Source organism: Solanum verrucosum, unplaced genomic scaffold, assembly GCF_900185275.1.
Source record: "Solanum verrucosum unplaced genomic scaffold, falcon-dt-bn FXZP01000182.1, whole genome shotgun sequence".
Taxonomy (NCBI): domain Eukaryota; kingdom Viridiplantae; phylum Streptophyta; class Magnoliopsida; order Solanales; family Solanaceae; genus Solanum; species Solanum verrucosum.
In genome coordinates, this window is record NW_026020378.1 from 850,136 (window position 1) to 922,224 (window position 72,089).

Consider the following 72,089-nt stretch of genomic DNA (forward strand, 5'->3'; position numbering starts at 1 on the left):
CGATGGATGCATGTACATAGCATTGCTTGAATCCTGAGCTACAACAGGCAATTGAGCAGGCAACTGATCTTCTTCAGTAGGTGTCATTGATGAAGGAAAAAGAGAATGAGATTACAGAATGTGAAATCGCGAATTGCAAGTGAGATCTCAAAATACGAAATCGCGAAGTGCGATTCAATACTGTCGAAATCGAATTAATGAATTGCGAAGTGAATTAGTGCGGAATGAAGATCACTCGCGCTCTGATACCATGTAGAATTGTGATTTACACAATTAAGAACTTCATTATGGAGCTTCGATCTTTGTCAATGGAAACTTCCAGAGAATAAAGAAGAAGACAAAACTGAATTTGTGAATTGCAAAAACTAATTATCGTTTAGCTACAGGTCACTATTTATACACATGTAACTAACTAACTACTTGAATGAAATTAACAACAAGAATAACTAACTACTTAGCTAACTATTAAGGTAGTAATATGTGCAAAATTAGAATGAAACTACAAAAGACAGAGTTGAGAAGAGCAAATCTGAGAAAGTAGAAGAAGCTAGAAGAAGAAGAGATTAAAAAAACGAATTTAGCTTTAAGTTCAAAGAAATATTTGTTGAGTCTTTGGATAAAGACACATGGAGAAGAGCACAATTCTAGATGAAGACACGTGGAAAAGAAACACTATTGTAGAGGATGAAAGATAGGACAAAATGTCAAAAAGACCATTATTTTCATTTAATTACAATGAAGCTCACATGTTGATACCAAGTAGAGCTGTCAAAATGGGTTGGCTCAACCCAACCCAACCCTAACAGGCTAGAGAGTTAAATGGGTTGGAACGGGCTGATCCTTTTAATTAAAGGGCCTGTAAAATAGCAGTTCAATCCAACCCTAAGCGGGCCACGGGTTGGGATGTGTTGGCCCTTTAACAAAAAAATGGACAACATTGCCCTCTTAGAAAGAGTACGAACATTGATGTCTGATGAACACGACATCAATACATATAGATATTCATTCGTGAATGACACAAACTTCAGTGAATATTTACAAAACAAAAATATAATAGCCAAGATACAACATTCAAAAGATTCATCCGAGCAAAAAACATTACATGATCACTATTTTCATAAACAAGATAATAAAGGAGAAGTGAAAAATTAGGCATAAAAATAAAAGTAGAAGAGGTCAAAGATTCATAGTTATAATGGAGTAATAAGTTTGGGATAATAAGAAAATTTAGTGGACTAATGGCCCTAAAATGTAACAGATACGTAAAGAAGTTAAACTTGATTTTATATTGATATTTTAAAAATATTTATTGACAAAATCTTAACAAATAAAATACTACTTAAAATATATATAATAAATATTTTTAAACAGCCCACGGGCTGGCCTCTGAGGCTTGTGGGTTGGGCCTATGAGTCTAGCGAGCCAAATGAGGCTGGGCTAAAAGGCATCATTCCTAAATGGGCTGAAAAAACTTAGCCCAACCCCATTTAATTCAAGGGTTGGGTTGGGCCGGCCTAGCGGGTCAAGCCCATATTGACGGCTCTAATACCAAGTGTGATCTCACACCTCTATAATAGTAGAATTTTTTCAATATTTGCTTGATTTCTTTGTTACACCCCCACTTGCCTATTCATTTGTGGGTGGTAAGCGGCAGACACTTTGGACTTTCTATAGGACCCATTTTATTAATAGGATTTATTACTACTTTAGCGACTTTAGCGGCTTGGCCAGTTATTCGAGATTCTAGATTATTCCACTTTCTCATGTTAGCAATGTACAGTGGTCAAATTGGATCATTTTCATCTCGGGACCTTTTACTTTTTTTCATCATGTAGGAGTTAGAATTAATTCCTGTTTATCTACTTCTAGCTATGTGGGGAGGAAAGAAACATCGCACACCCATATTTAGCCATTAAATTCCTCTTCAATGAGTTACAAAAGTAACTTTCTTGCAATGCCCTCAGAGTGCTAAACCTTGAGAAGATTTTCTCATAAAACTCATAATGTATTTTGCATTATTGGTGAGAAGAGGAATAGCCTCAAACTATTTAGACACATAATCTACGATTACTAGAATATATTTGTGCACGAATGAGGGAGTCAATGCCCATAAAATTGGTGTTCCACACGTAAAATATCTTCACTTTAAGAATATTTTGTAAAGGTATCTCATATCTCCTTCAAATTATGACTTGTTCCTTGGCACCGGTCACAACACCTAACAAACATATATACATTTTTAATTAGAGTAAGCCAAAAAAAATCAAATTGTGATATCTTTGCAGCTGTCCGATCACCACTACATTGTCCTCTAAGGAAAAGTGTTATAACTTTTTAATATTTGTTTAATTTTTTTTCGAAAAGTAACGTCTAAATTTTTTATTGTATTCCTGATTTAATTAGTATGGTTCATCCCATATATAAAACGAAAAAGGGTCAAAAATACTCCTAAATTATAGGAAAAGGTTTTAAAATACCCTTCATCCATCTGTTGGTCTAAAAATACCCTTCCATTCACCTTTTAGCCTCACTTATACCCTTGAAACTAACAATTCTCTCTTTATTCTTTATTTTTATTGGATAATATAAAAAGTCCACCTCAATTACGTTATTTCTCATTAGGCTAAAGGGCATGATGGATACTTATACTTGTATGCGTTTGTATTATGAATCCATCTACTTAACTTTTTATCAACTGGACCCTTAAACTCAATAAAATTCAATATACTAAATTCCTCTGACCATTGACCATGCTTATGTGACATTATGACGTGGTATTAATTTAAGTGACATGGATTTGACATGTCATCTATTCAAGGGAGAGTGAGCTATACACATGGTAAGAGGAGTTTAAAAACATTTTTTGATTGAGTTTAGGGGTTTAGTTGGTAAAGGGTTAAGTAGAATGATCCATAATATAAACACATACAAGTACGGTGGACCCTTTACCTCTTCAAGACCCCATTTTTTTTTTTATATAAATAAATATTGTAGTTTTTTATTATTTATTTATTTTTGAATCCAACTCCTCTCCATTTCTTCAAATTTTTACTTAGATTGAAGACACATGACATAAGAAAAAATTAACGGCTAATATTTAATCAATTAAATCAAGATTCTAAACATGATATAGATGATTAATATTTTATAAACAAATTTATTATGTTATAATCATAACAATATATTATATTATCCATAAATACATTACACACATTTTTCTCTATTTTCCTACTTAAATTTTCCCTATGGCTACGACCGTCCATATGTTTTTTTTTTCCTTTTTTTTTAATGAGTTAATTTTTAAGTAAAATTGTTTGTGGAACTTCTTCTCTGAAAAGTATTTATCACAGATTAGCAAAAAAATTAAGTTAACAATTTTTTTTATTTTTTTTTAAAAAGGAAGATAGATATTGTGGCACTATTAATATTCTTATAATATATTAATTATTTAAAACAAACTTTTTTAAAATTTTTTTAGAGCAAATACAAAAAATACTAGATTTTTTTTTTTTTAAAAAAAAAGGGGTCTTGAAGAGGTATATAATTTTAATTTGAATAGATTATGGGGAAAAAAATTAATAGAGATGAGATTTTTATTTTATCTAATAAGAAAATGACAAATAATATTTTTTTTTAAAAAAATAAAACAAAATAAACTTTGGTTGTTAGTTATAAAGGTATAAGTTAGTCAAAAAGGTGAATGAAAGGGTATACGTGAGCCAAAAAGGTGAGTGGAGGGGTATAGGTGAATGGAAGGTATTTTTAGACCAAAAGATGGATGAAGGGTAATTTTAGACCTTTCCTATAGTTCAAGGATAGTTTTGGCCCTTTTCCGTATATAAAATTAAATATCATGATTCAACTTCTTCTGATGGAAGCTTATCCTAACACTCTGTTTGGATCATTGTTACTCATTGTATTGTATTGTATCGTTATTATACTTACAATGTTTGTTTTGGTTGTTACTTAAAATGTATTGTATTGTATTGTTAAATTTCGTTGTTACGTAACAATGAAAACCCCTATTTTATGGAACAATCGATTTGGTTTGTTCCCATTGTTACTTAATTTCTTTTTCCAATTATATCTTTACATAATATTTCAAAATATTATTTTACCCTTTACCTTATATTATTTAATTCTAGTCAAACCTCCTACCCTAGAATAATTAAAGATATTTTAGTAAATTTATAAATTACAATACAGTACGATACAATCAAACCAAATAATTAAAATGTTATTAAACAACAACAAACAATACAGTCTAGCCAAACATTGTATCTACCATACAATACAATACAATAGAGTACAATACAATACATTATAAAATAATGGATAACAATGATCCAAACAGAGTGTAAGTGATAAACGTCACTCACAAGGAGATTTACTATGTCTGTATTTGTTAAATCTAGTATATTGAATCTAAATTTGTTAAATGAAAAAACAACGATAAACAACTCTTCTTCTATCAGTGTATAATTAGTCTGAGCTGCATCTAACACCTTGTTGTCATAGTATATTGAATAGCCAATTTTCTCCTCCTTTTAACTCAAAAATTGTGCTTATTTTTGTGTCGCTAACATTACACATTAATTCAAATGACGGTGATAATTCTGGTGCAATCATAACTAGTGAAAACATCAATTATCTTCGATTTGACTCTTCAAATATATGCTGTTAAACAATTTATATTAAATTTGAACATGACTTTTTTCAGCAACTTAGTGGGGCCTTGACTCTTTTGAGAAGTTTTTGATAAATCTATGATAGAGTTTAACATTTACCAAAATGCTTCGAACTCCACCAATAGATATAGGAGATACCAACTTTTTAATTACCTCAATTTTAGTTCTTTCCACCTCTAAGACCTCTTTGGATATCTTTGTGCCCCATTACATTTTTTTTTTACCAAACAGTGACATCTATTTTTGTTGTGCATTTAATTGTTCTTTTTGCATTGTTCCAACCACATGTCTAAGTTCTGAAAACATATCATTATAAAATGTGTGTAAATAAACAAGTATCCTATGAACAATTCTACAAACTTCTCCACCGTCTCTACAATAATATTGTCATCATGCATCTTTACAATGTGGCCGGTGCATTGCAAAAGTTGAAAGCCATGCATATGAAAAAATACATCCTATATAAATAAGAAATGTGATTTTCTAAAGCAATGTCAATCTGTTTGTAGCCTTAATAATCATTCAAGAAAAAGATAATACGCTTATCTAGCTAATATGTCTAGTACCTGATCAATAAATGGTATAGTATAGGGATCCTTTCTTATTGTTGCATTTACCTTTTATGGTCTATGCAAATTCATCAATTTGGGATAGTGTCTGATGAAATAAAATCTTTTTTTAAAAAAAAATTTCAATCACTTTCTTTAGGTACCACTAGAATGGACTTGCCCATAGCTTATCTGAGATTAAATATACCATTTTGACGTTTAATTATTTAATTACTTTTTTCTTATCACTTTTTTCATGATTGGGAATACTCAATATTTGATTTATAGTTTTACTTCATTAGTATCTTGTGCATGCATAAAGTTGGATTGATGATATGAATATTCGATATTTTCCATTAAATTGCTTTCACTCGATTATTGAGCACTTTGAGTGAAAATTAACTTTTACATCTGAAGAACTCTGTTGTAGGATAATCGGTTGAGTGTTTTCATCCACTAAATATGTATATTTGAGATGTGATAGTTTCGATTCCAACTAATGAGGCTCTATGATGGAAGACTTGGGTGGTGAATCAAGTGCTCTGTCTAGTAGCTTCACCATGTTGCATTCATAACTACTTACGAGGTCTAATATCAGTGCTATATCTCTATAAATATCTTTATTTATAAGCGTCTTTTGATAAGTATCAACAACAACTTATTATTTTAGAATCGCTAATTACAAGGCATTCTAATCGCATGCTTCATTCTTAAACAATTCTAGTCATATATCATCATAAAGGTTCAACTTCAAGCTTTACTAGTCATGATTCATCATATGTACTATAATCTAATTCAATTCATGTCTACATGTTTCTATTCTTGAACAATTACTACTCATAACATCAATTCTAGAAGGTCATCTCTAAGTCTTTAATTTCCCTCTTTAGGGCACAAACCCACATTACTTCAATTTCATCAATTAGACTAGGGTTAGCCATGGAAAACATGTAATATCATCATAATAACGTGATTCACTACTAAATCAATCACAAACAAGTACTATCCACTCAATTGAATTCATACTCAACACTACCCACAATATAGGAAGAAACCCTAACTAGAATTGGGGTTCATCTTCACAATTGGGGGAAATCTAGGGGGCACCATGGATGAATAAGCTATCATACCTTCATTATAAAGCCCTCACAATGCTTGCAACAATGGAGGAATTTGCCCTAACTTGCTTCTCTTCTTCTTGTTTGCTTCCTAGAGAGATAATTTCTTAGAGTGAATTGGGTCTCTTTGGTGAATTGAAAATAATGATTTGAAATCACTTAATTAAGGGTCTAATAGCTTTATATAGGTGGTATAATTACTAATAAAATGACACCACTTAATAAGTAATTAATTCTAGAAAGTTTCCTAACCCTCCAACTTAAACCGATTTAAGACCACACTGTCTCCAACCCACGAGACCACGCTGAAGGGCCGTGGGTCCATCCATAATCCGTGTTGGTCAATCGTGGGTGAGTTACTGGAATATGGTTTGCAGGCCTTGACCCATGACCCTCCCCCACGGGGCGTGAGTCCTCATCGTGGGTCACTGTTTTTTGGTAGATTTGGGGTGGTTTGCTAGGGTCCTCCTCAAGGGCCCTTAGTTGTTCTTTGGGAGTCGTACCTTGATGTTTAACCCCTAAACCATTCATTCTAAGTATGGGAGGTCATTTCTACGACTCTAGCCCTCACGTCAAGCCCTAAAATTCTCATGTAAGGCTCTAGTTTAACTTACTAGTTTTCCGGGTGTTACATTCTACTAGCCATAGTGTTGATGGACTAAAATTTGCTGGCCATAACTGTTGTTACCATAAGAATCTTAGAGTCAAAATGTTGGAAGGGATGGATTAGGAGAGAGGAGAGTTTGATTTAGAGTGAAGGAGTAAATTATGGAAATAATAAAGTGGGTAAGTTTCTATTTTAGGCAATTTTTGAAGAGTGATGTATCGTCTGACTCTAAATCTGATACCCAATTAAAAAATAGTGGGATAATAAATAATTATTTAAAAGTATAGATTGGATTAGTAGATATGATATGGATGTATGTCTAATTAGATAGTTTAGCCTACTTTAGTGAACTTATGATTGAGCCGACTCTACCCTAGCTACTCTACTGGATTATATGAATGTTGCTTTAGTTTTTGGGTTAAAAAGATTAGGGGAGAGATCTCAAGTCATTACTTTGATTACTGAATTTATAGTCGAATCAACTATATCCTAGTCTATTAGAGTATATGAATTTGCTTCAGTTTTTGCGTTAAAAAGATCATGAGGGTGGTCAACGAAATTCAAAAGTTGGTAGATTAAAAAAATAAAATATTATATGTGTCACATAATTAATACTAGTTAAGTGAGACTTCATTTTATCTCACAAGTTAGTGAATTTAAGTATCACACTTTATATCTATTAATTTGTGAAGTGAAGAAAAGTGAAAACGTAATATAATTAGTGTCATTTGAATGAGATGCAAAACAAAAATGTAGTAGTTAAATGACATCCCTAGACAGTTAAGCCATGATTTGAGCTAGTAATGATGTGAATATAAATCTATGTTCACTGTCTTTTGTTAGTTTGTCAAATATTATAATTATTAGTGTATTAGATGATTGATCATAACAAATTGACCTTAGTCTATACCTTCAAAAATAGAAACAATAAATGTTGCATCTCTTGGGGACATGGTTCTCTTGGGGACATGGACACAAGTGTTTTACCTTATTTGGTCAATTGTTGGATTAATTAGCACCCATTATACAAATTATGTTCACCTAAATGAGAGTAGTTGGGTGTAACTTAATGTGTCAATAGAATCTTCATCTCATATTAATTAGTAAGCTTCTTCAATAAATTTAATGTATGAAGTGAACCTTCACCTAATTTGACAATGAAAGCCTAGCATGCGGCTGCGGGTGGACAATTGGTTTTCATAGAAATAAATGAATTTCTTATTATTATTATTTTCATTTAGTATGTGTAGTAAACATTATTTTAATAATATTGTTTAATAAAATAATAAATTTCATTAAAGTTCATCGGTAGGACTACTAATCTTACATATTTATTTCTTTTATTTTGATTAAATAAAAAATATCTAATAAAAAGACTTTATCATATATTCAAATATCTAATTTAAGTAAATCATAATTTAATGGTCTATTAGAATCTATTTGACTTTACTGTTGAGAAGTTAAAAACACTAATTTTGAGTACAAAACATTTATTTTTGAAAAACAGGGTGTTCACTAATCAATAAAACTATTTTTAAATGAAAGCAACAACGCTAAAAATTTCTACTTATTAGACAAAAATTATTTATTTCAAGACCAAATATATCTGTCATATATACATATTTATCAATATATCTCTTATATTTTTTTTTTTTTTTTTTTTTTTTTGTGATAAGTTTTTCGTACGTAGTGATTTGATTTGTGAAATAATTTTTAAATTATTTTACTTGATATTTCTAATTATATTTAAATCGTCATCTTAATATTATATTAATATTTTTTTATTCATCTATATATAGTATTAATTTAAAATCTAAATAGGTATATTTTAATTTAATTAAAAAATTTATAATAGATATTTAAAATAATTTTAATATTAAAAGTGCATTGATACTTGTTCTTTTTCGTAATTTGACTCTCAAAAATATATTTTTTTAAAATTAAGTCAAACACAATCCGCTTATCAAAAACACTTTTCAAATGAATTAACCAAATACAAATTGCATTTTTTCTCAAAAACACCTTTTTGAAAAATTATTTGGAAAAAATACTTCTAAAAATAAGCAATTTTTAACAGTAATGTCAAATAAGTTCTAAGTTTAGTTAGTCAAATAGAGAGATATTTTTAAACTGTCAATAGTTTAGGGACAAAACTAATAATTTACGTCAAATTTAATGATATTTTCAATATTTTTTCGAAAAAATCAAAGTTGTGAACTTTTTTAATTATGTACGAGACATGCCAAGTCAGACTTGTATGAGACATTATTTGATTGACAAATGAACTGAGACCCATCTGCCAAGTGACAAAGGGGCTTCTATTAAGTCCTTTCGGTCATTTTTTTTTACACTTATTTCAATATATTTTTGGTTTTCAGTTTTTTAAATGTATTTTTTTCTTAACTAGTCTAATTAGTTTATGTTTTTTCTTTTTTATTTTTTGTTTTACACATTTTCAATATATTTTTTGTTTTCATTTTTTTAAATGTTTTTTCTCAACTAATCTAATTAGTTTATGTTTTTCTTTTTTCTTTTTTGTTTTACATTTATTTCAATATATTTTTTGTTTCCATTTTTTTTAATGTTTTTTCATTCTTAACTAATCTAATTAGTTTGTGTTTTTTCTTTTTTATGTAGTGAATTTTGATTTAATTTTTTATGATCATTGCATAAATTACAATATTAATTTTTTTCTATTCTATGTTATTTATTCATATTTTAATAAATAGTTATTTATATTTAATTTTCGTTTGTAAAATCAAGATATAAGTAATTTCTTTAATTCTAACAACTATTTTTTTTTCATCAAAAGTATAAATAAAATTTGTAAAGTCGCAAAAAGTCTTTTAAGAAATAAATTAATAAAATTATCATTTTTATTTATAATTTCCTAAGAAACGTGTAAGGAAAGTAGATAAACAAAATATTTATTAAATTTCACCTAGCTTAAATTTCAGGAATACAAAATATCGTATAAATTGATGGAAAGATTATGTATTTATGGATATTTTTCATACTTTCCATGATAAAATTATTTAAGTATGGAAGTGCAAAATTTGAAACAATGATTGAAAAAGAAATCAAATAAAAAAATAGAAAGTGAGAGAGAGGGGAAAAACGTCATAAAGGAAGAGAGTGAAAAAGGAGTTTGGATCATTTTCTTAAATGAGACCCAATTATTCACTTGTCAAAGAATAAATGAAGCCTCATATAAGTTTTGTCTACCACATCATATTTGTGCCTCACTCATAATAATATTTTTTTTATAAATTTGAGGGGCTCTACATCCTACACATGGTCACAGGTCACGTGGAAACATCCCCCAACTGTCTTAATCATCCTCATTATGCCTTAAAATAATAATATTCCAATTTTGTCGAGTAATTCAACTGTCCGGTTAAAATCCAACCATGGTTACTTTTTAACTTATCAAGTGTACAAGAAAATTCAATCAATGTCCCTCTTCTCTTGCGTTTCAACACACAGTATGGTGTGTCAGTGTGTGTTGTATATATAAATAAATAAAAAACAATGTACAGTGTAGTACTTACTATCAACTTACTGACTTCTGCTACCGAGTAGAGTTTGTTGTTGTACACCCTGTAGAAAGTGACAAACCGACACCCAAACACTACTCTTAATCCACTGCTTTCCACCGGCGCGGTCGCCGTCGCCGTCGCCGTCGTCGCAGTGCAATGACTACTCGGAGGAGATCATCCTCCCGGTTGCAATCCTTATTTGTGAAGTTCTCTACTGTTTCAGCAATTAGAGTATTGCTACTCTTTCTAGCTTTGGCATTTGCATTTGCGCTTCCAGAATCAGATCAGTTGCTTAGTGGAGGAAGTAATGGCACACGTAATGGTAGTGAATTCAGCAGTGGACCTCGGAGTAGGCCTAAAGAGGATAGTTTTGCTGATATGATCGATCGAGCACTTGAAAAAGAGTTCACTGAAAATGATAAGGATGAAGGTTTCTGTTCTAGATCTGAATTTCTCACAGTTTATATAACTTCGTTTTTTTTTGTCAGAGCGTTTTGCGAATTGTCACTGTTGAATTGGCAACTGGAGATATTAAATCAACAATCTAATCAAACTTTCTCTAGACTGAACAATTTGTATGACTTGTTCTATTGTGTTGTGGTTAACGCATTGAGTCTCCATCTTGGTTGTAAATTTTCATTTTCTGCTTTCAGATACCTTATTTGTTAATTCGGCCTGGTAGGTAGTTCCATTAATTGCTATATCTAGTAAAATAAATAATATGTATGAAGATCTGCTTTTGTAGTTATTTTATGTAGTTTTGGAAGATTGGGAAAGTAGAAAAAAGATCAGCTACTAACTGATTGAGCATATATTTTTCCTATTTAATTGACAGTTAATGATGCGGGCAGCTTCAATAATAGTGTGGCCGAGCAGCAGGTGTGCACATCTTACATTATCTCTCCACCTCTTCTTAGTGAATTATATTCTATATAGTGATTGTTATAAGTTCCGTTTGAATTGCTGTGTGTAATTATTCCATTAAAGAAGGTGACTTATTCTAAACTACCTAACTGTTGTGGTAGAGTTATTCGGTATACTGGTGAGAGGATGAGCTACTCGGTGGGTGATGTCTGCCAAATTACATCCTCAAATGGGAATATAGCAGTAGCTGTCAAAATATAGTAACCCAACTAGGTTAAGGTCGAATCCCATGGGTGTGGTGAAAAAACTTACAATTTGCTATTGAAATCCAATCTAATGACTACTATTTCAAATGGGGTTTTAAATGGGGAATTTTTAATTAAATTAACTACATTGTTTATATCGAATTAAAGACAAACTAGAGTTATTGTTTCTAGATAACGGAATTCAAAGAAACAGTATCCACTATCAACTCATTCGGGTGTATTCATTGTGCAAAACTGACAAGTCTATTTATCTTCTAAAGTCTCTCGATGGAATTAGAAGAATTTCACCTTAAGTTCTTTCGGCACTTGAGTGTCGCATTATTTGTTCATCATCATATGCCTCAGGTTAGCTATTCTATCTCTAGCTTAAGCTATTAGATGGGAGTTGGTAGCCATTAGAAAGAATCATTACGAAAGAATCTCAACGCACAATAATCACACCTTCATGCAAAGATTTTAGTGTGAAGAATCTATTATCCTTATTCCAATTCTAGATTCCATAGCGCGAGTTATGAGATTTAGCTACTCATAACTAGTTGCAAATAATAAAAGCAATTGTAATAGCTAAAGAACAAACATGAAAAAAAAAAAACCTTTGATTAATGCAACTCTTGCTAGAGTATCTTGTTCGTACCACAGTAATCTTCTATGAAAGCAATAACTAAAACTAAGAACAATTAGTGGAGTAGTTCGTAGCAAAGAATAATAAAACTTATTTTCTATTGATAATGTGTAACGTTAAGCACATTGTCCTTGTGATCTATTTATAGTAGTGGAAAGAAAATCTCAATCCCAGTCGGACTCTGCTTTGACTTTGTCAACTCTGGTTCCGCATAATATAGATGTGCGGTGTAGACCCCATCACTGAGCAGGATGCCCGCGCCACGAGGGACATTGCGGACTCCATCTGCTTTTCAGTGTATCGCATGTCCATCGCAAGAACTTTCAGTTGCTGAATCTTGTTTTCACTCGGGCGCAATGCAGAGGCCAACATGAGGTGCATGCCCCGCATCGCAGTCCACCTTCTTCAGCTTAGCTTGGCTGCATTTTAGCCTGGGATGCTTTACTTTGAGTAGTAATCCCTCTTTTGGGTCAATCCTCGCTTTTTTAAGCTTGAAATCAATCTAATCATATATATTAGCTCATCACAACAATTATACAGAAAACACATGGATATATGTGAGCTTATACTCAAAACTTAGTTAAATTATGGGTAAAATATCGTGCTTGATGCGTAAATACACCCCAGATCATGGGACACCAAAGTCATCAGAAAAGAAGGTTGAAGAATTTCCAATGACAAGGGAGTAGATTTATACATGATATGTAAGTAAAACATCATAATGTCTCAAACAAATGAAAGAACACACAAACTCGTAATTTGTCTTTAATACCTTCCTATCATTTTCTGCACTAGTAAGTATTTGGGAGTTGGCCTTTCTTTTATTCTTCATCACTTATTTCTGTTAGTCCAGCTGGTTCTGAAGAATAAAACTAGTTACTTACCTTACAACTTGTAACAACTGAATGGTGTATTTTCCATTGTTTACTATCAGGTATATAAGTTTCATTCTTCTGTTTATTCTGCTGAGGTTTGTTACTGGTTTTAAACGTGTCACGTATTTCTAGTTCACCCATTGGCTAGTACTATGCTGATATGTATTTGAATAGTGCTTATACCATGACTGACATTCTGATTGGTGTTTCTCTTTAATAACTATTATTCTATTGTACTGATACTCCTTTCTCGCTTATAGCTGTTTGAATATGTGTCGCTTCAATGTTTTATCTCTTTCTTTTTCAGGCGGTGTTGGAGACTGTGGCTAGAGTTAAGCCCAAGAAAAATGACACAAAGAAAGAGGACAAGTACATACTTCGTACATTTTCACAAATTAACTTTCTACAGTATTCAACTCCTTCTTGATTCATGATTTTTATATTTTGTACAATTACTTTATAGATCCTTTCAGCTTCATCATGTTTTTAAACTTGATAATGACCATGGAGCAGAAGAAACACCAACATTAATAGATAGAAAGGTAAGCTTTTAGTTTTGTTTGCTTCTGTGCATGAGTTGTTTGATGGAGATCCATTTACTTGGAATGTAATGCTTGATATTTTGTGTATTCAGGACAATGTCTTTATCATATCTAATTTCAAGTCCAAGTATCCGGTATTACAGTTAGACTTGAGGTAAGCTTTCTACATTTGTATGGAAGCTGACAAGCATTTGTATGGCTCACTGTTGCTTGACATGTGTAATGCGTAGGTTGATATCAGATCTAGTAGTGGTCATTGTTTCTGCAACATGTGGTGGAATTGCCTTTGCTTGTGCGGGTCAGCCGGTTGGATCACTATCTTTTACTGTGTTTTTCTTCATTACTGATAAACAAAATGACCGATATTTCTTCATTCCAAATTGCACAATAGTGTTCTTCTTTTGTAGTTGCAAGGCATTCAAATTTCTAATTCTTAATTTATATTCCTCAGGTTATAACTGGATACTTACTAGCAGGATCTGTTGTTGGACCTGGAGGTTTTAATGTTGTCAGTGAAATGGTGCAAGTATGTAGCTTTGACAAAAAGGATCTTATTATTTGTTTTTTCTTTTCCTAATACAGTGGAGTTGTTCTTTCCTATAGTCTGAAGGTTCTAACTGAGCTTGTTGTAGTACTTGATAAGAAATGTGAAAAAACTGTTTTCACAAGTTTGGGCCTGTTTAAGTGAGCATCTCAGTTTTGTCAGCTTAATCAGATTATATGGGTTCTTAATGATTGGAAAATGGAAAATGATGGAGACTCGCTATTTCCGAAGAACTTTTCAGCTTGGTGGTTTCTATAATTGCAATTAAGAACAATTCAATGATCTTTGGAACCGAATTAATAAAAGTTATCTGCAGTAATCAACTTAGTGTAGTTTTCTTCTTAGCTTTGAATTCATTTATCAAGTTTTATGTCACTTTCAACCTGTCTCTGCTTATAGGTTGAGACAGTGGCTCAGTTCGGTGTAATTTTTCTTCTTTTTGCTTTGGGGCTGGAGTTCTCAACCACAAAGGTTCGCTAAATAGAAAGAAACATTACATATTTGATTTTCATTTTCTTGATAAAACAGTGCAACCATTATTGATTTATGTTATATAGACTGTGGGTTGACTCTGATTTTTGTGTATTATCTAGCTCCGTGTTGTTCGAGCTGTTGCAGTTCTTGGAGGCTTACTTCAAGTTCTTCTTTTTATATGTCTATGCGGAATTACAGCCTCGGTAGGTCTAAAATTTTCTTGTTTTATGTGGTCTGCTTTTTATGTGACTATGGGTGCACCATTTCTTATTATTCTAGTGGTCGCTTTATTGCTATGCATTGATCACAGTTACTGGGTAATCTTATTAGAATACATAGTGTTTAATATGTGTTGTATCAGGACTGTGAAGTTTGGTGCCTGAGTAGAGAGGGGGTGGGATGTGGGTCGATGTGGTATCTCCTTGTACTGCTTTGATCTTACATTATTGGATCTTAATCAGCATGACCAACCCTCTTTATCATCAACAACAAGAAGATATGCCTTAATCCCCATCTAGCTTACCAGCTATTTGAATCCTCACTATCCATTTTGCTCTATTTACCATTTCATTTCAATACTTGGGGTTCTACGCTAACCGCTCTCTATATTTTTTGTGACATTCATATCTCTAAAGAAACTAAAGAGACTCTAGCAAACATTGAACCTCGTGTAAATCTACGTCATGACCAAGTCTTGGTCCCAATTTGCCAATATTGCATATGTGGACTTTTTACTTCTATCATGTTTTGTTTTTTCCGCTAAGTCTGCCGGGATTTTGAGAGATTGCAGTGTTTTGAGATAACTTCCTTCAATGTGATTTTAGGCCTACGTTGTCCCCATTTAACATTGGGCCAGCTCATTTGGAGGTCTAGGTAGGGTGCGATAAATCCTATCAAACAACATTCTCACTTTTATCCTCTCAGTATTCTATTTTCTCCTTTTAGATCTTGTTTAACTTTATATAAGTGCACATCTACCTTAACATTCACATTTTGATGACACTAATCTTGCGGTACGTCGGACCTTTGAGGTCCAGCATTACCTAATAACAGTGTTAGTCTTCAGATGAACTTCCTTTAAGCCTGTGAACTACACGTTGTCACATGATCAATAAGCATATGCTTTGAATGTGATGCGTTGCCATGCAGGGAATGCATTTCATGTGCAACTTAGTGCATTTGATCAACAAGTTGTGAAATCACTAGCTGGCACATGTATCTTATGTGAAATAAACTGTTTCTTGAACATATTTGTGAATCCCCTTCCCTATTTGAACAATAGCCAGCAACTTAGTTTAAGCCTCTAAAATGAATGTGATAATTAAAAAAAAACATCAAATGCTGTATTTATCTTACGAGGGTGAACGCTGTTGGTTATTTTTTTAAATGTGGAAAATTTTGATTCTGTCTAGTGAAATTTAAATTGCATTCTGTATTTTAGTAACAGAAAATGTATCCAATACAGTCAATTAAAATGTAGAAGTTCTCCGCTTTACCTCATTTTATGCTTAGTAGGTCAGCTGAATAAATTGTTGAGCATTAAGATGTATACGCTTAGGTGACTGGCACATGCTTCTTAATTATTTTGACACCTGTACTTGTTGTAAGATTAGGAGAAAGTTGCTCCAGACCAGTACTATGTCTCACCTTTTATGTTTACTGTTTGCCAAAAGTTTTTCCCGTTTGTAGCAATATAAACTTGTGCAACTTGATGATTTTGTAGTTGTGTGGCGGTAAACCTTCAGAGGGTGTATTTGTTGGAGCATTTCTCTCAATGTCTTCTACAGCTGTGGTAAGCTTGTCCACATCCTTTCTATCTCCTTTAAGGTATTGTGGACTCTGGAGTCTCTGATGGTAACGGACTCTTTTCCTTGCCATAGGTGTTGAAGTTTTTGATGGAAAAGAATAGTACAAATGCACTTCACGGCCAGGTTACAATTGGCACTCTTATTTTGCAGGTGCTTTTTCTTCTGATTCATCTCCTGCACATCCTTCTTTCTTTACCATTTGCAAGATCTCACAGATTGAGACCTCTTTGAGTTATTATTCCGCACTTGATTGATATCTATTATTTGGAAGTTCTAGTTGAATATTATTTTATTGAAAAGAAGTCTAAATGGCACGTGGCCAGTTCAAGTCACAGAAGGAAAATAGTCTCACCACTATTTCATCATCACAAGAATAACACTCACTAAACATCAAACCACTGGAGCTCGGTGGTGCTATTAATTTTTCACCCAGAAGATATCACCACATAAGAATGGATCATAGTTAACTTCATACTCTTCCTTGGCTCAAAGAACAGGAACGTGGTGACTAAATTCCAGGTACTTTCTCGTTCTTTCAGGATTGTGCTGTAGGTCTTCTGTTTGCTTTGCTTCCAATCCTGGGAGGCACTTCCAATGTTCTGCAAGGGTTAATATCCATGACAAAGTCGTAAGTTTGCTTACTTGACTTTGAGCACTTTGTATTCCCTCTCTGTACATGCTTTGGTGCAGGTCAGCTATAGTTGTAAGAGTTAGTTGGTTTCTGTTTGCTTTCCTTCTCTTTAGAATCTTCTTAGTGAAAGGAAAAGAGTCCTCGAACATAATTTAGACCGTCTCATGAGAACTATAGATAGATAATTGTAACGCTAAAAGATAATTGGTTTTATTGTGTTTGAAGCTGATCAATCCTGCAAATAACCTCTTTACAGAGCTCATTACTGTATGAGAACTGTTTGTTCTATGCTATTAAGTTGTCTTGTATGTCTAGGCGTGCATTTCATAAGCAGCGTTTACCTAGAGGCATCTATTCAGTTTGGTAGATTTTAGCCACTTGACAATTGAATACTTTTATCAATAACTTTCCCAACTGAGATGTTGTAGGCAGGCCCATATTACTCGACAACATGCTCATGAGTTTTGAATTTGAATTTAGCTTCTTAGGAGTTCAATTTGTCCTGTTGAATATGGTAACAACTTGTCACTATGTCACTTGAGGGAGGGTTGATTATTCTTTTCTGCCAAAGGAATCTACCACATACTATCATAAGTGCTCAGATGGTTGTTGGGCTATGCATCCAATTCTGGTGATTGTAGAATATAAAATGGTAAACAAAGACATTGGCGAAATACCAATTCACTATAGAAGTGTATGGGCAGAGAACATGTAAGTAGGGATGGGACTAGGAGGTTTAATGCCTCTGGATCTGAAGTTTCTTTCAGAGGCTCATGAGAATTGATAAGCTCCAAAGTGGAAAACTATGATATATGCTTGATATAAACATGAAGACTTGAATCAAATAAAGGGTCTTTAGGTGATTAACCTGAATAAATGCATCTTTACCTGTTTACCATCAAAATGAAAAAGGCAAAAATGCCTATCAACAAACTTATGCATTATTATCTCGACATAGACATATAAGGCCTAGAAAGTATGTTGAAGATAGAGGTCCAACTAAATTATGCAAAGTGAAAGGTGGATACACCAACTAGTGATTGTATCAATTGTGAACACGTAGTGTCTGCCAATACTTCCTAATTTGGAAGGCAAGGAAGCTCCATTTGTCCATCTAAATCATGATTAGATGGATATGCATGGAAAAACTAATTTCAGAGTCTAGCAACCCATTAGTATATTGTATAAGCGAGAACTCTCTTCGCAGCAGATGAACTTATTGAAGAAGATATATTTTCATGAGAGTCTTCTAAAAGAATTTAATGGAAGTCAAATTTGATGGGTGGTGGGTTGATGAACATATTCCCTACCAGAGATTGTATAGGAATCATTTTATATTGGTTAAATGTGTAAGGCATAGGGAAAAGAGATTATTATGATGAGCACGGAAATAGTTGATCATCAAACGAATACCTATGGGAAGGTAAATCATAAAGAATCGCTACATGATTGTAGCAAAATTTCACCTAACTTCTCCAAGTTTTTTTTGACAAAGGTAACAGTTTTGTGTATTAATATTTAGCACTAAAGGCTGGGATCCCAAATTTACATCATGGAGCTACATACAATTGCGTGTACTTAAAACAAAACTAAACTAGATCCTACTTAATCTTACAAAGGACCTAGGATATCTCTAACCGCTATAGGATCATCTACATACTCCGAACTACACCAATAGCAAAAAGTGATTATGCAGTTCATTTTAATCCTGTGTAAAGGACTACTACTACTCTCAAAGCATCTCATATTTCTCTCCTTCCATATGGTCCACCAAATCACTGTTGGGACAATCCTCCATCTGCTTTGTTCTGTACTGCCACTGCCTTCATTGTTCCAGCTTTCTATAGCCTGACTTGCCCTTTGTGGCATGGTCCAGTTTGTGCCCCTGAAGCTGGTAAATAAGTGCCATAGTTGTCTAACCACCTTGCAATGAAGAAACAGATGGTTGATTGTCTCTGCCTGATGCTCACAAAAAAAACATCTAGGACACATATGTATTCCCCTCTTCATTAGATTCTCCTGTGTTAGTACTGCCTCTTTATTTTTGGGTGGGGAGTGAGGGAGTTCAGGATTGATTCTTGAGAGCCATGTAGTAATACTTCACCTTCTTAATGATTCTTTGCATTTAATCCTGTCTTCTGAGACAGCTGATATAATTTAAATATTCTGCAGAGCAATTAAAATGAGATCAAGGCTTTAGTATTTCTGTGTATTTGGTGCTAAATTCTGTAACTTTGGTACTTTTATTCTTTTGCCCTATTCTTTTGCTTAGAGGCAATGCTTTTAGACTGTTGTTAGTTGTGAAATGAGAACAACCTTTAAATGTTTAGCATGGAGAGTATGCAAGTATGGCATACTTATTGATTGGTCTCATGTAACGACTAAAGAACCATTTTGGGTATCCTTGTGAAGGAGAAGTTTCTTTAAATGGAATGAGCTTAGGAAAATTTCTTTTTGCAACTAAAATTTGCATTTCTTCTTTGAGTGGTTGCGTTTCAGCAGAAATGTCAGTTTCAACATGCCTCAGTTCTTTATGGTATTATAGTAACACCAACGTAACTCCATTCTATCATATGATGGTTGTTGGCTCTATTACGTAGTTGGCATATACTGAACTTACTGCCTAGTGGTGTATTACATAACATATATAATTAGCATACTGATACTGGTGTACCACTGTATTGTCCTCCATAATTCAACTTCTGGGCAATGTGGAAGGTGGGATTCAGAAAAGAAGATGCTAAGCTAGTACTTCTGGAATTCGGTGCTTTAAATTGTTTGAAACTCTTGCCTGACGTTAATTTTGCACCAATCCTACTTATTTATTGCATTATACTGATTCATCTATCAGCCAGGTTGGTCATGTTGCTCTCATTTTTGGCTATTTTGTCAATATTATCACGGAAGTGTGTTCCATGGTTCCTGAAGCTGATGATAAGCTTATCATCACAGGTATGAACTTCCTGACTCTAAAGAAGTCCCTTTGTTATCGAATAGCACTTTCTGAGATCTGTTGGGAGAGGAAGAATTAGAGAGAAATAAATTGAATTCTCACAAAATACTCCAAATACCTATTATAGGTGTGTTATATACTGTAGAACGTAGAGAATCAGTTAAGACCTTACTCTAGAAAGTACAACGGTGCATTTATTGCATGCTTGACCCATTTATATGGTCGCACATTTATTGTACTGCTTGACCCATTAATTAGGCCGGACTGAAACTGCTCCATGAACATTGTTTGTCAGTTTTCATGAGTATGACTAATTGTGGGCATGATGGTCACTGGTATTTAAGATTTTTCTGAGAATTCTAATTATGTCCTTTATTTCGCAGACTAATGAACTGTATCAATTGGCTTCAGTGGCATTTTGCCTCCTTGTAGCTTGGGTTGGTTATTCTTCTATCTCTCAGCCTTTGTACTTGTGTAATAAAATATGCATTTGGATTGTCTTTTTTCTGCTTTCTGGTTATGCATCAATTCCTGCTGAGTGCTGACCCAACCTCTCTCTACGTCCCCTGGTAGAAAGATTCAGGACTAGGACCTTTGGAATTGGTGTAAATATTTGTTATGGCCTCCTCAACATGTTGCAATGTTAGATGTGCTTGTTCTTATCATTTTTGAATTGAAACCTTGTTAGAATGCTCTTCACAAGGATATGTTCATATTGCCAAGATATTCCTAGTTCAAAATTCTTTAGCTCTTCACAAACAGCTCCTCAACTGCGCTGCAGTCAAGAAGAGCTCAGAACAGCTTGTTCATGCTTGGTCTGCCTTTTTCAAAGTCTTTTTATTCCAATTTCTTCGTCAAGTTTACCAAACTGTGCTTTATTAACGTGTTCTCTATATAGTGCATATTATTTTAGTTCTAGAATCTTTTACTCAAAAAGGTGCATGTTGAATTTGGTTCTTTTGGTGAATGCTAAGAACTGATTTTTTTACTTGTTTTCTTATCAATAATCTTTTTTTCTATTGTTTGTACAATTTCAGTGTAGTGATAAGCTAGGTCTAAGCTTAGAGTTGGGTTCATTTGCTGCTGGAGTGATGATTTCAACAACTGATCTTGCCCAACATACTCTTGAACAAGTAAGACTTCATTATGATTTTTGTTTTGCCATTACAAACATAGGGACAAGAAGGAATCACAGAATCAATGGGCATTAGGATATAATATAAGAAGCCTATCCGATATTTGAATAGAAGTTTATTGTTGCTGAGAATGTGCATTTGCCTGGTATTGAACTACTGATACAAAGATATACTTCAACTATGCCTGCTGAAGATTTGATTCTTATTTCTACCTTCTGAGAACTAATGTTTTCTTTTTAGTGTCCAAGATGTTTGATCTGTGTATACCCTGATTTCAGGTTGATCACAAACAATCTTCAAATGCTGCTCTTTGTCCAAAGCTTTATTTGTTCTACTTGCTAAATAATTGCAAACACGGTCTATAATAATTTGGTTGAAATGGGAGGGGACAGTGTTGGTTTCTAAACAAAAAAATTTGGGAAATAACAGGGAAAGGCTTAGAGGGAAAAAATTGCAATGTTGTCAAAGAGAATTATTTTATTAATAACACAGAGACATACATTTATAGCTTCAATTTCTAACTAAAAATTAGAAAAATATGCTACTAACTTATCTGCAAATTCAAATAACAAAGAAAGAGGAAACTAACTCCTAAATTCATGCCACAATGGACTCTAATAAAAATAATTTGAAATCCTAAAAGTTAGCAACTGATAAGCTGAATTTCTGCAAAAGAAATCTTTTAGAGATAATGCAACTAGTTGTTTTATTTCTACAATATTTTGAGACATATTTTCAACACTCCTCCTTGGATCAAAAATCATGCATTGTAGTCTTGGATGGAATTGACCTCGCGAATAAATCTGTTAGTTCATATTTGGTCTTGCAAGACTTGTGTTCATCTTGTCGTTTTGATTGAATAAGAAGTTTCTACCTCTCATTTCAACTTGTAAATATTTTTTTGAAACTGGTAAATGTGTATTCCTCAGCATTAAGGACATGCTGGACACCATCAAAAAGTGTTAGATAAAAAAAACAAAAAAACTAGAAAACAAGATACTTACAGAGATCTTAATAAATCTACAAACTGATCTATATCCTCTAAACCTACTTATTTACACCAAAAGTAGAAAGATATTATACAATTCCATTTAACTTTTTGGATGGAATTGGATCTATCTTCATAACACCTCCCATTTATCTCTCTCCAAACTGTCCACCAGATGCATTGTGGGATGTTCCTCCACCACTTCTTTGGACTTTTGCTGCCTCCTCCTTTCATCCAGCAACTAAGCAAATCTGCAGTATGCTCCGGCACAGTCCAGCTTTTCTTTGTTATGTTGAGAAATAGAGACCAAAGTTGTGCTGTAAAAGTGCAGTGCAAAAATAGATGACTGTTTGTTTCATTTGTCTCATTGCATAAGCAGCACCTGGAAACTATGATGGCCCCCTTTTTCTTCAAAACTTCTTGTGTCAGACATGCTCTTTTAACCACCAACCAAGTAAAGCATTTTACCTTGGTTGGGGATTGACTATTCCATAAGTTTCTCCATATTTTTGGTTGCCCTCTACACTGTACCCTTTCTTCCATTTTATAAACCCTTTTAACAGAGAATTGCCCATCAATATTGTGTTTCCATCTTAATGTATCTGGTTCAGCAGTAGTGCCATTGAAATCATCAATCCTATTTAGCAAATCGGCTACTCTATCGATCTCCCAGTCATTTAGCAATCTCCTGAAGAATAAGTTCCATCCTTGTGCACTCCACATATCATAAATGGTGCCATCTAGGTTGTTGCTTAGAATAAACAGGTCTGGAAAAACCTCCACTAATGGACTTTGCTCCTTCCAAGCATCCTTCCAGAATTTTATTCTTTTCCCATCTCCAACTCTCTTCTGCAAGTTCCCTTCCAATTTGGGCCATAGAGCTCTAATGGTCTTCCAGACTCCCAACTCCATAAGTATCAGTGCTCACATTGGTACACCATGGGTTGAGTTCACCAAACTTGTGTCTAATTACCTCCCTCTAGTTACATCACAGATTTGACTATACTTGAATTCAAATGACAGTTTAAATCTTTTTTTCATTAGTTGGCCAACACTCAACAAATTTTGATCAATATTAGGCACCTAGAGAACATCTGAAATTATTTTTATACCTGAACTTGTTTTGATTGCAATGCTCCCTTTTCCTTTTGCAGGAATAGTCATCATTTCCGATTCTGATTTTTCTATTTTAAATAGACATGAAGTTTTAAAATAGATTTGTCATATGTCACGTGGTTTGTACATCCTCTGTCAATCATCCAAAAATCACATTTCTTGGTTGAGAAGTATATTGCCACACATAAGTGGTCTTCTTCTTCATTGACAACTTGGGCATTTGCTTCATATTTTTGAGATTTGCTTTTGCACATCACAACTTCATGTCTAAGCTGGTTGCAGATTTTGCACTGTGCATCTGGCCTCTTCTAACATTTAAATGGAGGATGAACTTTTTTGCCATAATGCTGACAAGGTGGGTAATTTTTCCTTGAACTAATTCCTTGCTTTTGAGTGTTGTGTTTGACTACCAAAGCTCCTTCGCCATACCATCTTGCCTCATAAGCCTCTTGGCTCTTGTGCCTTCAATGTAGTTAGCAATTTTATCAAGGTAATTTTGGAAAGATCTTGTGTTTTCCAAGGTAGTTATGGATAATTCATATCTTTTCAGCATTGTAACAAGAATTTTTTCAACTATTCTTGAATCTTTAAACTTAGTGTCGAACAATCTTACCTTGTAACAATGGCAAGAAGTCGGTTCGAGTACTCATTCACGGTCTCAAATTCCTTCATCTTTTGCAACTCGAATTCCCTTGTTAAATTCAACATCTTTATGCCTCGCATTATTTCTCCCTTGGTGTATTCTTCCTTCTAATCATCCCAAATTTCTTTTGTTGATTTGAGAGCCATAATTCTCGTGAAAATTGTTGCAGACACCAACAGTAAAGTTGCTTTCATCTTTGATTTTTTAATTTTTCTTTTTCTTGTGGCTTTTGATCTGGGCCACAGTGAGATTATTGAGTGTTTTGTGGCTTTTGATCTGGCCACAATGGGATTATTGAGCAGCAGAAAAACGGCATAATCCTCTTCTATGACCCCAAAGATCTAAAGCCTCAAAATAAATCTCCATTCTTACTGGCCAAAGTTGATAATTTTCACCATTAAAGACAGAAGGAACTATTTGGGAAAAACTATTTTCAGAATCCACCTCACTTGCAGGTCCCTTGAGAAAATAGCTCTAGATATCAATTGATGGTTTTTAGCAAAGAATTAGGGAAATAACACAGCAAAATAATGAGAGAAAAATACTGAAATGCTGTCAAAGAAAATTATTTTATTATTAACTCAGAGACATACATTTATAGCTTTAATTCTAACTTAAAAAATAGAAAAATATGCTACTAACTTATATGCAAATTGAAATAACAAAGCAAGAAGAAACTAACTTCTAAATTCTAAATTCAAGTCACAGAGGACTCTAATAAAAATAATTTAAAATCTTAAAAGTTAGCTGTTGCTAAACTGAATTTCTGCAAAAGATATATTTAAGAGACATTCTCAACAGAGAAATATTTAGTTTCTGAAGATTGATTACAATGTTGATCTAGTTGTGAGTTGGCTATTTAAAGCCCTCCTATGTTTAAGAAAAATATTGAGAGACAGTGTAATCAATATTTTAACCCATTTTATTGCACCATCTTTTTTTTAAAAAAAAAAACAGGTTTGTTTCATTCATCATCAGGTGATGTGATGCACCTTCTATCTATTTGAAGTTGGTTAAAGTAAGGTCATTGTGGAGTAAGAATTTGATTCGCTTAATTTACAAATCAAACCACAAAAAGATTGCATCCATATGCATAATTTGTAACCAATTGTAGTTCTTTTGGAGGTGAAATAGGACTGATCTTAATAAGTTCACTAGTTATAATATCATTTATTCATGTTCTGGACAATCCATGGGATTAAGAATGATTCTCATGTTCCTCGTTATGGAAATTGCATTGAGAAAGTAATGGGATTACTATATTTGCTTTTCTTTTGACAAATAAAGAGACATTACGGACACAACTATTATCGTTTAATTTGCAATGCGCTCTGTGTTCTGAGTCCATAGTAGATTCCTTTATATGGCCTGACTGTTTCTGAGCTTTTTGAATGTGTTTGGTTGGTAAGTAACCCAAAACGGGGATTTTTTCATCCTTAATCCACGTAATGATATAAAGATTGAGCTTTTCAGTTTGAGTAAAAGGTCTGGTGTGTATTCATCAAACAGAAGTAAAAGTTCTGGTGTGTGTGGAAGTAATTGGAGCACTCTAAAGAGAAAGCGATTCATTGTCTTGTTGTACAATCTAGTGCAGAGATTAAACTTATACTGTTTCTTCCTTTCTCTGCTTGATACATTTGGTTTACAATCTAGTTCAGAGATAAGACTTATACTGTTTCTGCCTTTTTCTGCTGGATACATTTGGTTAAGATTTCTTTTGATGCAGGTTGAACCCATTCGCAACTTCTTTGCAGCTCTTTTTCTTGCCAGTATTGGGATGCTCATCCACGTTCATTTCCTCTGGAACCATGTTGATATACTACTTGCATCAGTGATATTAGTGGTCATTGTTAAAACTGTTGTGACTTCTGCAGTTGTTAAGGCCTTTGGCTACAACAACAAAACTTCACTGCTAGTATGACTCCACTTCTGTGTTGAGTTTTAGCTTTTTGTTGTATAAGTAACTAACTTTTGTTAACAAAGGGAGATTGACATTTTGTAGGTTGGAATGTCTTTAGCACAAATAGGAGAATTTGCTTTTGTGTTGCTCAGTCGTGCTTCTAATCTTCATCTAGTTGAGGTAATTGATACTACTGTTCTCTATGTGACAGGATTTTCTAGTTGCTTATCCAACTTTTGAAAGAGCCTAAAGGATAAAAAGAGAACTCACACTGCATTAAATCCTTTCAGCCTGCCATTACTTTCCAAATAAATCTCTTCCCCAGCACTTCTATCTGATAGGAATTCATTAGTTTGATGGATGAATGTGCAATTACAACTTTCAGGGTAAATTGTACCTGCTGCTTCTAGGGACAACAGCTCTCAGTCTGGTATGAGCTATTAACTTTATTTTTTATCTCCTTAAGGGGTTTCCGTTCTGAATGATGCTGCAAATCTTATCCATTTTAGAGTTATATTATTATCTTTGACTATTAAGACCCATAACACATGTCTTCTCTTTTCTCACTTATTTACTTCTATGTCTGGAAATTGAGTTACTTGTTATTGGTGAAGGCTTATCTTCAGTCTCTCAGTACAAATTACAGAGAGATAATGCTTATACATCCAAGGTGCATTTAGCTAGGGGAAATTTACATTTCGCCAGGATACTCATGCGTCCTTTCTTAGTATTTTAAATTAACTTAAGAGCCATTTGGACTGAATTTTTGGAAAAACTTTTAAAAAGAAGCTTGTGTAAGTTGAAAATGTGTTTGAACAGTTTTAATTTTTTAAAAGATTTTTGAGCAGATGGTGTGAAAAAGAAAAACAGCTCTTGCACTTCTTCAAATTCAAAAGATTTTGTTCAGATTTGTGCAAAGAAATAGTTTTGGATTTTTTTAAGAATATCGTATTCCAAAATATAACTTCGGTTTTTGCAAGAAATATGCACAAACACACCCCTTCCCATAATAGTGTTTCGTGTGCCAGTGGAAGCACGTGCAGGCAAGAGATAGAGAGATCAAAATAGAAGTACCCTCTTAAATGAAAGCATCTCCATGATTGCATATGAAGAATAACTCATGTTCTATTCACTGTCTGTCCTTGATTCTTTTTTTCTAGCTGAATTATGACAAATCTATGGGCAGGTGACTACGCCATTGCTTTTCAAGCTTATACCTGCTGTAGTTCACCTTGGTGTGCTGCTTAGGTGGTTCCCACCTGATAGTCCAAGTGAGGTAATTACTCCCTTGGTGGTCATGCCACGAGGACAAAGATTCACCATTAGCACTAGTTGAGGCTCATGAGTATCTCATTTTATTAAATGTTCTCTTGGACTTATTCATTTGCAGTTTGGATTCAAAAGTGACAATTTCCGATCTGATAGTGCTAAACAAAGGATTGCACTGGTATCCAAGGATCTGATTCACGAAGGTTAAATTTGTGAGCAAGGTCTAGATGGCCTATTTTGCTTGGAAAAGTATCCTAGTTCACAGCCTGAATGGTGCTACAAAGGTTGTGGACTCTACTATTTCTTGCCTCTTCCTAATGCGAGGGACTTGATATGTTTTTCTTGTTATATATCTTGACCAAACTAGAGAAAGGCAAAGCTATACATGCCTCCAAAGGGGGACAGACCTGGATACAGAGGTAGTCTAACTGCAAACACAGCTAACAAGTCGAAGCATCGTTCACCCTAAGGTAATAGATAGTTTTCAAAGTTACTTGATTCTTTCTTATTTGTTCCTTATAATTGTAAAATAATTTTGGTATATGATGTAATTGTAACTACTATGTGAATTCTCACTCTAATTTCATTTATGTTCCACATGTAGTTTCCACAATGTAACTGTTCATGTTTTTATGATACGAGGTCAGCTGTATAAAAATGTCATGCCTTTATTTGTTGTTTTGTGAAAATGATATTGTTCTTTACTTCATCTTTTCCTTTGAAATTTTGACATGGACCAATTTTCTTTATGATCACGCCCCATCTATTAGCTTATTATGGTAGTTAGCTCACGCCAGAAACCAACCAATATAAACAACAAAAAAGGGAAAATCAGAAACTAGTGAGGTTTGCTTGCTTGTCAGTTTCTATCATCTTAATCTTCGATTTGCACTGAATGGTAGTTTTACCAGCTAGTAAATAGCTTTTGGAAAAAGGTATTGATGCTGTGATATTCAAGTTTGACGAAATTATGTCACAATTGTTCAATACTCAAGTTTGCATGGTAAGTGCAGATCACTTTCAATCTTCCATTTTCAACACTACAGTCAAGTGCATTCACCTCCTGGTAATCCTACTTCCATCCTTATGCTTATTATAGGGTTATAATGTCGATATAGTAGAGCTGTATTCTTTATACGTGTGAAGTGTCAAATGTATTTGGAAATGAGTCTTTAGATCTGTGAGCTGCATTTGCCAACAAAATTTCACGTAAAAGTTGTTGAAAGCTACTGTTCTCACATTTGATAAGATGCACAGATTACGCAGAGGTGGTCTTTGCTTCTTTTATTCATTTTTTTTCCCTTTGAAAGTTTAGTTTTATCTATTTCTCGTTGTTGGTTGAACTTCTGTGAGTACATAAATTGTGGTTATGTTGACTTTACATTGTTTTCTTTCCAACGTGTTTTCCATGTAATTCAGAAGAATGATGTCACTAAGCAAGTAGCCAATCTTTTTTTCTAAGGTTTACTTAGTCATTTATTGTTTTCTTTTGATGTTGACTAATTTTGTATGTATTCAATCCAATTTTCATGAATTAAGAAAGGTTTTAGTAAGTAAAAAATAGGGGGAAAAATCATAAAACAAGCTATTATAGAAAGCACATTGAAATTCTCTCTATCTATGCCTCTTTTCTGGAAAAATTGATTTGGCTTTTTTTCAAAATGATTGTCAGAAATTTTCAGTTTCTCTGAAATTGTGTATTTCTGAGATTAAAAAAAAAAAAAAAAACAGAACACAGCGATTTTCTCTCTATTCACACTGAAGTTGATTTGGTGGTTCTTCAAAGTGACTGATTTCTTCAATATCTTCGAAATTTGATTCTCTGTATCCACAGTTGACAATATCAAATATTTTACTGTTGTTGTGGCATTTTGGGCACTGAAATTACGGAAATAGTTACATCAATTACATAATTGGTGATGTTGTGATCAAGGAGTATGAAGATTTGATTGAATCGATTTCAAAGCATTAAATACTCCGATGATCCAAATGACTAGCTTGGCTGACAATGCATTCAACCACTTGCACACTTTCTTGCAAACACGAAATCCTGACAAGCGCTACCTCACCTTTTGCTTCTCAATTATCATCTTTTAATTGATTGATGAGTGTCAAAGATAGATGTGTCATGCCACAGACCACTTAGAATAGGCCGAATCGAAGGTGATTTTATTAAGACCCATATGATTCATTTCTGCGAATAATCTTTTATGCTTTACTCACTAAGTTGTGTTAAAAGCCAGAACTAAAATCATTGTCATGTGTGTGACGTGCATATGTGCTGATGTGTAGGTGCTAGCCCCTATATATGTTTCAAATGTAACAACAATGATGATAAGCATATGAAAGTTAAAGTTTGAGAAGGTAAGTTCTTTTCATGATAATATGCCCAAGAGGAGCCTTATGCTTATTAATTGATCAGTTCCCTATGTTCCATTTGATATGATGCCCTGTGAGGCCAGTATATATGTGTTTCTAGTTTGGTGACATGTTTTAGATAGTTATGTTTACAGAGGAAATATTGGGAAAAAAAATCCTAGAATAAGACTTTTCTTGAGGACTCTCATTCGAAGACTAATGATCCTATGGGGGATAATTGTAACACCCTATAACTCCGAGCTAAAGTATGACTAGTTAAACATAGATAAAACTATCAAAAATCGAAAGGATAAAGAGGAAATTGAGTAAATATGTTAAAAATTTAGTATACCATAGCTAATGTGGTGTAAAAGAAAGTTTGAAGGTTGAGAAGAACCTAGAATAAAAACTAATTGGAAGTTACATTTTTTGTGACAATAATTTCAAGTGGCCTTACATATGGCCTGATTTCAAATGAGTAAAACTTCCAGCATATGAAGCTTCACATGATGAATGACTAATCAAACTATAGGTTTACAAGAGTAGTTTTCAACAAAATAAAGCACATGTCAATCTAAATTTTGCATCAAAAGTTATGCACATTTACATCGGAGGTTGTCGAAGCCTATACATAGACAAAAACATTGAACTTTTATTTTACTTCTCTCATCTAGAATGACAGTCCCTTTAGGCTCTCAAGGAGATTTTCTCTCCTCCAAAGCTTCAAGGTTCCCATTAATCACGAGGTGCTTGAATTGATTCTTCTCCGGTTATAGTTATTTGAAGGTTACTTCAAGGTGAAGTAAAGTGAAGAAATCATAAAGTTTTGGTATACAAGGTAATATTTCACCTTCCCCTTCATATGTGAGCTCTTATGAGCAATCTAAGACATGTTTTTAGTAAGAACTCACGGAAAGGTGGTCAAAAGTCGTGAGTTCAAGCTTTTCATATTATTGTTTAAAGGAGCGCTGTAGCAATTTTATGTACTATTTTGTTGTGGGAGTGTGGTTGACCTCATGAGAAGGATCATGTTTAGAAGATGGAGAAGAAGGGTGTGGTGAAACACAATTTGTTTGAGGGTTGTGCAGCCTTGCTACCCATCGTGTGTTTTGACGTACTATTTGTTGGGCCCACACTTGTCGATTAGCTGCTAATATTAGCTTCATTATGCACTTGACATTGTATATTAGCTTCCCAAAGAAAGGATCGATTCTTTATAAGTATACAAAATTAAGAATTGAGGTATGTAAAGCTAAAACCTCTTTCTATGCTAAGCCACAACTTCCACGTCATATGTTTCTCTAAATGAGTCAAAAGGACTTTAGACTACACATGAAAAAGTCCCTACATGCTACAAGCTTCAGTTTAACTTGATGCCCCTCTCTTAAAATTCGAGCTTTCATATCACTCGATACGATCTTATAATAAGCCCTCCCTGAGTTGTCCTTGTATATATATATTTGAAATGTCACATGTCCCTCTATTTTAAGATGTCTAGTTCCTCTAAGTTAAGATGAATAATGTAACTAGCTTAATAGATTAGTGCCTAGTGTAACTAACTAAACGGATCAGTTCCCAGTGTAACTAATCAACTCCTAGTGACTATAGGCTACCTTCTTTTCTTTCCTTTTAAGAAATGCTATGCCAACTTTTATTTTATTTAAATTAGAGGGCAAGGTTTCCATGACCCCCTCCTAATTATTGTGAATTATTTTACTTATATTATATACATGGTAGAAATTAATTCGAATTCCCTACACCTTAAGCTCACAGTCTAATGATGATGGCTTGAATAAATAAATAAAAAATGTTATTAGAATTGGGATCTCATTCTAAGAGAATAACCTTAAATATCTGGATTATTTTTTTTTTAAAAAAAATTATGCAGAAACTTGCAGGCAAATGAGATCACATTGAGTCGTTTTTTAAAGTTGAGTAGACTTCCTGTCTACTCATCCAACAAAGACACTAGAGGACTCTAATAATTTGACCACAATTAATCAGTAAGTATATATTATTCTTATATACTATATATTGCATCTTAAAGATTACGTTCATTTTAGGAAGAACAATATACTCCCTCCAACGAACACTTCAAGTTTGTGAGTCTTTGTTATTTCAAGGAGCCTGAAACCACTTTGCTACATCATATTGTTGTGTCAAGAGTGTCCAGAATATGTTATTTAACCACTTTGTTTATCATTACTTGTATATACGGTATAATTTTCCAATGAACTTGACATGAGTGTAGCTACGCCCATGTTCAAGACTAATAACTATCAAGGGTAAAATGGGAAGAATAGTATCGATCATTTATGCATTGATTTTGTGAAATGACAAATATTAATGAACATCTATTTTTAGTAAAGACGACATAGAAATAGAAACGGAGGAAATGTTGCTTTTAAGTCCTAAGATGGAAATTGTAGGTTCATTTTTATTTAAGGAATATTATTACTACGTAAGAGCCCTACCAATGGTTAGAAATTCGTCATAAGTTTAACATAAACAATTGAAAAAAAAAAAACTATAGTAAGTGATATTATGCTTAGTAGGATATGATGTAATGTAACATGAAAAGTAGTAAAGCATTAACCTTTGACAAATCATTACAATTATTTATGGAACTTTATTCATGTCTTACATCACTGATGAAACATTTAAATTTTCTTAAATGGAATAGATAAATGTATTTATGGTAAGCTAGGTGGAGGGGACCAAGGGTGAATGATGCTAGCAGCCCATATTAATAAATGATTATTTTTATAGACATCTACTTAGTTAATTAATCTCCTAAACTTGTTATAGTATATACTAGTAAATATAAGCAGTATTATTCTTTTACTCAAACAACAGTAATTGTACTTCCAGCAAGAAGAGCAGTACTTTTTCTAGTTGGAGCAGCAAGTGTGAGCTCTAGGTCTGGCAGTGGTGAATCTTGAACTGAAAGATCATGACTTGTAAAAGTAGTTGTTGAATTAATAAATGGAAAATTGTTGGAAAATTGTTGACTACTTGACTTTGAATCTTTGCTTGAAGAAGTTGTACTGAAATTTATCATGGAAATATTTGTATCATCATCTGGCTGTGACTTGTCACATGAAATATTTGTTTTGATATCCCTTTTATCAAATAGTAACATAGTTGATTTATCCATCCCAACCTGATCATCAATACTAGGTTATAATTACAAAAGAGTGAAAAAAGAAGTTGTAATTACTAGCTAGTTGAATTTAAAAGAGACGCTAAATAAAAAGAATATAGGAAATTATAGATTATTGGAAAATTAGTTGTTTAATTTATAAAATCTGAAAAATGGAATTATTCAAATTCAAAGTGTTTCTCTAGCCACCTAGAATATATTGACCTGAAATTTAGTAGTTTGATTGATTTGACTTCGTACAAGGGTGAAGATTTCCTATGCAAGAAGTATATTTAGGATTTGAATCCAAAAACATTGATTAAATTAAGAGAGAAGTGGTAAAAATATCCTCAAATTTGGAGTGAATTACTACTTTCGTTCCTAAACAGTGCCTAATACTTAAAACACCGATAGAGTTGACTAAATGAACTTTAAAATGTCTCTAATCTGTCAAATGATCTAACTAACATGTTTTCAGTCGCGGATAAATGATGTGTTATATATTCATATGCACATTACGGGCACAAAAAAGATTGAGACCACTTGTTATGTCATGTGGTAGCTTGAGCCCTGAAGGGTGGGTGGGTGGGGGGGGGGGTAAGTTCAATTAGTCAAGTCAAGGCTGGGGTATTTTAAGAACTAGGCATAGTTCAGAAACAAAAGTAATAATTCCCTTCAAATTTAAGATCATTTTCACCACTTCTCTCTTAAGTTATTAAAGATGAATAGATATTAATTATATCACCACTCTTTTTAATGGTCATATTTGAAAATCAATTTTGCATAGTTTTTTTTTTACCAATAAATTTGAGGCATAGTAAAAGAAGATAGATTCGATCGATTAAGTACCTTGTCAAAGAGACTCCGTCGACGTTTCTTTATATTAAGACAATTTTGTCGAAGAAAATACTTTTGGGCATGACTTGCAACTTGTGTTGGTGTTCTTGTGGTGACAAAGTTCCTAGAAATGCCTTTCCAGTCTCCTTTACCAAGTTTTTCCAATCCAACTAGAAATATCCTGTGTTCTTCCTCTGTCCATGCAACTCCTTAAACCAAATTTCCACAAAATCTCTTACTTGGAAAATGTTTAATGTATTAAACTAGTATAAAAGTAAACCAACCTACTCTAGTTGGAATAATTGAATCATAGTAATTTGAAAAGTAAGAAATAAATAGAACTAATTGATATTTAAGTACTTCCTCCTCTGTCCCTAATTACTTGTCCACTTTTGAATTGACACATCTATTAAGAAATCAATTAATGACATAGTGAGTTTACCATTTTACCCCTATTAATTATGAAGTGGATGAAAAGTTCTGCATTTTTCAAAGTAATTAGTCATTTAATTGAGGGTATAATAGGTAAATTTTTTTTGTCCTTTCTTGATTTGTCAAAATGAACAAGTAATTAGGGACAACTATAAAAGGAAAAGTGGACAAGTAATTAGAGATAGAGGGAGTACTTACCGGAGTATTTGTTTAAAACAGTCAAAAGTGATGGTACAAAAGATGTTTATTCAATCATTATCACTTATAAATTAGGAAACTCTACTAATCCATAATGGTGGATTGTTGGAACTTTTTGCCTAATTCAAAATAGGTGATTATTCAAAGTTGAAGAAAATTATTGGGATATAACTAATATACTACTCCTTCGATTTCTATTTATATGTCGTCCTTATTAAAAATAGATTTTTCGTATGTGTCATTTCACAAAATCAATACATAAATAACACTTTTCTTTCTATTTTATCCTTGAGAGTTATTAACCTTGAAATTATGAATTTGATCAATATTGGAAAACTAAATTATTAATTCAGGTTCATTGGTCAGTTTAATTAATCAAAATGAATTAATTTATCTTTATTTATTGAAAACTTGGCTTCAAGAAAATACTAAATAAGGGCAAGATAGTAAACTTACCTAGTTTCTTAAATATAAAATAATAACATATAAATAGAAATGGAGAAAGTATTATTGGATGAACTACATTAATAATATGACAATTCTTTTTTATATCTTCCATTCGTCTTTAATTAACGTTCTCTTTGAGGAGCCAGGCACGATTCCCACTAGGTCATTTGCCAATATTTTAAAAAAACAATCAGCAATTTATCACGTGTCACTTGATAGTATTTCCTTTAATATGTGTTGATTTTAATAATATGATTTAGTACTCTTTATAGTATATGATAGTATTTATTTATCATTTTACTAGTGCTGGTATTACTTGTTCTGTTCATATAAACTTCAATTGAAGAAAGAAGCCACATAACCAAGTTGCAACTCTAACTAATAACAATACAAAACTTTTTTTTTTTAATTGAGAGTTCATTACATATGGTCATTTTTTACCATTTTCTTCCACAAAGAAAATTGTAATCAAGAGGATAAAAAGTAGTATTTGAGATAATAACTATTATTTGATTGATCATACGAGAAATCAATTCCTTAAATTGACTTTTGATTTAAAAGAAAAAAGCATTAACATGTGAGGACTTATGTAATTCCTCTCTCATTAGAAAGAAAGAAGAAATACCTAAACATCAGATCTATATACTAGTGACAGACAAAATTTGTAACTAAACCACAAAAAATTATGCTAATCTTATTTAGCTATGAATTAGCAGCGGATTATAAGAAAAATCAATTAGCTAGAAGCTATTTAGCAACGGATCATAAAAAAATTCACTTAGCTGGGGATTACGATAAATTTCATAGCTAATTTCATATTTTCTAGTAGTGATGTATATTTTTCCAGTTGCAATTCCTCTGACGTTTTACTCATAAATAATAAAACAGAAATTCTAATAATTATATCAAAATTTATTGAAACTCGTGAAAGAAGATCAAGTAATAATTACATGAAAGAAATTTCTCATAAATTAAATCCATATTTCCCTCCAAAAAGAAGACAACGAAAAAGAAACAGAAAAGGAGACCTTAATTAAATCTTTTCATGATTTTCATAATATGAGTTGTACATCTAGAGATAAAAATACTATATAGACCAACCCCAAAATCCAAACCCTATAAGTATTTTGAAATTTAATTTAAAAAGTTTGTGTCTAGATCAGTTGTAATGAAATATTTGAAGCAAATTAAACAAGGAAAAAAATGATACATATAATATTGTATAGTACGTAATTATATAATACTAACCTTTTTTCTTATATGAAGCTCTTCCAACATCAGAAAGATAGCCATTTGAGATGTCACAATAACTAAAATTAGATGCAGCCATTGACGATGAAATTTTCGACGAATTCGAAAGGCAATCAACACTAAAACTCTTCTTCATCCATGAATAAGAAGAAGAAGAAGAAGAAGGTACTTCAAGTTTCACTCCAAAAAGTTTCATCATACCAATTATTTTTGGATCTTCATGATTAATTATTTTTTCATCTTCATTTTTTGTTTTCTCATGAGTTTTGCAAGTTCTTGAATTGTGACCTGTTAAACCACAGTGTGAACATTTCCTCCCCATTTATTAGCCTAAAAACAAATCTCAAACCTCAAAATAATTAGGAGAGAGGACAGAGCTTTTATTTTGTATATGAAAATATTTGGTGCATATGTTATTATAATAAATAGAATATGAAGTAGTGGGGAGCTAAACTATGAATTATAAATAGAGTATTTAAATTAACTATTCTTAATATATTGCATATTTTCCAACCATGGTTTTAATTAATTAAAGAATTAAAACTAGGGTTGACCCTCTTTTACTTTTTCTCTCACTATACTATGGTCAAGGATAAAAAGCTTGTTTAATAATTAGACTTATAGTATAGAGTATTTTATTAGTACTATATGGGAATCTACTATAGTTTGTACAACTTTTACTAAGGATATTTTTATGAGACACGGGTATATAGAGGAAAATACGAGGTTTTGAGTTTATACGCCCTTTTTAGTGAAGTTTGAAATAAGATTTCAATTTTGAAAAATATTATTTTCGTCTCATATTACTTGATTCACGTTATTTAAATTATATGGTCTAAATTATTTGTCAATTAATAAAACAAGATAATTAATTATACTTTTTTCTATTTTTCCCTTAAATCAACTCTTTTTAAAAATATAATAATGTAAAGTTTCAAAATAAAGTTCCTCTATTGTTAATTTTGATATTGATTTTAATGAATAACACAGAAAAAGTGATCAGAAAAAGTTAAAGGTTAAATTAATAAAATTATTTTTTTTATTTATGATTTCATAATAAGTATGTAAAGAAAATTGGATAACTAATATGAAACGGATAGAGGATAGAATAAAATATAAGGAAGGGGGTGAATTTTCAAGTTTCAAGAGTACAATGTAATTTAAAGCATTTAAGTTATATACAATCGATTACTTTTTAGTTGTCATGATAAAATTTTATACAACACTTAAGAAAAAATATTTTGGAGTTACTACATCCCTTTATTAATTCTTTAATATTTATTTGCCTCTTAATTCTAAAATAATTAATTTTATAAGAAAAATTGAAAAAAAAATTTACTAATTATTTCATGATTATTTAAATTGACAATTATTTTGAAACAAAATATTTTTAGTATAATACATAACAACTTTTGAAACAAAGTACGTACTCACTAGGTAAAACTTTAAACAATTTGGTCAATTATAAAATAAGTGCATATAAATATCAATGATAAACAATCATTGATAATAGACATGCTATATAATAGATTAATCTAAGTAACACATACAGTATTTCTTTTTTTTTTTAGACTAAAAAAGAGATATAAAGGTACCAAAAACATATATTTTCTTGAATAAAGCTTCGGAAGGCTTCTAGAAAGGGTTCAAGTAAATACATTCTTCTTTTATATATATATATATATATATATATATATTTTTTTTTTTATGATACAAGTAAAAATAGATTGATTAGTGTTTGAGCACGTTTAGATGATGCATGGACTAAAAAACATGATTGAGAAAGGGTGGTTGGGAAGAGAGATAACTTAGAGATGAGAGGAGGAGAAAATGATCAAAATGGTCATGGGTTTGATTCCATTTGGTCCTTAATATATGAACTTGATGAAAATGGTCCTTTATATATCATAAATTGTGATCAATTTGGTCCTTAACCTTAAAATTAATATATTTCTTTTTTTTTTTGCCATCAAAATACACGGAATATGTAAAAGATGCGCTAGTTCAAGACTTTCCTTCCCCTGTTTTCAAAAATTCCAAAATGGCACATCAATTTTTTTAAAACCAAAAGGGCAAAATCGCTCCTAACGGAGCGATTTTCTCTGACAAAATTGATGTTGTTACTCCTTTGAAAAACATAAAAATCGCTGTCGGTCCAAAATTATTATATTTTTCTTTAAAATCGCTGCTATGAATTTTTTTTTAACAACGCTGCCCCAGCAATGTTTAAAAAATAGAAATAGCTGCTATAGCAGCCATTTTCTTAAAAAAGTGTAATTTTTTTTAATTAAAAATTCCCGAGGTGAGGACTGCTTAAAAAAAATAATAGGAAATCGCTCCACGTGTAGTGATTTTAGTTTAATTTTTTTTAAAAATAATCGCTGACAAGGCAGCGATTTCAGTAAGAATTTTTATTATTATTTTCCAATTGTTGCTAGCAATCAAAAGTATACAATAAAAAATTATAAAGTAACTCAATTGGGAAATTTTTCTACTAATTTCCCATTATTTTTTTAAGCAGTCCTCGCCTCGGGAATTTTTAATAAAAAAATTTAAAACTTTTTAAAGAAAATGGCTACCATAGCAGCTATTTCTATTTTTTAAACGCTACTGGGGCAGCGTTGTTAAAAAAATAAATTCACAGTAGCGATTTTAAAGAAAAAAGAAAAAAAAATTGGACTGGCAGCGATTTTTATGTTTTTTAAAGGAGTAACGGCGTCAATTTTGTCAGAAGAAAATCGCTCCGTCAGGAGCGATTTTACTCTTTTGGTTAATTTTTTTTTGATGTGCCCTTTTGGAATTTTTGGAAACAGGGGAAGGAAAGTCTTGAATGAGCGCATCTTTTACATATTCTGTGTATTTTGATGGCAAAAAAAAATAAATAAATATTAATTTTAGGGTTAAGAACCAAATTGATCACAATTTATGATACATAAAAGACCGTTTCCATGAAATTCATATATTAAGGACCAAATAAAATTAAAGCCCATACATTAAGGACCATTTTGATCATTTCCCCATGAGAGGAGCAAGTGTCTCACATTTAGACAACAATCTCTATTTTTTAAAATGAAACATGGAATCTTCATCAATTAAAGGAAGAAGATTTTGGCACTTCCAACTATTTTCTTGGGTCGTACGGCATGTGAGATAGAAATTAGAAAAAAATATCTAATTATGCAACTTATTTTATTATATTTTAAATTTTTTTTTATCATTTAAAAAATTATAAAATTTCCTACTTTACGCGATATATCAATCGAATACATCACTTTACATGATGTATCGATCAAATAAATCACTTTACGCGATGTATTGGTTGGATATATCAATTTACGATGTATAGGGACGTACACGATGTATTAGGACATTACTTTACATATATGTCAGTTGGATACATCATCACTTTACGCAATGTATCGGTCGGATACATCACTTTACGCGATGTATTGGGACGTTGAGTGATGTATTTGAAACCGAGAAGCAATGTATAAGGACCTTGATGTATCCGAAATCGGGACGCGATGTATCTGGATTCCACCAAATTTAAGGAATTTTTGTAATTGAGAAAAGAGTAGGGATAAAATGTAATTAACTCTTAACACTATGAGATTTTATAAAATCTACATGAAATTATATATGAAAATATGAAATGAAGTCGAAATTTTGTTTGGACATATAATCTGAATTTTTTAAGGTGCATTTTTTGTTTATAGACATTAAAAAAAATTATAAGCTATAGAACCTATCAAAATTGCCCCTCTTCTTTATGGAATCTTATCAAATAAGCAAAAGTTCATGGTAAAAATATAATACAACTATCACAAAGTTATTCTAAAAAAACTATAACATTCATTGATCGAACTTTAGTTCAATAAAAAGTAAAATTAAACATGAGTTATAGTGTATTACTCTTTAATATAATCCTCTCATATGGTACGGACAATTTTCACATGTTGAGCATGCATTTCTCGACCGGATAACAGAGAAGACGAACCAACATTGTTACTTTGAACCATTGTTGGTCAATATTATTAATAACTATATCATCATGTTCATATTCTATGATTCTTTCATCACTCTTTTGGAATTTTCGCAAAAAAAAATATGTCGATATAAAAATGATGATTTTTTTTACAAAATATAAACTATTATGGGTCAATTTTTGAATTTTAGAAAAATTTAAATCGTGATATAAATTTTTTGAATAAAGTTTTTTAGCGAATGTGAGATTTCATTTTATGATTTGAAATCATGAGATGAAATTATATGTCCATGCAAATGTTGATTTCATCTCATAATTTCAAAGCACGAAATGAAATCACATATCCAAACACATATTTAGTACCACTAACATGCATGAGGTTAAGAGCTTAAAAGATATTTAGCCTCTGAAAAATATTTAAAAGATGTGACGGTAAAAAAAAATAAACGGAAAATGCTGTTGTGGGAAGGTAAATATTTCTAAATTATAATGTTTGATGATGTTGATCAACCAGCGTAATTTAGTTGGAGGCTTAGAAAAAAGTGACTTTGCTTGCTCTTCCATTCAATAATCTTTATGAATTAGCGTCATCACTTACCACCTTTCATTATCGAAGTTAGATTATTTTAGTACCACCTTATTATTAATCAAATCCAATATCATATGAATAGTCAAAATCTGAATCTTTTAGTGGTACGAAATTCATATATTTCTTCCAATCAACATTATCAGTTACTTTAAATATGATTATTTGGTAGGTAGATCTATATATATATCCTTTCTATTATAAATTATCATTAATTAAGCATACAGCTTTCTTAGTTATTAATTAATAATGTATGGAACACTTTGGTATGGCTAGACCAATAAATCAAGAGCATGGCACAAGACGACAAAATATAACAAATTTAAGTAAAGTTTATGGAAATTATTATTACCACCTCATATCATATGGTGCTCCATCATACCATCGACGATAATATTGCTCACCTACTTTATTTGTGCCTCGGAATGTAATTCAACTCAGGACGGATTCAAAATTTCAAAAATATAAGTGAATTATTATGAATAAGAGTGTATTTATGTTTTTTTGAAACGACCTCTAGGTCCTTATTATTAAAATAAATTTGGTACACTTTAAAATTTATGAGTTCATAACTGTTATTATTTTGAATTTAAGTGATTTTTCATATATTTCTATATATATATTTTGTGTCAAAAATGTGAAATTAGTTGAGAAATGATAACAAGAAGAACTCTTATCTTATGGATGTATAAATAAATTTTCTTTCATATCCATGTCTTCATGAACAAGAAAGAAATGCACATAGACCATAATTAGGTGAATAAAGCTAGCAATAGGTAGGGTTGTAATTGTTCGAAACAAAAATGAAGAGCTAATCAAATTCAATGTCATAGCATGTTTAACAATATTTATATATATGCATATTATCATTGTCGTTAAATATAATATAGCAACAGTAATATTATTATTGCTACTGACAATGTCATAATCTTAATACTAATTATTAAATAGTGTGTGGCTTTTAAGTTTTAATATTTGTCCTCAGTGCTCATTACGTTCCCAAGTGACATGTAAGTGTGTAAAACATGGAATAAAATATGGTTCAGATCTTCTCATTACCTTTTTTTTTTAATCTATCAAAGCAATCCGTGATGTATTGAAACAGATTAAATAAAGATTACTTAAATTAAGAGGACATTTAATAATGGTCTACTTAATTACTTTTGTGTCATTAAGCGATATGATGAAAATGGCCAGCTTTTGTGTTACGGCTGCGCGCTTTTACTTGCTTTCGAATTCTTTAAGCCAAATTTTGAGATTAGTGAAACTCATGTTGTGCTAATCACTTTTTAAACTTAATTAACTGATTTTGAAGATATTATATACTCTATTATAAAGTAAGAAAGACTCAATGATCTTTAATACTTGTATACGTTTGGTCTTATTATAAGGGGAATCTCCTCTTTTTTTTTTATTGGTCAAATGGATTTATATTTATTATAAATAATAATTATTATGATAGACAAAGCACTAGTGCATCCATCACATTGTGATGTCTGTTAGTATTTGTTTGGGTCACATTCCGACTCTGAAAAATGTTAACATAATTACTCGTTACTCTGGTATAATTAGTTCCTAAAATGTCTGCTTTCATCTCCTTAATAATGGGGGAATCTTCATATAAGCCAAACACCATCAATATTTCATATGGGTAAATTGCAGGAGAGAGCACTAATAATATTGCAAATGATCAACATGAAATTCTTTGTTTTATTGGATGAAAGACAAGACTTCTTTTTTCAAGAACGTTAAACGAATTTTTAAAAATTCTTATTAAGTATTTTCGTTGTTTTAATTTGTTTGATATACTTTATTTTTAAATTTGTTTCAAAAAGAAGGTGGTCTCTTTTTTTTTTTTTTTTTACAATTCTTTAATATCTTATGTCATATGGCATGTTTAAAAGTATAAAATTAAAAGATACTCTGTATATTTTATATATCTTTAATTTAATACCACAAGATTTAAAATATTTCTTTATTTTTTAAAATTATGTGTTAAATTAAAATCAGACAAAAACGGATGAAATAGTAAAATTATGAACTTTCTCAGAAGGCGTATGAGATGAAAGTGTGTCCTACTAAATTTTTTTACACTGTTCTGTTAAATCTTACGTATAGTTTGTTAAATATTGATTGGAGATTAAAAAAAATGCTCACTTTTGACAAGTTTTTAAAATAAAGGCTTATATTTAAGGAACTATTTTTAGAGGTGTGCAGAAATTAATTTAATTGATAAATAAAATTGATTTTTTTTTCTTAATATTGAGTTATTAAATTAACAGTTCTGTAATTATTCTTTTGGCCTATCAATTCGATTTTCGACTTCAAAATTTTAGTAAATGGTTAAACGATAACTCAATAAAAGTATATTAAAGATATATTTCATTTCTAATTATATAATAGTGGATTTAGATTTTAGACACATACTCTATGTTTTGTTTTGCATTTTATAATTGCCTTTTTTTTTCCTGAAGTTGTTGGCCTTGTGGGGTTCCTCCCATCAGTATAAAGTTTGAACTGACTTTATTTTTCTTGCTATTGCATTCAAGTTTGCTACTTAACTAGATTAAAAAAATTAAGTTTATTTTAGTAATAAGAAATTTGAATTTGCTTTGGCTTGTAATTTCTATAAACTTTTACGTATGAAAGTAGTTTATTTTCTTATCGGTTAAACTGAAATCAAGACACAAAAAATTGCTACCGTTGCTACTGTATTCTAAGTCTTTTACTTAGCCAGCAAGATAAAATAAGTTTGTTTCAATAATAACATATTTAAATTTGCTTTTTCTTGTAATTTTTATACACTTTTATACATAAAAATTAGCGTATATATATATATAAAGTATAAACAGATAGAAACAAAAAATTAGAGCACTTTCTTATCAATTAAATAAAAAATTAATAATAAATATCTTATTGGATTGATTATCGATTTAGTATGTTTATAAATTGAAAATTGATAAACCAAATTAATAATACACAAAATCAGATCAATACACACCTAACTACTTCAAAACTATCTTAAAATAAGAGGCTATTTTTATTATTATCTCAAAAGTGAGAATTAGACTAGCTTGACATTATACTTGCACCAATCATTTTCTCGTACTAAACACTTCTTCTCGTCTTATATTTTTTAGGTATAGAACTATAGAAACTCTACTTTTTCTACATATTAAAACATTATTTTTGGTTTTTTCTCTCTCGTTATAAATAGGGGTAGGGAAGGGAAATAATTAATTACAAGGTGATGAATCAAACTCGTATTAACATAACGAAAATTTAAATAGTCAATTTATTATGCGATTCTTCATCGGTTCATTTTCTTTAAATATATTTTCTAATTTATTTATTAGTGATGGGTCCCAAAAGTGAACCCTAAAGATGCTTTTATATTTTTGCACATTTTACATAAGCTATCGTCATGATTTGTTTCTTCCTGTACGAAGTCAATTGAAATGCAACTAACCAATCTTATCTTCACCTTTTAATTAATGTCAATTATTTTTGCAAATAAGCCGCCTCTAACTTTAAATTCGAGCGCAAAATTTTAATAGTTTAGTTGATTAATTACTTAAGCATTCATTTTATTAGTGAGGATTCGATTATCCACATTGTAATTCCCGCTCTTTTCACCTTTTGCCACCCCATTTATTATTAATTTTTAATTTAAAAAAAGTTTAAATTCAGTCACTTTGTAAGAGTTGAAGTTCTATTCAATATGGTGTGAAAATATATAATTGAGTAGTAGTTCATTAGATAAAATTATTTATAACTTTCTACGATAAATGTTAATCTATATATATATATAAAAAAATTAATTTATTACCATAAGTTTAATTAATCGATAGTGTAAAATAACTTTTAATATTAGTATAACTAAATTTCAGAGAAAAAGAAATAGCTAGTAACAATAAATATATCTTTATTTCCAGGGGCGGAGGCATCATATAATGAGGGGTTCATCCGAATCCCCTCGGCGAAAAATATTACTATTTATACATGGTTAAAATTATTTTTTAGGTATGTATAATAGATGTTGAACCCCCTTTCACTAGTTCATGTGTTTACTTCTCAGATTTTGAACCCCTTCTTAAAATTTCTGGCTCCGCCACTGAATTATTACTATTTGTCAATTTCTCCCATTTTCCCAATATTATTTTTTACGTGTTTGTTGTGGTAGAAGTGTTGAATTAAATGAAAAAGATTTTTCATGTGATGATTAATTCCAACCATGGGCATATTTTAAGCCGCAAGAAAAGCAGAAAATAGAGAATAAGTGCGTAAATATTGTGTATATTACTCTTCCTAATTGTTTCAATGTCAATTTATTCGTTACACCAATTATTTGGAACCATCTGTCACACTCAACATATACACACAAAAAACATGTTTTATTCACCATTACCAGTTTACCACAAAAGATCGAGGGGTGAATTTGGTGGTTATCACTTTAAAATATGAATGATACGAGAGATATTTCTTCACGTTTAGCTTTATAATACTGGTATTCTGTGTTTTACAATTTTTTGTTATCTTTCTTATTTATATTTTTTTGTAACAGTATTTTTTTACTTTAATTATTGTTAATATATCCATCTATCTATTTATCTATATATTATAAATGTATAAATATAAATATTTTTTGCTAAATATTGATTGATAATTATATCCTTCAAATATTGATCAATTTTATACCCCTTAAAAGGTTAATTTATTCTTACATTATTAATGTACACAATTGTAAGAATCAGTCATTAGGGAATTAGAATTAGAGTCAATTTGATAGAATAGAATTCTTTTATTGAATTTAATCATAACTCACACGTTTTTTTTCCATCACAAGCACTCTTCCATCCAATAAAATAAATTAATATATTTTTTTAGTCATGTTAAGAATTACCCTAGTTCATGTAGCAAGTATTTTATATTTGGTAGCAAAGCTAATTTTCTTTTACTAATTTTATGGAGAATCTAACATCATCTATTCTTTGTTTATTTTGTAGCAAAGCAAAAAAATTGTACTGTTGATTTTTATTTTGTTGTGCTCCTTTTTTTTTTTTTGGCTTTAATCTTGTAATCCAACTAGAAAACCAACTATTGGTACTAGGGTAATATTGGGAATCGTCATTAAAACACCTAATATATCAACATAATGACTGATTTGTGCAAATATCTGCTTCCTCGATTTTATATTACGTGACCTTGTTGACTTGACAGACTCCTTAAATATTTTTTAATTAGAAGTATATTTTACTAAATTAACCTTATTAATGATACTCTAAAATTCTAAATTTGATACGAATATTTGTGTTATTAAATATTAAGGGTAATATGGTAAATTTTTGATATCTTTTGATAATAAGTTGGATATATAACTCTTCTTTTAAAATTTAGTCTTTTAATTATTATTTTTACAAATCTAATTTGCATCCCATTAAAGCAAAAGGACCAATTATCCAAGCACAAATTAAGAGGCAAGAAATAATTATTGCAGACAAAAGGTAAGTAAAAAAAAAAAAAAACTATTTAATTGCATCTTATATAACTAACTATTACAATGTATTGTAATGTTTACTTATTTCCTGCAACTAATATGTACATAGTCACAACTTCATCTATATTTTAAATTTGGGATAAGAATCTGAAAAATACCTCAACTTTGGTCGAATTTACTGTTGCGATACTAAACTTTCATGAGGATCTATTACCTCCCTAGACTATTTAATACCGTATTTTAATCATATATATTTGCCCACGTGGACATAAAAAATAATGCAAAATTATAGATAGTAATGTGTCCACGTGGGCACATATATACCTTTAAAATATACTATTAAATAGTTCAGGGGGTAAAAAATACGGTATTAAATAGTCTAGGAAGGTAATAGGTCCTCATGAAAGTTTAGTATCACAACATCAAAATCCGATCAAAGTTGGGGTATTTTTCAAACCCTTATCCCTTTAAATTTCGAATAAGACACAAGTAGGGGGTGTACAAAATCGAACCAAATCGTAAACTGAGGAAAAAAACCTGACTAGTGGTTGGTTTGACTTGGTTTGATATTGAAAAAAAAAATCCGACTATATTTGGGTTGGTTTGGTTTTAACTAAAAAAAATCAACCCGAGACCAAACCAACCCGACATTATATATATAATTTTAAAAGTTTATTTTATACATAAAAATATTTACTTTGATATAATTTTTAAATATTTCTTATACTTTTTCATAGTTTTTTATCTTTTAATATATTATTTCAAGTTTGAAATTTAGAATTCTAAATGGTTCAATAAAGATTATAGTCCACATATGTTGGTAATTATAATAAAGCTTAAATCAAAATCAAATTAATACTAATGCAAAGTGAAAATCAGTTCAACACTAGGAATGACAATAATATTAAATATTTGTTCTTTGGTTTTACATTGGTTTAAACAATTCAAATACATAATCTAATTTAATTTCCTTTAATATTTAGTCATGTAACTAATACATATTAAACTTATTTTAGCATGATTTAGTAATTTAAAATTATGATCATTTTCATTATGACTTGTTAATTTGCAATATTTGTTTTACGTGATTTCATTATTATTATTTTGTTGGATATTTTAGTGTCATTACTCATATCATATTTTGTGTTATTTTCTTAAGAAACACCTTAGATAGTTGTATTTTGGTAGGACTAAAGAAATATTTGAAGTACAAGTAAATTATATGTTTGTATGAATACTTTACTAGAAAAACTCGAAAAAATTCGAAAATCCAAAAAATCCGAAAAAACTCGAGGTTGAAAAACCCGAGTTTTATTAGTTTGGTTTGATTTATAGATTTAAAAATCCAACACAAATGGTTTGGTTTGATATTTAAAAAATCTGAACCAACCCGGTCATGTACACACCTAAACACAAGTACCTTTAAATTAAATTTAAAATTTCAGCGATACATTTAAATTTAACTAAGATTTTATTATTCCATCCCGCCAAACTTCTTTATTTATATTATTGTGCTCCTGTTATGCTGATATGGAACCAAGACCCAATTCTGTATTGTTGGTAATATACTAGCGTCATGTGCATAAATAATTTTTTTTTGCTTTATTTGTTTTGTTTTTTTTTTTTGTATTTTTTCTTATTTCTTTGCCTTGTATTTAAACTAAGTTAATACTCGTAATTTTTTTTAAAATAAATTGTCTTGTATTCAGATCTTTTTCCCCATTTTTTAATAATTATTCATTGTATTTTCTCCTTTTTCCTATTGCTTTTATTTGTTCTTTTTTTTAAATAAAAAATAATTCTAAATTTAATTTCAAATATCTTGTATACAAAATGACTTAATTTCGGACGGATATTAAAATAAGTGAAGAAAATCAAATAAAACATAAAAAATTATTTCTAAATATCCAATTAAAAAAGGACATATGTCAATATCAATTAAATTTTCTCATATTTTTGTCTCTCATATCACGACCCGAGTCTACACCCTAGACGTGGCCGACACTTAAGAACCATTGTTGGTCCCCAAGTGAACCCTCATCCTGGCAGTGGCGGCTCTACACCTTTGAAAAAAAAGCAACCGCCTTAGGCCCCAAAATTTGAGGGGCCTCATTTAAAAAAAAAAATATGTTATACATATATATATTTTTAAATATCGAGTATTATTTATAGAAAATATAAGCTTTACATAAAAGAGCAAATAAGTAAGAGAAGTTTGATAAATTATGAGTACTATGATGTCTCAAGAAAAATTAAATAATTGGCAATAATAAACTTCATAAAAAAATATATTCAAATTTAAGGCCTCTATTCGGATTTGGCTTTAGGCCACCGATTTGTTAGAGCCGCCCCTGCATCCTGGCTAACTACAAGCGGAAGACTAACTTAAGCATGCAAAAGCTTAAAACTGAATAAAATTCAATAAACTCAACTTTTCAAAACTTAAACTCAAATGAACAACTTAGAATAAAAATAATATATTCAACTTGCCATAAAATAGGCACTTAAGTCTTTAAAATATTTAATAAAATAAATGAATAATACAGACTTCTCAACTATACTAACTATCTATGAAGCCTCTAACTGATAAAGATGGAAGTTGGGAAAAGACCCACGACATCCTGACTAAACTGAAAAGTAAATGAAATCCTCCGAAAAATAAAGAGGCTCACCATAGCTAACTCGAACTCTCGGATGTATCAACGAATCTCTCGTTGATGATATTGAATACCTGTGTCTGCATCATGAAAATAAGATGCAGGCCAACTGGCTTAGTACGTGGAATGTACGAGCATGTAAGAGAAATTCTAAAGCATAACATAAGCTTGAAACTTGATACAAAGGAAACATACTTACCTCTTCTCAAACTTACTCAACTCAAGGAATACTCAAGGATACTCAAAACTACTCAACTTACTCAATTCAGAAGTATTTAAGAATAAGATACTCAACTCAGAGATTAGATACTCAACTCAAAGATATGATATTCGACTCTGGGTACTCACACTCTGGATACTCAACTCAATATAAAGCAACAATACACATGCAATATATGAAAAGCTTTATAAAACAGTAAAACTACTTAGTTCGTTAAAGAAACTGCAATAACAAATTCAACTTTACTTATATAATAAAGTAATATAGTTTCTGTGGGAGTTTCTCTAACCGACGACCATCACTTAAGAGTTATAGTAATGATACAACACTTTATCTCACACTGCCAAAGACCATCCTATACCCTGCCAAAGGCATATGACCTGAATTACTAAGTGGATCCACTTGTCTATGTGAAAAAGATTCATCTAAAAATATGACCCTTTTTTACCTATGATGGCTACATGGTTTTCATGGAGACTTGAGTTAATATGAAACTCACATCCCCACATCGGTGCTCAATAATACTCCCAAAATATGCTTAGCTTATCTGTTTTTAAAACAACTTCTTCTTTGATTTGAGATAATTATTCAAACTTAGCTTAAAAGCTCTCTTGGAATCGATGTTCCCTTTTCTTGCTCAAAACTCTTTCGGAAATCTCAGTTTCCTCTTATCTTAAATGTGAAAACATTTACTCTTGGGAATACTTAGTTCCCATATATCATTTTAAAGAAAATGAACTTTATTCGTACTCTTTACTCAACTTCAAAGCTTAAGTCTTAAGACAAAGTTTAAACATTTGTAAAAGAGTTCTTAAAATATGGTTCATGCCGAATGATGGACATGAACGACTCAATGCAATGTTTTCTATAACCATAGATAGAACTCAATACTTGAAACTCAAGAACTTCAATGATACTACTCATCTCAAGATTTTTCGACTTATAGTGTTCATGCGAAATTATGGGCATGAAATATTCATCTCAAGTACTCAAAAATGCTTCTCAAAAGGGATTAGGAACTCAACACTTAAAGGCTTAGAACTTGAAGATACCACTTCTCTGAAAGATACTCAACTTACGAAGTTCATGCAAAATTATGGGCATGAAACAACTTGACTCGATGGTCTACATAACTCTATAGAACTCATATATGTGACTCTTCTTATTCTCTGACATACTTCCTCAAAACTTAGTTCAATTCGATAGTTGATATCAAAGGATTCACAGTTGAACTGAAAAGCTTTCTTGAACTCTACTCTTAACTTTCTCTTGAATGTGAATTATCGTTCATTATAGGAAAGATCTCGTGATGACAAAGTAGACTCATGAACACATTTTCCTGAACCTCTTACTCACTTACTCAAGCCTTGAAGCAAATTACTAGAAGTTGTAGAAGACTCCTCAAAAGGGCTCAGAGGGACTTTCTTAGAATGTTCCCTTAACTCTACCTTGAATTTGAATTATGGATTCAAGGGTTATGCTTCGGAATGTAGGACCTCTCAATGTTTTAGGAGGGTTAAGATAGTTGCTTTCAAGAACGGGAGAAGACCCAAATTAAATAACACTGGCGCGACGCGGAGATGGAATTAAATCTTTGATCGCAAAAATAAATTTTGGGACAGTGGACTCTGTATCGTCTTCGCGACGTGGAAGAGGGGGGGGGGGTACTTTTCGGAGGACTGAATGTTTAAAACACCTCTGCGACGCAGAGCTGGGCACATATTTTTTCCCGATCTTTGCTTCCTCTCTCAAACTCGAATCAACTCACACCTACTGCAATTCTAAGGTCAAATTTCACGAATTCTTTTAACCCAAAAACAATTTCAGCGAAACCCACACAAGGAACTGTCAATTAACTCATTTTATTCGCAAACCCTCGCCTCTACTACTCAATGAGAACTTCATTATCAAAGAACGAAGCACAAACCTCAAGAACTCAATAAGATTATCAATATTGGCTAAAACTCCAGAATTTCTCAAGAACTTAATAATTCAATCTCAAAAACGAATTCAAGGATAGAATTAAACATGGTTGGCGTGAGGGAGAACAAACCCAACACTATGAAAGCTTACATACCTGAAAGAATCATCATCTTGAAGAACTTGAAGGAAAATCTGGGAAGATGAACTTAGCCTTAGAGTTTCTTGATTTTCTTGAGCGTAGAATCTTTGGAGTGAATGAGAGGGTTTGATTTAAGAAAACTGATTTTCTACTCGTTTAGGGCAATTTAGATGACCTCCTAAGGGTTTTTAGGACTAAAATACCCTTTATGAAATTATTAAAACGAGCTGGGAATCGGAAAGATCTTTCACCAGGCAGTGAGGTCTGTGTTTGGCTTCGTGTCGCGGAGCTGCTGCCAGGTTTGCGCGACGTTAGTAAATCCGTCATAACTTTTTACTCAAAGCTCAGAATTGAGCAAACTCGGTGGCGTTGGAAAGAGGACTCAAAGGGCTTTAATTTTCCATCTTGTAGCTCACCTAAATCATCTTGTACTAGGGGTTATGGTCGTTTGAAGTTAACCCAAAACTTAAGAAAAACTTAAGAAGGACTTGAATGAACTCTCTTAAGTTCTTGTTGAAACTTAAGGTATTACCTCTAGTGATCTTAACACTCAAAACAAATTTAATTCCTTGCAAAAATGTCACTCACTACGAAGAACGGTTCGAGTCATAGTTTAAAAATTTTCTAGGGTGTTACATCTCACTTGCTTCAAAAAAAGTGAGCACATTTTCTATATCACGTCAGTACAAAAGGAACAAAAAATATTTTAAAAAATATATATTTAAGGAGATAAGGGGCTCCTAGTAAAATTTAGGCGTGTCGCTAAAATTTTAAATATAGTTTGAGGGGAAGGATATTTGTGCACTATCCCTTTATTTCCAACAATTATTTGCGAATCATGGGTAACAATTTGGGGAACTTACATAAATTTCACTAGTTTAGGAGCCAATTAATTAGATACACTTTCATGTGCAATATTATGTATCTTATCAGATTTTGGTGCCTCTAGACACGTCCAGATACATGTATTTCTGATACATGAGGTCAAAATTAGTTGTAATTTATTCTAGATACATCTTATCAAAGTGGATTCACATATATCTGGGATGCATAACAAACCTCGCTCACCTCCCTAGCCTCTCTCCCTTCTTGCTCTCCACTCTCTAATGCATCTTGTATCCCATATATATGTGAGTCACACCAGATACATATATGTACATATATCTAGTGTGTATCTAGTGTGATTCGCATGTATCTGGGATATATATGAACCTCGCTCGCCTCCCTCTGTAATCTAGCTCGCCTCTTTCCTTATTTTCGTGTATCTAATAGCAATAATATACGTATCTAATTGTATTTTCTTTAATATATGATAGATAATTCTTAATTAGTGATAACATACGTAATATTTTAAAAGTATAGATATTAATAATATACATGATAGTGAAATATGTCTATGTAGGTTTCCTAATAATTATAAGAAAATGAGTTGTATATCAACATTTGCAGATTTTTTTAAAAGGTGGTAACGTACTAGAAAATTAAAAGATCTTTGTGAAATAGACAAATAGTTAAACAAACAAAAATTTATCTCCCAGCGAATCACTAATTATTTGATTTTTTTTCCCACCTCATCTAATCCTATTAGAAGGATCAATAGTATTTAGACTTATTGTTTAATGAGATAATTACTTGACAGTATAATTAACTTAAATCTATTGTCAAAATGGATGAATATTTTAAACTTAGAACAATTTTATTTATATATAATAAAGTAATTAGTTTATAATAAATATGATTATTTTTTTGAAAAAATACACTTAGTGGACACAAAAACCAAACTAATTATCCGCCAATAGCTCATCCCTAATTAACTCATTTTATGTCATGTCTCCCAAAATAATTACCTAGTGTGCTCTCTTCCTAGCCTAGGTCCAATTCGTCTTCAGTTTGTTTGGTACCATCACTATTCACTATATATGATGGTATCATTCAGTATTTGTGCAATTTTTTTTTAATGTCTGTTATGGTATCATTGAGGATTTTAGAACTGTCTCATTAAGGATTGATGATTGATTTGGTAAACAATAGTTGCTCCTCAATTATACAATTCCAATATCATGATAATATATGAATATATTATGATAGTATCATTCATGTATCATCGAATGACTTAGGAAAATCTTTATGATATCATCAATATATATATGTGTGTGTGTGTGTGTGTTATTTTTTTAAACATAAACCTTGGTCCAGATTGAACCTTTTAAATGAAAGCAAAGGTCAAAATACAAAGTCACAGGCTCAGTACCGTCTCAGCAAAGAAGACAAAATAAACAACAAGCCCAAAAAAAGATCGGTCCACAATAAATGTCAAGACGCTTTCATTTTCAGCTTGGAACTTGAGATTGGCATCTGTGGTACCTTCTATGGCATAGTATATATATACTACGATGATATCATTCAATATTTATGTAACTTTTTCTAAATATCTAGTTGTTCCTTAATGATATCATAACAATATATATTGTTGTTATGGTATCATTGAGGATTTAGAAGTTCCTTAAGAATTGAGGATTGACTTTGTGAAATAGTGGTTGTAAGCGATTACCACTTGATAAGAAGTAATTTCAGGTTCTTCTTCTTCTTCAACTCAATGTAGACTATATCATTAGATATTTTCAATGGCAAAAATTGAGGTGCAGTTGCATATATACTTGATTTCGATGTTTTCAGAAGCAATAATTTTGAGTTGATTTGAGATTTGTGTGACTAAATTTTTGTAATTGAATGTAGATTCTACTATTATTGTCTTAACATCCGAATTGATATGTTGCTATCTTGAATTTCAACTTTCATGATGTTGTAGGATAATCGCAATTTCCTCCACTGATAGAATGTTGCGGAGTGGATTGTTGATTTGAATTGGGGAAAAAAGGAGAACTGGGGAAGGGATCGTGTTGTGTTGTAGAAGGGAGCAGAATTTTTCTTTTTTGGATTGTTGAAAGAAGAGAAGTCTATTGTAATCAATTTAGACAAGAGGGTATTTATTTGAAATTATTTTGCGGTATGGACTTAATTTTTCTTTCATAAAAAGTAGCCCAAGAATGGATTAAAAATCGTGAGATTGAACCACAGAAAAATTGTGGTTAAATGGGAGAAAAATCGTGGATAAAGTTGCATTCCTTTTTGTTGTGAATATCACTACTATATACACGACTTCTCAAGGTATTGCTCACATTAAAAACAAGGGAAACAACGTGATGGAGCAAATTTCTACATTTTTCATACATGTAATAAAAAAGTTTCAACAAAAAGAAATGTTATACATGTTATGTATCAATATTGTATAAATAGTCATGCAATATATCAATATTATATACATAGTGTATAATTATATATATGATGTATATCTATGTATAAAAAATGTATACATATCCATATGCATTGTTTATACTATACACATACATTATAAATAGATTATGTAATGTATCAATATGCATAAACATGTATATATGACATACAATGTATATATCGATATTGTACAATAAAAAAATGGCAGCTTGTGTATATAATGTATTGATAGTATATATAATGTATAATTATTTATTAACGATTATAAAATAATGTCATATTTAAAAGATGAAAATTCTTTTAAGTCACTCTAATAAATTCATAACAGTTATGGATTGTTGGTGTTTCACTAAAAGGTGAAATTCTTTGATACACTTTTTGTATCCTAGAGAATAAATAATAGTACAACTTAATAACTATTTAATTAATATTCTTTTCAATTTAACCACTTATAAAATTTGGAAGCTTTCTCTTATAATGATTATATTAGACTATAACAACTTAAAATTGAGCTTCCAAAAAATTTCTATAAAAAATTATGATTTTTTTTGTCAATAGCAAGGCTATATAAAAATCAAAATCAAAATTTATTAAAAATTCAAACAACAATTTCATCATCTTCATATTTTTAACTTTGGAGAAGAAAAAAAAAAATAAGAAAAAGAAGAGAGAGGATTGAAGAAAAAGAACAAGATGGTTTAATTTGGAGAAGAAATCATTCATGGAAGAGAAGAAGAAGGGAAAGAAAGAAAAGAAGAAAGAGGAAAGGGAATACAACAATATAACTAATTAATGTAATAAACCAATGGTTTTTTTTAAAAGTAGACTAATTTGAGTGTAAATAAATGTCACGCCCCGAGCCTACACCCTGGGCAGGACTGGCACTCGGAGACCATTTCTGGCCCCAAGCGAACCCTTGGCCTGGCTTACTTAACTCAGCGGAAGACTTAACTCAATGAAATAGTCTCAAATAATAACTTAAAGAATAATAAGTTGGCCAAAATGGCACTTAAGTCTTAAACAACATCTGAAGATAAACTCTGGAATTTTGACCATAGTACTCATTCTTGTTCTTAGGTACAGGTGCACTAGCAGATGATGGAGCAGGTCCCTTCTATTTCTGTTGGAAAGACGACCGGCTTGCATTACTATTCTACTGCCCGTACTCGTTCCCTGTCTTAGCTCTCTTGTTCTTGAACTCCTCTTTATCCCTTAGCTTCTCTTCCTCTACCTGCTGCACATAGACCATCAACCTCGAGATGTCCATGTCCCTAATAAGCATCGCTTCTCGGCCCTCCTTGCTTGACAGGCGACCCAAACCAGCAACAAACGAACTTATCCTACTCCTCATGTCCGCAACTATTTCCGAAGCATAGCGAGACAGTTGGGTGAACCTCAACCCATACTCATGCACACTCAAATAATCCTGTTTTAGGGTGAGAAACTCATGTACCTTAGCCTCTTTCAGTTCTCGGTGAAAGAATCGTCCCAAGAAGGACTCCTCAAAACATGCCCAACTCGCAGGTGGTGCATCCTCAGCTCTACCCCCTTTCCACTGATCAAACCAGGTCCTAGCAACATTCTTCATCTGATTTGTAGCTAGCTCAACTCTCGCAGTATCAATAACATGCATCACATCGAACACATTTTTCAGTTCCTCAATGAAGTTCTCTGGATCCTTTGCAGTGCTCGAACCAGTGAAACTTGGGGGATTCATCCTCAAGAACTCACGAATCCTTGAAGTGTCAGTCCCTTCTTGCCGATCTCCTCTCTGCTGCCCAGCCTGATTAGTCACAACTTGGCTAAGCATCCTTATAGCCTCTCTAAACTCAGCCTTAGAGACCTCTTTTTGCGGTTGCACTTCAGGTGCATTAGGTAATTCTTGATTTTGTGGTTCAATATTTCTCCTAGCTGGACGACCTCGTTCTGCTCTTCGTGGAGGCATGGTTATTTGTAACACGCACAAGCACGAATTAGAGGGAAACTTTTAGAGATACACTCTAACGCACGAGATGGATATGAAGGAAGTAAAGAATTTCCTAAATGTTGCAGCCTCCTAATTATAGATGTGGTGCACTTCACACCGATAACTAAGACTCTACAGACACGGCTTCATAGACTCCCTATGACTTTTGAACTCTGTGCTCTGATACCATATTTGTCACTCCCCGAGCCTACACCCTGGCGGGACTGGCACTCGGAGACTATTTCTGTCCCGAAGTGAACCCTTGGCCTGACTTACTTAACTCACCGGAAGACTTAACTTAATGAAATAATCTCAAATAATAACTTAAAGAATAATAAGTTGGCCAAAATGGCACTTAAGTCTTAAACAACATCTGAAAGATAAAGAAAGACATCTGAACTAATAACTATCTGACTGTCTATGAAGCCTCTAAAATACTGAGATGGATGTTGGGACAAACCCCACAACATCGTAATAAATGAAAGTCTGAAAGCGAATAAAAGAGTCCTCTGAAATGCAATGAGGCTCACCACTGACTCTGAACTGCTCAACTGGATCAACGAGGTGCTGGATGCTGATCCTGGTTACCTGCGTCTGCATCATAATAAGATGCAGGCCAACTGGAATCAGTACATTGAATGTACAATTATGCGAGTTGGAATGCTAAACCACACATAGGCTAGAATGAATCTGAAAGAAACTGAATAACTTACCTGGCTCACTCAACTCAACCTGACTGATTCATTTCAATATAAAGCAATTTACAGCAAGTGCAATATAAAGAAAAGTTGTTTAAAACATGCTATAAACTCTGTGTATGCAAAGATACAATAAATCTGAGATGTATGTAGAAATACAAATGAACTGATGTATATAGAAATACAATAACTGTTGTGGGAGTTTCTCTAACCGACAACCATCACATAAGAGCTGTAGTGATGATACAACGATCAACCTCACGCTGCCAGAGCATCCTATACCCGGCCAAAGGTATAGAACCTGAACTGCCTAATGGATCCACTAGTCTAATTTGAAAAGGATTCATCTAAAAAGTATGAACCTCTTCTACCCATGATGGCTACATGGTTCTATGGGGGCTGTGGGTTCTTTGAACGCTCCCCCAATTCGGTTCTCAATACTACTCCAAAAAATGTACTGACTCTTATGTTTTTAAAACATATTTCCTCTGTGATTTGAGATTAGTGCTCAAAAACTTAGCTCAAAGGGTATCTTGGAAATCTAATTTCCCCTGCTTGCTTCATTTAGAAAGCTATTATTCTTTTCTGAAAACTAGCCCGAAGGCTCTTTGGAAATCTCAGTTCCCGATCTTGTTTAAAGGTGAAAAACATTTCTTTTAAACTTCTTTGGGAATACATAGTCCCCATAGACCTCTTTTAAGAAAAGAACTTCAAATCATAGCTTTACTCTTGCTTAACTTCAAAACTTAAGTCTTAAAAATGACATTAAAACATTATTAAAGACCCTTGAGAACTTTGAGAAACTTTGCTTTGACTTACTCCTTAACTTCTAGACTTGACTCTTAACTTCTTTGACTTTGAACTTAACTTTCCTTGAATTGAATTATGGATTCAAGGTTCATGATCTCATGTTTATGGATGATTTCATGATGTTTAGATGTACTTTAGAGTGTTAGAATCGACTAGGAAACGTAGGTACATCACTTAGTAACACGTACTAGAAGGTGGGGAACGAATGGGGAGAACTGGCGTCCCTGGCGCACTGAGAGGCGTGGGGCGCCAGGCCCCAAACCTCAGAGAGCTGGGTGGGGCACTTTGGCTGGGCGACGCGCCAGAGGCCAAACCTCAGAGGACATTTTGGGGCGCGACACCCCAACCCCTGTACCCAGGTGTTCTCGACTTTTCTCCTCCGTTTTTCATCTCTAAACCCTCCAAACTTCCATGGTACTTTCCCCAAACCCCTAGGATCAATTTTACCCTCAATATACAACCAATCTAACTCGCAAAACAACCCGGAAACATGAATCAATTTGACACTAGGCATTCAACAATCAACCCACAAGAATTCAACAATGTTCTTCAAGAACTTCACTTTCTTAACATTCAAACAACTCCAATTTCGCTGAATTGAAACAATTTAGTGTGTGGGTGAACTAACCCAACACGAAAGAAATCTCACATACCTTAATAGGGATCACCCCCGACGAATTCCACTCGCAAATCTTGAATGATCTTGGCTAATTCTTGCCTTTTTCTCCCGTTCTTTCTTTCTTTCTCTCTTCTCCAAGCCCTAAGCGTATTCTAACTTTTCAAAACTGAATTAAATTATCCCTAAAAATGAATTAGGAAATTAATTAGGGAAAAGACTACTTTGCCCTTCCCTAAATCCGGATTGAAACTTTCCTCAATCCAACAACCCAACTTCCGGAAGGCATATCTCACTCATACGATGTCGAAATCCTTCAATCTTGGCGGCGTTGGAAATATCTCTCCAAGGGTTTCCGAACATATCAAGAGCTACTCCAAACTCCTCCTGAGCTAGGAGTTATGGCCGTTTGAAAATGGTCAAAACTTACTTTCTTAACTTAGACAAAATTTCCCAACTTCCTTATTCTTTCCAAAAATCAATATTTTCATATTTTAAACTCTTTATAGTCGTTTCTAGGTGCGAGATGTTACAATAAATTTGATGGGTTGACATTTTGCCCAATTTTTCAGTAAACTTTACAAATTTAGCTGCTAACCTACTATTTTTTCTCTCTCCTCCCACATTTCATTGATCTTTCAAATTTTCAAATGTGATTTTATTATTACATAAATTTGTTGATAGCTAAGTCAATGGTAATTTCTCCGATTATGATGGTTATTGCAGCGATTAATAGCGATAATTAACTAATTTGTTTGCTCCAATTGTTTGGGGTGCAATAAATGGTCTCATATGTATACATAGCTTAGTAATTGATAGTAGCTCCTGATTTGAAAAAAATACATATTATATCATTATTTATCTCTGTTATTGTAGTTACTATGAAGTACACTTAACATTTTATTGGAGCTATAGACAACCATTGTCGAAGCTTGAAGGTTCAAGATTTAAAAATCAAATTTCCGCAAATAAACTGCGCTTCGAGTGGATATTGTTGCAAAAGACCAGAAGTCTAAATATAAAATTATTGGTGATTTGGTGCATTTTTAGGTGTTTTTGGATGAATTTGATGCATGGATTCAAGGAAGAAGACAATCCAATTTTCTGTAAGAATGTATAATATTGTATATCAATTTTTAAAATATTTTTATATGAAGTAAAAATATGAAATATTTTGTATATAGTGTACCGAATTGTGTTTGGGCTAAAAATTTGTGATGTAAATTTGAAATATATTTTTATAATGTAAGTTAGCTAATGTATATTTCTGATTTTTTTCCTTCAATTCATAAGATATTATTTTTCAAGTTGTTTATTAGTAGAGAAAAAGAGAAAAGTATTTACAGTATAAGATTTCATAATGAAAAAATCATTCAAATATCTAGAGTGATGACTCATCTTTTAAGGTTTTAACAATGTATAATTATGTTAAATTTACATGTGAGGTGCACATGCAAGTAGTACAATATATGTATTGTTTTATCATAACTATTATTATAAATTATAGTAATTGATAAGAAACAAAAAAAAACTAGTTATTATAAAAGCACACATACAAATGTTGATTGATCAAAGTGTATATATATATATATATTAAACTCACGATTCTTAACTCTATGTCGATTAAGAACATAATAGTTATTACTAGGGTTAATAGTTAAACTCTTCTGTATGTAAGCCTCTTATATTTATTATTTTACTAATGAATCATCTGGTCTTGTTAAGATACTTTTGTTCATGTCATTTAATACATCTCAAACTCTTATGTCATCACAAAACAAAGACAAAATCACTAAATATTTATCTTGTGTCATAACAAAACAAAGACACAATCACTAAATCTTTACATCAAATACACTAACAAAAACCCACCACAATTATTATGTAAGATACTTTTGTTCATGTCATTTGATACGTACATCTCAAACTCTACATTTTTTCTTTTGATTGGCATATTTATTCACTAATTAAAGAAGACATATGTTTTAAGGTAAATATTTTATATAAATTTTTAGATTAAAAAAATGCAGATGATCAATCATCTAAATTATGTCAACATAATTCCTCGAATTTAACCACATGGTTAATTTTAAGTTTATCTTTTTATTGAAGGTTTAATCCTCACAACACCCTTCTTAGAAAGTAGTTTGTGAGATTAGGTGCTCTTTAATATGTGAATCCAGAATTAATATAATCATTGTAGATGATCTGGAGAGTATCTAAGAACTTAATTGTTAACAATATCATTGTAATTATTTGATTTAGTTGTTCCTTTTTATTATGACAATTTATATTAAAAAATTATGAAATACTTCAATAGGATCTACATATATTTTAAGAGATCTTTTTTTAGTGGTCTTAATGGTCAAATGCCCTCCTAATCTATTAGTCAATTCTCAACTAAACACTGATACTTCACAGGGGTCCTATTATCCCCCTGAACCTTTTATTTTCAATATTTTGTAACCCTTAAACGCTGATCTACCCAAGAAGATGAATACACCTCCCTTAGGTGTGTAAGGATGTATCTTGATAACGCTCAACTACACTTTCATCCAATTCTAAGTGTAGGCGATCGCTAACAAGTATAAACTCAATTAAGAGTTGGGGTCGATCCCACAGGGAGTGATACGGTAAAGAATTCAATTAAGAAGTGACAACGTGTCCTAATCGTTTGTAGAAGTAAAGATTTCATAACATGAAAACAAATTACGAAGTTTTAACGATTAATATCAAATGGGGGGGGGGGGGGGTTTAGTAACCAAATTAGGACAAAGAATACTTAACATGGGAAGTAAACAATTAGAGATCGGACCTTAGGAATGTGATCAGTTGAATGCTAATTTCGCGTAATGGGTAATTACTAATTGCTTAAAGTCGTTGACTCTCAATGGATAGGCTAGGTTTTGAATACAATAGTCATCTCTCGATCAACTATTATGTTTCAAGCGAGCTCTCTTGAACCTCGACAAGCTTATCATTACTAAACAACCCAATTCCTTAATTAACTCACTCTTTTAAGCTGGGTTTTCAAAGACGCAATCAATACAACTAACAATCAATCATTCTACTCTATTACCTCTTTCTCAAACAAGTATAGAGAGATAAGCTAGAACTGAATTTGCAACTTCAATTCATCAATTAAAACATGAACAAATAATTGAACCCACTTCAAAACAACATTAAAATCAGCAATTAATAACACTCATTAGCTAATTAATGCATTCAACTACATAATCACACCCCTAAGGTAAGGGGTTTTAGCTAGGCATAATGGAAAGCAAGAAATCGTTACGAACAAAGTTTTCCATCTGAATTGCCAATGATCTGCAATACTCAAATGTTAAAATCGAAGCTAAAATATTACAATCTCCCAAATTGAAACACCCGAAAATCTCTAAAAATGTTAAACAATGTAAAAATTGTAAAAACTCTCAAAAAACCAGGAATACACCGTGTGGGAACCCCTTTTCCTCCTTCAAAAATTGAATTTATACGTTTCCAAAAACTCAACACGGAGTTAACTCGGTGAAATTAGCCGGGATCGCCGACCCATTCGGCGATGCGCCAAGTTTCTCTTCTTCTTAGTGTTTGGCTTGGCTCCTCAATCAAATTGTTCTAGAACTTTTGGCGAGCTTGATCTTGTCGCTGATCCATTCGGCGCGTCACCGAATCAAATATTTGCTCACCAAATTGTTTTATTTCATGGGCTTCTTCGCTGGAGCTTTGGGCAAGCTGGAGGCTCACTCGGTGAGTCGCCAAGTGGCTTTTGCGAGCTCCAACTTCTCTTTTCTTCAGGTTTCCAACTTTTTCGCTCTTTTTTGCATCGTAATGTCCTTGTCTCACTCTTAAGCCTTCATTGCTACATATCAATATATAACATCAATTATGAGCATAAAATAGGCATGAGGACACTAAATCATTAAATAATAAGCCATAAATAAGTAGAAATTCCCGACTCATCATATCTAAAACACATTATCTGCATTTTGGAATCCACGTATAAGTCCAAATCAGCATAAAATCAAGGCTTCCAGTTGCAACTTTTATTTCTAAGACCTTTTTTCTCCCATAAATCTTCCATCTTCTTCCTTTCTTATGTTATTTTAAAAGCTTGAAGCTTGGGAACAATTGTCTTCCATTTCAAAGCTTCAATGGTAACTTCCATTTCAAATCTTGAACCTTTAGGATTTGTAATCTTCTCTAACTTTTTTTCTTTATTAGATATATGGTTCAAGTTTATTCTCCTCACTCATAAATATAGAATTGCAAGGTCAACGAGATCTAGCAATGGAGTTTGAAATTTCTTCTCCATGTCAATGCCCAAAAATATGTTATTTTCCTCTTCGATTTATAAATATTAACCAAAGTGTATGTACACTCATTCTTTTCATCTTCTTCCAACAAGGAGAATCACAAAAAACATTTTTCTCTTTCACCATTACATCTGACCTTGAAGATTTAGAAAATGTCAATTTTCAAGACCCATTTTTTCATTCAAAGATAGAATTTATTTATTTTTTTAGAAAAATTACATCTCACGATACATAATATTGTTAAAATTATCTGGGTGGCAGAGCAAGTAATCTTGAAAAGACCAATTCTTGGGTCACTAACTATGACTATAGGTACTTCTCCGAAAAGAATAAGCTAAGCATAAAGAATTCTTTAAAAAGATAATTTTTAAAATGTAATATATGAGAATTACTTGCTAATAACAATGTAGAAGAAGAAGAAAGGTTGATACTCAATTGAAGAGTAGACATGTTGTTGGTTATGTTTGGAATTGAAATTTATACCTGATTAAAAGAGTAAAGTAAAAAAAAAGTGGGGTCCATTGCATCTGAAATAAGTAATAAAATAAAATTGAAGAAAGTGGCCATGCTTAGCGCGTGCATATATGGGTAATGATAAAAGATGAGCGTTTAAGGGTTACAAAATATCGAAAATAAAAAGTTTAGGGGGGTAATTTGACCCTCGTGAAGTTTTGGTGTGTAGTTGAGAATTGACTAATAGGTTGAGGGGGCATTTGGCTTAATTTAAGCTTTTGGAATGAAGTATGGACATATTTGATTTTTTTTTTAAGTACTTAATGGACAATGTGGCATGAATGTGAAATTCAATATTATCGGCCACTAATTCGAGAGATTCAAAAAAGTCTAATGAAATATAATTAGATATTTAATTTCATCTCAATGTTCAAGCACTTTTATTAACTATCCAATCACATAATTTCCTATTTTGTATATGCATAGTCTCATCTAGGCTTAGGTAACGGCGTCAACATGTTACCAAATGTACTTTCTCATAAAAATATTTGACTTTTTGCGAAAAAAATTAACTTATGTTATTTTAATTTTGTTCATTACTATTTTTGATATTTTTATGTCATAGATCGTTATGAGTGACACTAACCCTTGGTGGGAGAATCAAATTATTACCATCACAGTATCACACCATTCATAAAACAACTAAAAATAAGTGGTATCATGATTTAAAAATAGTCTTTTAATAAAAAAAATTTAGTCATAAGTAATTGCAGAAATATTCTCACCCTAGAACCTGAAAGTCATAGTACCAAAACACTAATAGGCTAGATAAAAGGGATGGAACCTCAAAACTCAAAAAAACACAAGTAAAAGGTTTAAACATGAAGAGATGGACTAAGAAGAAAAAAGAATCCATGACAGCTCGAAAGAAGTAGCTCACCCTTGCATTCAAATATCATGCATCTCACGATTGAGGTCTCAAAGTATCCGCCTCAATATTCCCTATATTCAACAAAAAAAAAAAGAGCAAGTGCAGTATCAGTTAACAATCATAGTGTACTACTAGGATCATCGGTTAGTTCTAGTATATGAAATATGAATTAGACAACCACAACTTAGTAAAATAGACGTGTCACAATCCGAGCCTACATCCTGGACGTGGCCGGCACTCGAGAACCATTGTGGTCCCCAAGCGAACCTCATCCTGGCTGGCTACAAGCGGAAGACTAATTCAAGCATACAAAATCTTAAAAATTGAACAAAAAATGGAAGTAGGGACAAGCCTCTAAATGAAAAAGATGGAAGTCGGGACAATACCCACGACATACTGACAAAACTAAAAAAGTAATGACATCCTACGGAAGCAAGGAGACTCACCATAGCTAATTCGAACTGCATGTGATATCAACGAAGCGTCCGTTGATGATTCTGAATACCTGTATCTGCATCATAAAATGATTCAGGCCAAATAGCTCAGTACATGGAATGTACGAGCATGTAAGGGGAATTCTAAAACATAGCATAAGCTTGAACTGGTGGAAAAGAAACATACTTACCTCTTCTCAGCTCACTCAACTCAACAATAAGACACACAACTCTAGATAAATCAATAATAAAAGAGATGCAGTATATGAAAAGCTTTTAAAACAATAGAAAAAGACTCAATGTATTGAAAATGCAATAGTAACTTAGTTTGCATACAATAAAAATAATATAACTCTGTGGGAGATTCTCTAACTGACAACTATCACTCAGAACTGTCCTATACTTTGTCGGGGTATAAAACCTGTCAACTAAGTGGACCCATTAGTCTATGTTAAAAGCATTAAGGAATCATCTAAAAAGTATGACCCTTTCTACTCACGTTGGCTATATGGTTTAGAGAGACTTGAATTATCTGAACTCATCTTCATATCGGTGTTCAATACTACTCCCAAAAATATACTCAGCTCATATGTTTAAAAACATAACTCTTTCTGTGTTTTGAGATTATTACTCAAAATCTTTCTCTAAAAAGAGATGTTACTCAAACTGCTCAAAACTCTTTTGGAAATCTCAGTTTCATTCTCTTTTAAATGTGAAATTATTTACTCTTGAGAATACTTAGTCCTCATATATCATTTTAAAGAAAATGAACCCGACTCTACACTTTCTCAACTCAAGTACTCAAGTCTTAAAACAAGTTTAGAAAAATTTGTAAAAGACTTCTCAGAATAAAGTTCATGCCGCATTATGGACGTAAACGACTCAATAAGGTCTTCAATAACCATATATAAAACTCAATACTCGAGACTCAACAACTCAGAACTCAAGAACTTCAATGGTAATACCTATTTCAAGAATACTCAACTCATAGGGTTCATGAGGAATTATGGGCATGAGCTACTCAACTCAAGGACTCAAAAATACTTCTCGTCTCCAAACTGCTCAACTTATAGGGTTCATGCGGAATTAAGGGCATGAACATCTCAACTCAAGGACTCCATGGGTAATATGTAATAGTCCCATGATTAGGAATAAAATCTAAAAAGGGATTAGAAACTCAATACTCAAGACTTAGAACTTAAATATACTACTCCTCTCAAAGATAATCAATTTGTGAAGGTCATGTGGAATTTATGGGCATGAACGACTCGACTTGAGAGTCTAAATAACAATATGAAACTTATGTATACAACTCTTCTCATTCTCATACTTACTTCCTCAAAACTTAGCTCAAATCGATAGTTGATCACAAAGGATTTTCAACTCAACTCAAAAGCGTTCTTGAACTTTACTCTTAACTCTCTCTTGAATATGAATTATGAATTATGAATTATGAATTCAAGAGTTATGGTTCATGATATGAAGGATCTCGTGATGATAAAGTAGACTCATAAATATATTATCCTCACTCTCATACTCAATTGCTTGAGCCTTGAAACAAGTTATTAGAAATTGTAGAAGACCCCTCAAAAAGTCTCAAAGGGACTTTCTCGAAATGTTCGAATGAACTCTAAAGACTTTACTCTTAACTTTTCCTTGAATTTGAATTATGAATTCAAGGTTATGATTTATGTTATGAATGATTTCTAGGTGTTTAGAAGTAGTTTAGAATCAATAGGGATAGAAGGTACACTTAAAAGGGACTCAAACGGGACAACCGACAGAAAATGAGTGGGGGCAAGCGACCCTGGCACGTTGCTAGAGCGAGGTGCCAGCCCCTAACTTTAAAGGCAGCCCTCATGGCACATCTAGGGGGCGCCGCCCCAGCCCTCCCCTAGAACAATCCGACGAATTTCGTCTCTCGTTTTCTGATCCTAAATCACTTTTAATCGATTTATTTTCTCAAATTTTCCTTAAATTCAATTACCCAAACTAAGTACACACTAATACACTCAAAAAAACACTCAAAACGCTCACTTTCATCTCAAGAAATCATCAAACCTCTAACAAAACAAAATTTAGAATGAACTTCAAGAACACCTATCAAGAACTTAAATCCTTCAACTTTTGAGAATGAAATTATGCCAAAATTAACATGATTGGCGTGCGGGTGAATGAACGCAATACTATGGAAACTTACATACCTCTTAGGGATTAAACCCATGGAAAAAATCCTCAACAACTCTCAAGAATCTCGACAAATCTTGACCTTTCTCCTCTTTTCTCATTTTTTCTCTTCTTGAACTCTTTTCTAAAAACCCTAGCGTATATTAGGATTATAAAACTGAACCTAAGCAGATTAGACCTTTAAAAACTTACCAAAAATGAATTAAATCTGATTAGGTAAGGAAAAGACTAAAAGACCCGTTACTATTTTCGGGTAACTTTCCTTAACTGGACAGGCTGACTTCAAAAGAACATATCTCACTCATCAGACCTCGAAACTTAGAAAACTCGAAGGCGTTGGAAAGATAATTCAAAGACCTTTCATTTGATATCTTATGGGACACCTAACTCATCCTGTACTGAATGTTATAGTAGTTTGAAGTTGACCCAAGACTTAGAAGAACTTAGGAATAACTTGAATCTGCTTGGAACTCAAGGTTCTACATCTAGTGACCTTAACACTTAAGAAATTTTAAATTCCTCAGTAAAATCCTACTCACAAAAAAGGATGGTTCGAGTCTTAGTTAAAAAATATTTCTGGAGTATTACAATATCTCCCCATTGGGATCATTCGTCCTCGAATGACGGCTGGACTGGTATGGAATGGGGTTACTCTTATCATCTCTGTCATGCCAACTAAAATTTTCCGGATTACTATTCAGAACCAACTAAGGGATCTCATTTATCTATCTTTCATTGTAAAACCTCATCCTCCTATTCCTCCTCATTTATATCCTTAGATAGAATTATCACAATATCATTAACACGATAGGTTCATTAACCTTCTATTTCTAAGATCACTCCATTACTAAAAGGACCTCTGAAAAGATATCTCTCATACTCTTTAGAACTCATTACTATCTTATTCTCAAACACTTGACTTGATTTATCATCTTGTTATGTCCCCCTTAGGTCTAAAACTGACATTTGAAATCTATGGACCTATTCCATTATCTCTAACTTGTCTAAATCTTCTTTTACTCTAACCCAACTCGGTACACCTCTTAATGCTCTTGTTACTCTTGTGGCTTAGCCACACTTCACTGCCTTTATCTAAAGGTTAGGGTCTCTCACTTGTACCACTCCTATTTACTGCAACTACTCACCTCAATTCCTCACCTACTCTATGTCAACTCTTCTAGATCAAATCTCAAGACTAACATCATCACCTTCATGTTGCCATTCTTTCGATCATGACCCTCATCTCAAATTCAAGCTGAATGTTTATTACTATACTCAAATATCAACATGATTGCTCGCCTACTACACTAACTCACAACTACTATGCACAATTTTAGAAACACTTGTTCACTAAGACTTTATGACAAGTAGTCAATCCTTACCTCGTAGCCTCTACACTCAAAACTTACCATCACATTCCACTTCACAACTTAAATACTATTTACTCACTTACTGCACATTATCTCTCAAATAGTTCTATCATCCTCTGAATACTATAGGGCTCCTCCCTTCTAAGTTCATAAACTTAGTTTCGGTCTATCACCTCATGAATATTCTACTTTCTGATTCCACACATACATTTTGTCTGCTCTAACACGATGACACATCAAAATTAACTTTATTCTATTTAACAACATACTCTATCGCATCATGACTAATAATTATTCCTCTTATCACGAACACGTCTACAACCTTACTATTCCTTACTTGACTCATAAAAGGAACTCATCACTTATAATTGACTGGGTGCACAATTGCAATAACATAATCTGCCACATCACTATCTCTTTCCCTTAGATTACTGAACCTCTGTATACTTTCCACTAACTATAGGCACTTTCACTACTACTGCTCATGATCTCATAACTCATGGTACCTTTTCGGGCGAAAATACTACCCAAGCTCTACACATACTTCCTCATAGGGATCTCAACTAAAACAAGGCTTAGGGAAGATAGTACAACTCGTTTTTAGCTCAAATGCATGATTCATATGAAGGCATTTCTCTGAAACTCAACACTTAACTCACTTATGGGCTTCTCTCAAGCCCTTCTAGAGTCTTATGACTTCCTCAAGACTCTTGCTAAGAATAACTCATCGATAAATGACTAACTTTTCTGTTCAGGTATGAGGGGTAGTCGAATGAATTAATCTAAGAAACGCACGAGCATGAATAAATCTATATGACATAGTTCTATTGCACGATTAAGAGTACAAAAGAAGGGAAACATTTCTTAAATGTCAGTAATCCCTCATTTATAGAAGTGGGGCCCTCACAACCATAAATAAGGCCTTACTGACACGATTTCATAGACACCCTAGAACACTTGAACTCTGTGCTCTGATACCAAGTTTGTCACAACCCGAGCTTACACCCTGGATGTGGTCGGCACTCGAGAACCATTGTTGGTCCCCAAGCGAAACCTCATCTTGGCTGGCTACAAGAGGAAGACTAACTCAAGAATACAAAAGCTTAAAAACTGAATAAAATTCATGAAACTCAAATGATATACTCTAGCCAACAATAGAAAACTCAAGTCTTTAATACATTTAATAAGATAAATGAAAAAGACTTCTCAAACTTTATTGTCTATATATGAAGCCTCTAAATGACAAAGATGGAAGTATGGACAATACCCACGACATCTTGACAAAATTGAAAAAGTAATGACATCCTCCGAAAGTAAGGAGGCTCACTATAGCTAACTCGAACTGCATATGATATCAACGAAGCGCATGTTGATGATTCTGAATACTTGTATCTGCATCATGAAACGATGCATGCCAAATGGCTCAGTACATGGAATGTACGAGCATGTAAGGGAATTCTAAAGCATAACATAAGCTTGAACTGGTGGAAAATAAACATACTTACCTCTTCTTAACTCACTCAATTCAACTCAACTCAACTCAAAGAAATATAGATCAACTCAACTCAAGTACACATATGGCTCAAGTCAATAATAGGATATTCAACTCAGTGAAATAAGACTCAACTCAGCAATAAGATACATAACTCTGGATAAAGCAACAATAAAATAGATGTAGTATATGGAATGCTTTTAAAACAGTAGAAAGCAACTCAATGTATTGAAAATGCAATAGTAACTTAGTTTGTATATAATAAGTATAATATAACTCTGTAGGAGATTCTCTAACCGACAACCATCACTATGAGCTATGTGATGATACAACGTCTCGCCCACACTGCCAGAATCGTCCTATACTTTGTCGGGGTATAAAACCTCTCAACTAAGTGGACCCATTAGTCTATGCTAAAAACATTAAGGAATCATCTAAAAAGTATGATCATTTCTACCCACGTTGGCTATATGGTTTATAGAGACTTGAGTTATCTGAACCCATCCCCATATCAGTGTTCAATACTACTCCCAAAAATATACTCAGCTCATATGTTTAAAAACATAACTCTTTCTGTGGTTTGAGATTATTACTCAAAATATTTCTCTAAAAATAGATGTTACTCAAAATGCTCAAAACTCTTTCGGAAATCTCAGTTTCCTTCTCTTTTAAATGTGAAATTATTTACTCTTGAGAATACTTAGTCCTCATATATCATTTTAAAGAAAATGAACCCGACTCTACTCTTTCTCAACTCAAGTACTCAAGTCTTAAAACAAGTTTAGAAAAAATTGTAAAAGACTTCTCAAAATAAAGTTCATGCCGAATTATGGACGTGAACGACTAAATTCAAGGTCTTCAATAACCATACATAAAACTCAATACTCGAGACTCAACAACTGATAACTCAAGAACTTCAATGGTAATACCCGTTTCAAGAATACTCAACTCATAGGGTTCATGCGAAATTATGGGCATGAGCTACTCAACTCAAGGACTCAAAGATACTTCTCGTCTCCAAACTGCTCGACTTATAGGGTTCATGCGGAATTATGGGCATGAACATCTCAACTCACGGACTCCATGGGTAATATGTAATAGTCCCATGATTAGGAATAAAATCTAAAAAGGGATTAGGAACTCAATACTCAAGACTTAGAACTTAAATATACTACTCCTCTCAAAGATGCTCAATTTTTGAAGGTCATGCGGAATTTATGGGCATGAATGACTCGATTTGAAGGTCTAAATAACAATATGGAACTCATGTATACGACTCTTCTCATTATCATACTTACTTCCTCAAAACATAGCTCAAATCGATAGTTGACCTCAAAGGATTCACAATTGAACTCAAAAGCTTTCTTGAACTCTACTCTTAACTCTCTCTTGAATATGAATTATGAATTCAAGAGTTATGGTTCATGATATAATGATCTCGTGATGATAATGTAGATTCATGAATACATTCTCCTCACTCTCATACTCACTTGCTCGAGTCTTGAAACAAGTTATTAGAAATTGTAGAAGACCCCTCAAAAAGACTCAAAGGGACTTTCTCGAAATGTTCAAATAAACTCTCAAGACTTAACTCTTAACTCTACCTTGAATTTAAATTATGAATTCAAAGTTATGAATGATTTCTATGTGTTTAGAAGTACTTTAGAGTGTTTAGAATCAATAGGGATTGAAGGTACACTTAAAAGGGACTCAAACGGGACAATCGACGGAAAGGAGTGGGGGCAAGAGACCTTGGCGCGCTGCTGGCGCGGGGCACCAACCCCTAACTTCAGAGGCAGCAACCTGGTGCAATCCGACGAATTTTGTCTATCGTTTTCTTATCCCAAATCACTTTTAATCGATTTATTTTCTCAAGTTTTCCTTCGATTAAATTACCCAACCTAAGTACACACTAATCTACTCAAAACACTCACTTTCATCTCAACAAATCATCAAAACCCCAACAAAACAAGATTTAGAATGAACTTCAAGAACACCTATCAAGAACTTAAATCCTTCAAATTTTGAGAATGAAATTACGCCGAAATTAACATGATTGGTGTTCGGGTGAACGAACCCAACACTATGGAAACTTACATACCTCTTAGGGATCAAACCCATGGCAAAAATCTGCAACAACTCTTAAGAATCTCGACGAATCTTGACCTTTCTCCTCTTTTCTCCTCTTTTCTCTTCTTGAACTCTTTTCTAAAAATCCTAGCGTATATTAAGATTAAAAACTGAACCTAATCAGATTAGACCCCTAAAAACTTACTAAAAATGAATTAAATCTGATTGGATAAGGAAAAGACTAAAAAACCCCTTACTATTTTCGGGTAAGTTTTCTTAACTGGACAACCTGACTTCAAAAGGGAATATCTCACTCATCCGACCTCGAAACTTAGCAAACTCGGTGGCGTTGGAAAGATAATTGAAAGACCTTTCATTTGATATCTTATGGGCCACATAACTCATCTTGTACTGAAATGTATGGTCGTTTGAAGTTGACACAAAACTTAGAAGAACTTAGGAATTACTTGAATGAATTCTCTTTAGTTCTTCTTGGAACTCAAGGTGCTACATCTAGTGACCTCAACACTCAAGAAATTTTAAATTCCTCGGTAAAATCCTACTCACAACGAAGGATGGTTCGAGTCTTAGTTAAAAAAAATATTATGGGGTGTTACAAGAAAATATATAATTATAAACACAAATACAA

General features: G+C 32.3%; 3 protein-coding genes across 3 annotated transcripts; 1 reads left to right on the forward strand and 2 right to left on the reverse strand.

Moving 5' to 3' along the window:
* Positions 1-10,552: 10,552 nt before the first annotated feature.
* On the forward strand, positions 10,553-27,820 carry LOC125838725 (K(+) efflux antiporter 4). Its single transcript, XM_049517766.1, has 20 exons — positions 10,553-10,930; positions 11,336-11,379; positions 13,435-13,496; positions 13,591-13,669; positions 13,762-13,823; positions 13,900-13,975; positions 14,121-14,195; positions 14,613-14,684; positions 14,807-14,890; positions 16,411-16,479; positions 16,568-16,645; positions 17,035-17,123; positions 19,982-20,078; positions 20,463-20,516; positions 21,117-21,212; positions 25,689-25,877; positions 25,965-26,042; positions 26,248-26,292; positions 27,049-27,138; positions 27,253-27,820. The coding sequence occupies exons 1-20, from the start codon at positions 10,657-10,659 to the stop codon at positions 27,337-27,339; spliced, it is 1,800 nt and encodes a 599-aa protein (XP_049373723.1). The 5' UTR covers positions 10,553-10,656; the 3' UTR covers positions 27,340-27,820.
* Positions 27,821-32,334: 4,514 nt separating this feature from the next.
* LOC125838733 (transcription factor MYBS3-like) lies at positions 32,335-36,118 on the reverse strand. Its single transcript, XM_049517775.1, has 3 exons — positions 35,794-36,118; positions 33,481-33,677; positions 32,335-32,652 (listed from the first exon to the last, which is right to left on the reverse strand). The coding sequence occupies exons 1-3, from the start codon at positions 36,116-36,118 to the stop codon at positions 32,335-32,337; spliced, it is 840 nt and encodes a 279-aa protein (XP_049373732.1).
* A 19,132-nt stretch (positions 36,119-55,250) lies between these two features.
* On the reverse strand, positions 55,251-56,042 carry LOC125838859 (uncharacterized). The gene is made up of 2 exons (XM_049517886.1): positions 55,829-56,042; positions 55,251-55,456 (listed from the first exon to the last, which is right to left on the reverse strand). The coding sequence occupies exons 1-2, from the start codon at positions 56,040-56,042 to the stop codon at positions 55,251-55,253; spliced, it is 420 nt and encodes a 139-aa protein (XP_049373843.1).
* Between the last annotated feature and the right edge of the window lie 16,047 nt (positions 56,043-72,089).

What these genes read in the sequence shown, in the direction of transcription:
- LOC125838725 (XM_049517766.1), top strand. Translation starts at nt 10,657, where the DNA reads ATGACTACTCGGAGGAGATCATCCTCCCGGTTGCAATCCTTATTTGTG. An exon ending in TTTGCCTCCTTGTAGCTTGG is followed by an intron (nt 20,517 to 21,116) that starts GTTGGTTATTCT and finishes GTACAATTTCAG; the next exon opens with TGTAGTGATAAGCTAGGTCT. An exon ending in CACCTGATAGTCCAAGTGAG is followed by an intron (nt 27,139 to 27,252) that starts GTAATTACTCCC and finishes ATTCATTTGCAG; the next exon opens with TTTGGATTCAAAAGTGACAA.
- LOC125838733 (XM_049517775.1), bottom strand. Translation starts at nt 36,118, where the DNA reads ATGGGGAGGAAATGTTCACACTGTGGTTTAACAGGTCACAATTCAAGA. An exon ending in AGCTTCATATAAGAAAAAAG is followed by an intron (nt 33,678 to 35,793) that starts GTTAGTATTATA and finishes ATTTGGTTTAAG; the next exon opens with GAGTTGCATGGACAGAGGAA. An exon ending in GACGGAGTCTCTTTGACAAG is followed by an intron (nt 32,653 to 33,480) that starts GTACTTAATCGA and finishes ATTGATGATCAG; the next exon opens with GTTGGGATGGATAAATCAAC.
- LOC125838859 (XM_049517886.1), bottom strand. Translation starts at nt 56,042, where the DNA reads ATGCCTCCACGAAGAGCAGAACGAGGTCGTCCAGCTAGGAGAAATATT. An exon ending in GACTGACACTTCAAGGATTC is followed by an intron (nt 55,457 to 55,828) that starts GTGAGTTCTTGA and finishes CTTCGGAAATAG; the next exon opens with TTGCGGACATGAGGAGTAGG.